General features: G+C 38.9%; 1 protein-coding gene across 1 annotated transcript; it reads left to right on the top strand.

The window, feature by feature from the left end:
• The first annotated feature begins 749 nt into the window (after positions 1-749).
• On the top strand, positions 750-33,393 carry MRPL42 (mitochondrial ribosomal protein L42). Its single transcript, XM_047742607.1, has 6 exons — positions 750-812; positions 2,406-2,566; positions 8,750-8,813; positions 10,665-10,749; positions 18,792-18,955; positions 32,743-33,393. The coding sequence occupies exons 2-6, from the start codon at positions 2,497-2,499 to the stop codon at positions 32,786-32,788; spliced, it is 429 nt and encodes a 142-aa protein (XP_047598563.1). The 5' UTR covers positions 750-812; positions 2,406-2,496; the 3' UTR covers positions 32,789-33,393.
• Positions 33,394-72,089: the final 38,696 nt, after the last annotated feature.

A 72,089-nucleotide genomic window follows, 5' to 3' on the forward strand; every position in this document is an offset into this window, starting at 1 on the left:
TATTTGACAGAGACACAGTGAGAGAGGGAACACAAGCAGGGGAAGTGGGAGAGGGAGAAGCAGGCTTCCTGCCAAGCAGGGAGCACATTGCAGGACTCCATCCGGAAGCCCCTGGGATCATGATCCAAGCTCAAGGCAGATGCCTAACAGCTGAGGCACCCACTGATATGGTCCTCTCCGAGATGTTATCGGAGCAAAACCTGTATGAAATAAGGCAGTTGTCATGAAAAGAGGTGAGAGAAAAGCATTGCTGGCAAAGAGAACCGGAAGTGCAAAGGCCCAGGGGCTTTCTCTCCTCACAAAACAAAAGGCAGTGTCCAGGATTTTGCACATTTTCTTCCTCTCCTAATGAATAGCCAGTATAATTCTAAGAACACAGTTTTGGGCTTTCAGGTGGAAGGGCCTCCCCACTTCCCTGTGTCAAAAGTCAAATCCAACCCCACCAGCCTTCAGTGCTTCTCTGAAGTTACTTCTTCCCCCGCGCAGGAACCCTTAGCTTACCCACCAAGGATCGGCCTTGAGCTCCTCTAATAATTTGTATAAAGTTTTTAAAAAGATAGTGCTTGTCACTTTCTAAGGATGTGTGCGTGGGGCAGTGACTTTGTGTTGTTTTTGAGGTAAGGTTGAAGCAAACAGCTACAACTAAACACAGAACAAATATAGTGAATCCCGCCCTCACGATTCCACCCGGAGCTCTTCCCGCGGAGACTACATTTCCCAGAGTGCCCCGCGGGCCAGGGAGGCGCGTGAGACGGTGTCTTCTAGGACCCGGATTGAGGTAAAATGGCGGGCTCGTGGTGAGCGGCTGTCAGGTAACTGGTGCCCTCTCTTTCTCCGGTCAAGGAGTCTCTAGAAGCTAGGCAGGTCCAGAATCCTTACGGGGAGATGTCGATGTCTCCTACCTGTCGTCCCTGGCTGGGTAGAGCCCCTAGTTTCAACATTCTGGGTTCGTCCTGCAGAAGGGTTGGCGTATGGCCCTGCCCTTCCTGTGGGGCTCCCCTCGTGCCTGGGCTGATCGCTTGGGGACCTCTCCAATCCAGGTCTTTCGGTTCTGTCCCTGGGTGCTAGTCCCGACGCGCATGGTAGCGTGTTTCTCAAACCGCGGATGCTTTGAGGCTCTCCGCAGCTTTTGCTTCGGGGTTGAATTATGGGCCAAGGAATCTACTGTCTGAATTTCTATCCCTGGAGTAAGTAATCTGACCTTCCAGCTGCCGTGATTGAGGGGACCTAAGGTCCCCCCAGATATTTTGTTCCTTGGTTCGTGGTCAGAAGCTATGAGTTTGCGTTCCACCTATGCAACCTATAAAGCAGTAGTATGGTGGGCAGTAAATCGCTTGACCTCTCTGAGCCTCAGGTTCTCAGTATATAAAATGGAGATGCCTACTTCACAGACTTGTGAAAGAGCATATAATGTATAGGCAGCGAGGTTATAACCTGTAAAACCACGCTGTATGAACTCAGGGAAAGTAGTGCAAATGTACCGACGGTGCAAGGAATCGCGCTGCATAATTTAGTCTAATAAATAAGACTACGAGGCCTATGTCCCAATTCCATTTTATCACTGTTGGCGAGAAGGGAATGAAAAATCATCGAGGCGGATTAAAAACAAAGGATGTAGCAATGGTTATAAGTCATTTACTGACAAAAACCATGGAGGTTATGGTTGTTTTCCCCATTTTACCGTGAAGAAACAAAGGGTCGTTTAATTAATGACTTGCCCGAAGTTTCCCAGCTTATAAGTGACTGACTGTAAAGTTCTTGGAAGCAAATCATTTAAATTTTGTACTTCATTTTTTTCATGAATGAAATAAAGATACCTGTCATGATCAGTAGAGTAAAATGAAATGGTAGTGAAAGCACATTGCAAAGTTAAAAAACCTTATACATATATAAGAGGGTGAAATTTTACTTGGGACTTTAGTGTTTATATGTGTTCCTCTAAATCGGTGTTTAATAGGTAAAGGATAGACCTTGTTTAATATTTAATTTAATTAGAAACAATCCTACTTCAAGTGATGTAATAAGATCTTGTGTATGGTACCTGAGAGGCTATATACAGACACTTTAGCATTATGAAGGAGGGTGCTTAGTGTAGCATGTGTGAGTGACTGTTTCTAAGCAGAATTACACATTTCCTGAGTGCTCATTAAGTGGAAAGAACTACACTAGGTGCTGAGAAGTTTTCATTTCAGAAAAATAGTAATGGACATAGTTCCAGGGCTTTAGGTCTTTTATTTTGGTGTTGTTTTTTGTCATATATCACATGGAAATGGAAAGTTGTTTAGAACTTTTTCTTGTGACTGTAGTTCTAGCTAGCAATTCCTCTTGTTCTGGTAGCATTCAATATATTGTATCATTTTAACTTATCATAGGTAGTACTAATTTTTTTTTTATCTTTTATATAGGAATGAAAATAGAAATACCTTGAAGATTTTAAAATCGGTTTCTCTTCAAATCATCTTCTCTCATACCACCCGATAAGGATTTTGATTCATCATGGCGTTAGCAGCAGTAAAATGGGTGATATCAAACAGAACTCTCTGGAAACATTTATTTCCAATTCAAAGTGAGCTTTTTTTCAATGTTTGAAATTTTTCAAATATAGAAACCCATGTTCACTGTAGAAAATTTATAGTATTTATTTGTTAGGCCAAAAAAAAAAAAAAAAGAAGTGTTTAGTTATTGTATAAGCCTCTTAATGGGAGTGTTTGCAATGATGGGAAAGGGGAGAAAGTCTAAATGGCTCTCAAAAGGGGATGGATAAGTTTTTGGCACATCTTTGTATCAAACAGCTGTCATCAACATGAAAAGATCTCTAAATAGAAGGGGGGAAAGTGTGTCACAGAACAGTATTTATTGTATGATCCCATTTGTGCATTTAAAAGATGATCTACCAAGGCACCTGGGTGGCTCAGTGGGTTAAAGCCTGTGCTTTCGTCTCAGGTCATGATCTCAGGGTCCTGGGATCAAGCCCCTCATTGAGCCCTGCATCGGGCTCTCTGCTCTGCAGGGAGCCTGCTTCATCTTCTCTCTCTGCCTGCCTCTCTGCCTTGTTGTGATTTCTCTCTGTCAAATAAATAAAATATTAAAAAAAAAAAAAGACCTACCATATACGTGTGTGTGTGTGTGTGTGTGTGTGTGTGTGTGTGTATATATACACACACACAGATATATATATATACAGAGTAAAAGGTTTGGACCAAAAAGGTTTTCTGTATATACCACTAGTGGGATTTAGCTGAGGGCAAGTGAGGGATTGACAAAGAGGAACTTTCTGAATCACTTTACATTCATTATGTTTTCACATACCGCTTTTTTAGTAGTCCTTAATATTAGCAAGTAAAGGGCAAATTTACAATTCCATCTTACAAAAATCATTGCTAATATTTAGGATTTAAGTTTGTATTTTCTTTGTCCTTAGCCATTTAAAAATATGTATGTATGCTTATATTTAACAAAAAAATTTATATTTAATAGTATATAAAATATTTATAATTTATAGGGGGATCTGGGTGGCTCAGTTAGTTAGCAGAGTGTGCAACTCTCAGTCCCAGGGTCATGAGTTCAAGCCCTGTGTTGGGCATGGCACCTAGTTTTAAAAAAAAAAGAAAAAATTTTTTTAAAGATTTTATTTATTTATGACAGAGAGAGAGAAATATCACAAGTAGGCAGAGAGGCAGGCAGAGAGGGAGAGGGGGAAGCAAGCTCCCTGCCAAGCAGAGAGCCCGATAACGAGGCTGGATCCCAGGACCCTGAGATCATGACCTGAGCTGAAGGCAGAGGCTTAACCCACTGAGCTACCCAGGTGCCCCCCAAAAATAAATTTATAATTTATGTAATATATAATTTGTACTTTTCTGAAGAAATGTGCATGGTCTAATATTTTCTTCAAAGCCTAGGGATACATGTTTGATAGTCAAAACATTGACCCATATAAATAAATAGACTATTAAAATCTTATTTCCCAACCAGTATTGCTTTCACTCTCCCTTTCCTCTGTGAACTCTCTTCTTCCATATCTAAAGCAGATATGGTTAGAGTGTAATAATCGGTTTGCTTTTTCTTCAGTTGCACTAGCCAACTTTTTTTTACACATCTCTGGCTGACCTTAATCTCTTCCTTCATGTTTCCTATTTATTGCCATTTGTAATTGAATGTTTATTGAATTAGGGGTAAAGAGTTGAAAACTGAGGTAAAAGGTTTAAGTATAATTAATCAAGTGAATTAAGGAGGAAATTGTTATGAGACTAGATATAAACTAAAATCAGGGGGTCCTTGGGTGGCTCAGTTGGTTAAGCGTCTGACTTTATTTCTTTTTTTTTAAGATTTTATTTATTTGAGAGAGAAAGTGAGAGACAGAACACAAATGGAGGGGGAGGGGCAGAGGAAGAGGGAGAAGTAGACTACCCACCGAGTAGGGAACCCAGTAGCTGGCTCTGTGCGGGGCTGGTCTGGGATTGTGACCTGAGCCTAAGGCAGACACTTCACCTACTGAGCCACCCACGCACCCCTTTGGCTCAGGGTGTCAGGGTTGTGAGACGGAGCCCCACATTGGGCTCTGTGGAGTGTGGAGGCTCCTTACGATTCTCTTTCTCCCTCTCCCCTCCTTTCTCTCTCTTTCTCTCTCTCCCCATCGCTTAAAAAACAAAAATGAGAACAAAACAAAACAGTAGTCAGTTCTTGATCATTTAGGAGTATTTTTGTTGTTGAGAATTGGGAGAGAGACTTCCGCTTGTCCTCTGCTTGGCTCTGACTAGAACCCAACCTCACGGCTGATGATAAATCAGACCTAATCATTTTTTCCTAGTTCATGTAGCAATTAGCCATCACTGAGGTCAATCTGAAAACCAGTTAATCTGCCCCAGGATAAGTGAAAATTATCTATGTATACTTTACCGACTAGATTATAAATTTGTAATGTTTAATTTATTTTGGTTTCCTTAGTACCTCTCATACATGGTAGATGATAAATGTTTGTGAACTGATTGGAATGGACTGGTGTTATCAAAATATCTAGTTAACTACGAATTAATTTAGGCTACCCCAGAAAATTACTGCATTATTACTCAGTCATCCTAATATTCAGTGACTGCCTAACTTCTTGTATCCTGAAGCCCCTTATTCTCCACAAGTCCTATCATTACTATTATTGAAGGTAAAGTAGAATTACTGTTACTGATACCTCATATGAAAAGGAAGAACAGTAAGATTAGAGGCAAAGCAAAAGGGAGAAAGTTCAGTGAGCAGAAATAAAAAGGCCTCCCATATGCCAAAAGGAACATTTAAAACCTTCCAAAATATGCAATCAACAATGGGAATGTAGGGAATATTTTACATGTTTTTAAGCATACTAAGTCATTTGATCTTTACAACTTTGAATTTTGCAACATTGAATAATACTACATGGTAGGTGTTTTATGAAGATGAAGGAACTTAAATTCTCTGACCCCTCAGAAACTTACCCAAGGTTGTATATCTGGTAGATGAGAGCTGTGATCGAAACTTGGGTCTTCCCATCTTATTTAGTTGAATACACTTTGTGCTGTATATTCTTTCCTGTAATAACTTAAAATATTGAGTATTTGAAGGTTAAGTGGGACTGTCAGGTTTTTTTTTTTTTTTAAGATTTTATTTATTTATTTGACAGAGAGAGAGAAAGACAGTGAGAGAGGGAACACAAGCAGGGGAAGTGGAAGAGGGGAAGCGGAAGAAGGGAAGCAGAAGGCTTCCCGCTGAGCAGGGAGCCCCATGTGGTGCTCCATCCCAGAACCCTGGGATCATGACCTGAGCTGAAGGCAGATGCTTTACTGAGCCACCCAGGCACCCCAGGACTGTCAGTTTTTATAGATCTTATCAAAAAGCAGTTAAACATGTGTGTACATAAAAAGAATAGCCTGTAAGTTATGGAGAGCTGACTCATTGAAGTTCTTTTTGATAAATTGAGTTGACTAATGTTAACTTTGGCATTCTTTTTTAAAAAAGGTTTACTTATTTATTAGAGAGCAAGAGAGCATGCGCCCATGTGTGGGGAGGGGCAGAGGGAGAGGGAGAGAGAGAATCCCAAGCAGACTCCCCACTGAGCACATAGCCTGATGTTGGGCTCAATCTCAGGACCCTGAGATCATGACCTGAGCTGAAATCAAAAGTCAGACGCTTAACAGTCTGAGTCACCCAGGTGCCCCAATTCTAATTATATATTTAAAAACCCTGATATTTATCATATTTAGAGTTTTTCTCTTGATAAAGTGTCAGATGAATATCTCTAACTATGTACTAATTGTGAATGAGTTAGCGTTTTAGAGGCAGTTCAGCAGTTGCTTCTCTGTTAGTAACCACTGTAAGGGAGAGAGTCATGATCAAGGTGTGGTTCCTGGCCTTAAGGAATTTATCTACACTTGTAGGCGAAACAGATGTTTATGGAAAAAAGAAACAACTGAATATGACATAGAATGTTACGTATGTGATGAGGGTACAAACAGATATCTGTGTAAGTACAGGGTAGAAATTTAACAGTTTCTTACTGAACTGAAATACTGTTGTCTTGAGTTTTCTCTCCTACCTATTTTAAAAACACTTAATTCTATCTGTCCTGCCTCTGCCACCCAACCCAACCCTGTTTCTTTCAGTGAATGTATATCACCTAGCTGGTTTATATTCAGAGACTACAAACTTCTTTTAGTATTAATTCATACGTAATTGAGAAGATTCCCAACAGTGTGAAGAAAATAAGTGTAAATGATGTTTACGTCATCCTCTGACTTGTCATGCTGAATGCTTCTCTCTGTATTAGCACAGATCATTGAAAATCAAATCTTTTGAGAGATGAGGTTAAATTTCTAATTCTTTTTATTTTATTGTATTACATCAATAGAATTTTGGGATTGACATTTTGCTGTGCAATCTTTTATGATAAAAGTGAGTTTTGTTAAGGCACTTTTTATGCTTTGGAGTAAGAATTTATGTTTAGACCTTTATATGCAGTCCTGGGGAAGGGAGGAGTATACAAAGATGGAAAATGTATCTTATTTACACATCTTTGATAACATATAAATAACTGAAGCAGGAAAGAAAAAGACCACAAGGAAGGTATAGCAATGTGGTATGAGGCATAGGTTTTGGGACATAGGTGGTGGGAGTTGTGGGGAAGGAAAGGGAAAAAGGACTTCATAGAAGAGTAGCATTAGACTTTGAAGGATGAGTGGTGTTTGAACAAAATAGAGATTGCATTCCATACCGTGGAGCAAGAGGCTCAGTTGAGAGAAGTTGATCCTTGGCTTTAGCCGGCACATACAGTAGCTCACCCTTATCCACAGAGGTTACATTCCAGGACCCCCAGTGAACCCCTGACACTGTGGATAGTACTGAACCCTATATATACTATGTTTTTTCCTATACATGCATACCTGTGATAAACTTAAATTTACTGATTAGGCACAATAGAGATTAACAACCATAATTAATAACAATAAAGGACAATTCTCACAATGTACTGTAATAAAAATTATGTGAATGTGGTCTTTCTCAAAATACCTTATTGTCCTGTACTCACCCTTCTTGTGATAATGTGAGATAAAATGTCTATGTGATAAGATGAAGCAAGGTGAATGACGTAGCGTTGTGGTATAGTTTGGTTACTGCTGACCTGACACTGTGTCAGGAGGAGGCTCATCTGCTTCTGGACTGCGGTTGACCTTGGGTAACTGAGACTCTAGAAAGCAAAAACATGGATGGGGGAGGCCTCCTCTGTTCAGAACCATTTTTAACTGTCCTGAGCTACATTTACATTTTTTTCTTTGTATTTAAAGGAGCACTGTTTCTCTGAACATAGGAGAAACTTAAAGTAATTATGGCTCTTGAATTTGCAGGTATTCTTAAAAAGGAAAATATGCGGCAGGAGCTCTTCCTGCCCACGGGTCCTGTCCCCGTGCTTTAATAAACCACCATTTTGCACCAAAAAAAAAAAAAAAAGGAAAATATGCTTTGAAATGTGAGCATTTTGATTAAGAAAAGTTAAATTTGAACAGTTTATTTTGTATTTCGTCACTTACCATTCTCCCTTTGTGAACTATGCACCTGGTCTCACAAAAGCTTTTATTTATTTATTTATTTTTACAAGTTTTTAGAATACCTAAATAGTTCCTGTATTCCTCTGATCCTTAGCACTTGTAACTTCCTGGAAGGCACATTGTACTCACCCCTACCAACTCCTGCTTATCCCTCCATCCTTCAGAGCACCTTAGACATCATCTTTTTTTTTTTTTTTTAAGATTTTATTTATTTATTCGACAGAGAGAGAGAGATCACAAGTAGGCAGAGAGGCAGGCAGAGAGAGAGGGGGGGAAGCAGGCTCCCTGCTGATGTGGGGCTCGATCCCAGGACCCTGGGATCATGACCTGAGCCGAAGGTAGAGGCTTTAACCCGCTGAGCCACCCAGGCGCCCCACCTTAAACCTCATCTTCACTGGAAAGGTGTGCTTAAACCTGCACAGTCCTATTTTGTAACCTGTCTGTGTGCCCTCTCCCAGTGCCTACCCTTCCTAACAGGGCTTGTCATTTATTTTGGAATTGTTTGTTTACTTGTCTCTCACCAGATTTTCACCCTTTCTGAGAGCAGGGACTAGATCTTGTTGAATCCCTGGTCTCTATACAGCTCTGTTTCCTAGTAAACGCAGTAAATATTGGTTGAGTGAATATATGAGAACATATGCTCAGATTAACTAAATCCATTTTGCTGCTTGCGGTTTTTGCAGACGGAGCTTTATATTGTGTTTGTCATAAATCTACATATTCTCCTCTACCAGATGACTATAATTGGTATGTATTTAAATTCAATTGGAAAAATGACAGTCTGTTAGTTGTATCTGAAATGATTTAATTTTATTTCTTGTTTTTGGTATGTTCTGCTTTCTTTTCTGATTATTCTTTAATTTTGTATTTAAAAATCATTTCAATGGCCTTATTTACACAGTATCTGGGCTCATAAATGTTTTAAATAAAAATCATTACCATTGTGTTTTAGTGAATCCTTAATTTGTTGTTAAGACAGACATGCTGTTAGAAATGTTGTCTTTTATCCCAAAGCGTTCTTTAGCTTTTTAGAAAAGTTAATTAGTTTTTATAGTTTTTTCTCTTGGGGTTTCTATCTTTTAGCTTAAGCAGTTATTTATCTCATCTTTTGTTTGATGGTGAATAACCCTAAATTACAAATAATTTGATTCAGTCACAATTTATTTGATACTTATTCAATTCTAGTCACTATATTAAGAACTAGGCGTAATATATGAATAAGATGTTGTTTTCTTCTCTGTAATAGAGTCTGATGTACAGAAACTGCAGCATACTTTCTTAAGCTATGATGTTTTTATTTCAAATTTTAGTAAAAGTATATTTTCTTCCCTCTTGACACTAGTTTTAATTTGAATTTTAGGTGTATATTTAGTAAGTACTAAGATAGCAATGAAATTAGACCAGGTAATAGGTACCACTTTTTTAAACCTAAAAAGATTGAGTCTTAGAAGTGTTTTTTGTATCATGTGAAACTCCATTCTTCATCAGAAATCACTTGATACATTAAATGTTCATTATAGCTGTGTTATGCTGTTTGATCTTAAAATCATGGTGAAACAACCTAATACCGTGTCCTTTGTTCGCGAAAATATGCTGTAGTGATTGCAGATCTAGTGCAAATCTGGCTAGTATTGAAAACCTAGAAACTTAAATTTATAGACATCTAGAGAACATTGTTATAAGGTTAATGAAAACTGAAAGTTGTGCTCCTTAGAATGCACATGGATTTAAGTATAATTGTAATTGCTAGGATCTTTGAAATACAGTCTTAGTCAGTTGGTACCTGAATGAGATCCAGCCAGAGTATTCCTTGAAAAAATATTTAGAGGAGTATTGCCCAAAATGTGACTTTCTGAGGGATATTAATGGAGGGAAGGGATAGTGTTCAGTAATTCTCAAATTTATTTGACTGAAGAACTCTTACTACGGGAGGCTGCTTACAGCTGTACTGTTCCGCCAAAGGCACTTGGAGAAGGCACTTGATCTAGAAAAAGGGTTCAGCTGCAGTCTTTATGATTGGAAGATTATGCACTTTGCTGATGTTTAATTCTAATAATTCAACAAAATAATATACTTCTTACAGCTTTTTGAAAGTAGTCTTTATTTTTTAAGATTTTATTTATTAGAGAGAGCATGAGCAGGGTGGGAGGCAGAGGGAGAGGGAGAAGCAGCCTCCCAGCTGAGCAGGGAGCACAAGGTGGGGCTCAGTCCCAGGACCTCAAGATCAGGACATGAGTTGAAGGCAGACGCTTAACCAACTTAAGCCACGGAGGTGCCATGAGGGTAGTTTTTAGATAAGGAAAAAAGGTCTAATAATACTGATGAGTAAACATGAAGATCCCTTCCAAAGATCTGGGTAGTCTAAAAACAAATAGGTAAAATAGTGGCTTAAGCATTAACGGTTTGTTGTGGTAGTTAAGCTGACGTATTTTGTGGGATGGTCTGAGTTGTCCCCTATGATAGGGGTACCAGGTCTGCCAGTCCAGTGCCATAGCATATGTTCTTCAGGGACTTATGATTAATTAATTTTATCTCTAAGAAAATCATTCTGCCTTGAATACAATATAACTCTGTTTCTAAAACATTCTTTTTTTTTAGCAAAGTAGAGCTTGCTTTGACATCTGATGGCAGGACAATAGTGTGCTACCACCCTTCTGTGGACATTCCATATGAACATACACAAGTATGTATAAGAAAATCTCTTGTAATTTATAATTTGCTGTTAGAAATATTCACATTTTCTTAACCGTATCCAAAGAGAATGGAATTGTTTGTTTTCCTTTATTTGGATTAGATCTTTTTTGTTTTGTTTTTATTTTACTATTTCAGTTTTTCTCCTATCTTTTTCGTCTTCTTTCTTTAAATAAAGACTTTTTCGGTACACAGAGTGAACCATTTAAACACAGTTATGGCATCAGTTTTTTGGTCTAAAATCTGATAGATGATTTTTGACTAGTACAGATATACAAAACATACTGTCCCATACTACCTTATATTTTAAACTAATAAATCATGAAAAACTTGTATTTTGGCATGCTGTTTTATACCTTTTATATTGTATTGGTTCTGATAATCCTTTCAGTGTTTGGTGAATTTCTTTTTTTTTTTTTTTTCCCCAGTTTTTTCCAACATGGGCATATATTTTAAGGACTAGTTTAATTTTTTCCATATTTCTTCAGAAGCCAAGCATGAGATAGAGGAAGTTTTGGTTTTGTTTTCAGTACAATTTATTTTAGCTTGACCCAAGTCTTTTTCTTATTTTATATTTGAAATGCTTCCTTCTATGTTTTTAAGGCATAGTTTACTATTTTTGGTAATGTTTGATTTGCTCTTTGAGGAGAAAATAATTAGATAATTCAAATCATCGCATGATGCATCTAGCGGTAGCTATTTTTAAAAATCATCATTAGGGCCAGAATAGTGGTAGATTTGAGAAAAGAGCTTAATTTTATTTTGCTAGTTTTTATTCCCTTTTTAACTTCATCATTTTGTCTGCCTACTTTGTATTCTAGCCACATATCATAGGCAATAATTCAGTACCTCTTTTGTTTCATTTCTTGGGGCAGTGTGTAGAAAATAAGCATAAATCACTGACTTTTGGCTTGTAAATACTCCAGCTCGTGCTATATTGTGTCCTCCTCCATTGTTATTTTGTATTATATTTCTGGTTACATGGTTTATCTCTCTTTTAGTGGTTATACCAAGGCCATAATAACAAAGTCATTTCTTAGCTTCCAGACTTTCATCCATGTATAGTTTTTTACATTCCTGAATCTGACACTCTTCCTATCCTTCCTTCCTGTCTAAACTTTCTACTTTACTTTTAGCACTCCCTATCATCATTAAAATCTCTCATCACATTAACTTCCAGAATTTTGCCTTCATCTCTGTCTCTGACAGAAACCTTATTGGACCCTGGGGCCATTACTTCCCCAGCAGGTTTTTAAGTAGTTGATGTTTCTTCCCTATTCCCTTTTACTACTAGACCTAGAGGGGAAGTAGGGATCCCTCTAGCTCCTTGTTGTCATATGCAAACCATTTTTCCTCCTCCCTAACAATTTTCTGGCTTTGTAGTTTGTATCATTAAACTATACCATCTGCTCCTTTTTTTTTTTTTAAGATTTTATTTATTTATTTGACAGAGATCACAAGTAGGCAGAGAGGTGGGCAGAGGGGTAGGGGGAGCAGGCTCCCTGATGAGCAGAGAGCCCAGTGCGAGGCTCCATCCCAGGACCCTGAGATCATGACCTGAGCCGAAGGCAGAGGCTTAACCCACTGAGCCAACCAGGCGCCTCTGCTCCCTTTTTTTATTGCTGTTACCTACCATCCTTCAGTTCACTTCTCCTCCCCCAATCCTTCCACTCTTCCTTAGATTGTAGAGGTACCATCACTCCCTCCGATACTGTTTCCATCCTAATTCTTTATTATTGCAGTAAATGGATATAATTTAGTGCCCTGACCTCTCACTTCATCTTTTTCCCTGCTTCAGCCCCCACTCCCACTGCTTTACTCTAGAGATGTTCTAGACGCAAATACCTGCTCCTCCTTCCTGCCAGTCTAGATTTCAAGAATTCCACTAGCTTCCTACCAGCTCCCCCAGTCTCCCAGCTCCAAGAATTCTTCATCTCCGTACTGATACCTGCATCCATTGATCAAAGCACTTTTTCTTAGCCCTCATGCATCTCACGCATTCTCACTTCTCTCCTTGCCTGGCATAGATTCCATGGTCCATCATTGTAATCACTCCCTTGCATACATGTCCAGTTCCCTGGTTCCTTTTTTTCCATTGCACTCCCATTGTAGCAGTTGTCTCCTTTCCCATGTCATCAGTATTCCTTCCTTCTTTCCTTTTATTCTCTCTCTCTCTCTCTCGTCTGGAAGATCGCTCCTATCACTTTACATGTCATCATTCCACTGCTAACCACACTGGCCTCCCTGCTGTTCTTCAGGTACATTAGGCAGGCTCCTACCTCCGGGCTTAATGTAGTACCCCTGTGGCTGGACTCCTTCCAAGCTATTGTCTTTTCCCAATAGCTTGTATCATTTCTGGCACAATAGGTACTTTCTTGTATTTCTGTCTATCTCCCATCACTAAAATGTAAGCTCCATGAGGGCGCCTCTCTGTTGTTCTCTGGTATATCCTTAGCATCTGGAATAACACCTATACTTGGTAAATGTACACTGAATATTTGTTGATTAAATGAATAACTTTGTTCCTCTTTTCTTCATGCTTATGGGTTTTCTGTTTTAGGGCTAAGAGACATTCACATGGGGAGGCATGGAATTTTTTTGTTGCTCAAGTAATAAATTGTAGATTAGGCTGCACAATAAGAAACATTCTTGCAAACACAGTATTGTTAGAATTTAGAATACAGTGTGTTCTTTTTGAATCTAGATTTACAAATCTCATGCAGATAGTACATGATAATAAATAAATACCCTTCAACATGACTTGAAGTTTAGTCTTAATTTTTTTCTTTTCTTAAGGAGGTAGGGCTGCTGCAACTCCAGTGTGCCCTTTGATTCTTTAGGCCCTAGAAAGCATACTGCATACAAAGATCCTGGTCATATGTAGAAATAACTACTGAGACTGGCTTTAAGAAAGTTAGGATGATTTGCATCTTTGGTTTTCTGCTAATTTAAAACATGTTGATTGTTTACTACAGATCCAGGTAGAAAGATCGTACTTCTTTTGCTGAGTATATATTTTATTAAAAGTACTAATATTCTAAAAGTGTTTTTCTAGAACTTAGGATTTCTTGTTTAGGAAAATAAAGATAATATACCAGGGGCAAAAATAGTGACTTGGAAAGTTTAAAATGCAAGTACTAGGGGCACCTGGGTGGCTCAGTGGGTTAAAGCCTCTGCCTTTGGCTCAGGTCATGATACCGGGGTCCTGGGATCGAGCCCCGCATCGGGCTCTCTGCTCAGCAGGGAGCCTCCTTTCCTTCCTCTCTCTCTGCCTGCCTCTCTGCCTACTTGTGATCTCTGTCTGTCAAATAAATAAAAATCTTTTTTTTTTTTTTAAGATTTTATTTATTTATTTGACAGAGAGAGATCACAAGCAGGCAGAGAGGCAAGTAGAGAGAGAGGAGGAAGCAGGCTCCCTGCTGAGCAGAGAGCCCGATGCGGGGCTCGATCCCAGGACCCTGAGATCATGACCTGAGCCGAAGGCAGCGGCTTAACCCACTGAGCCACCCAGGCGCCCCAATAAATAAAAATCTTAAAAAAAAAAAATAATACTATTAAAATGCAAGTACTAAGCAATTCTTTTTAGTGGCTGATTTGGTGGAAAATTTCAAAAGTCAAATTTTGAAAATTCTTAAGAGAAACAAGGAAAATTCAGGATGACAGTTCTGAATGTTTCTTAAAGTTGACAGTTTTATTTTAGTTTTTCCTTTTTACTGAAATAGTCATGTATCCTTCCTTTGAAGTTTGATCAAGGAGATCAAATACCACCTAAAAATCAATTCTGAATCAACCAGAGGCTCTTGGTATAGACTTTGAAGAATCCATTAATTCCAGTATCTTTTATCTATGTGCCTGAAAAAGAAGTATTTTTAATCATACAAAGCAGAGAGAATTTGTGATGTATTAGAATTGAGCCTGCTTGGGAATAGGAATAGAGACAATGGAACATTTATGAATACTTGAAAACAATTTAACTTTTGATAATACTGAAAACTTTGATCTTTAGCAACAAGTACAGTCACCTAAAATAGAGAAAACTATTATAGGCTCTAAACTTGTGTTTGTTAGACCTCTGAGGGTCTCATAGTAACTTGCAAAGACACTTAACTTATATTTCACTTTACATACAAATGATAATCTTTTAATTACTGTAAATGCCTAAGGAGAACTTTTTTTTTAAAAGTAAATTTATATCACTTCTCTCCTATTTGAGGCCTTAAAGAAATCTTAGTAGCTACCTACCATTATTGAACTCTTAATTAAGAGTACAAGGGACAGCTAAGCATACCATATATTATTATTTCATGTGATCCTCACCAAGCCCTTTTGGGTAGGTATTATTTCTCTGATTTTACAGAAAGGGAAATTAAGAGCTTAAATAACTTGTCATGGTCACAGAGCTAGTAAGTGGTAGAATTAGAGACCAAAGCTCAAGTTCTTAACCTATTTATTATACTACCTCCTCATTCCCTCCCACACTAAGTGGTTCCTTATTTCTGCTTACTCCCAATTGTTACTTACAAGTCTAACTTTGAAGACCTTTCATAATCTGGTTTCTCAAGATCCATTTTTATTTTTTTAAAGATTTTATTTATTTGAGGGGCACCTGGGTGGCTCAGTGGGTTAAGCCTCTGCATTCGGCTCAGGTCAAGATCTCAGGATCCTGGGATTGAGCCCCACATCAGGCTCTCTGCTTGGCAGGGAGTCTGCTTCCCCTTCTCTCTCTGCCTGCTTCTCTGCCTATTTGTGATCTCTGTCAAATAAATAAATAAAATCTTAAAAAAAAAAAGATTTTATTTATTTGAGAGAGAACCAGAGAGAGAGAGAGAGAGAGAGAGAGAGAGAGCGCACAGAAGCAGGGGGAGGAGCAGAGGGAGAGAGAGAAGCAGACTCTCTGCTGAGCAGGGAGCCTGATGCAGGACTCCGTCCCAGGACCCTGGGATCATGCATGACCTGAGCCAAAGGCAGATGCTTAACTGACTGAGCCACCCAATTACCCTCAAGATCTTTTTTTTTAAGGCTTTATTTATTTATTTGACAGAGAGAGAGATCACAAGCAGGCAGAGAGACAGGCAGAGAGAGGGGAAAGCAGGCTCCCCACTGAGCAGAGAACCTGACCTGGAGCTTGATCCCAGGACCCTGAGATCATGACCTGAGCCAGAGGCAGAGGCTCTGAGCCACCCAGGCGCCCCTCAAGATCTATTTTTAAGGTTTATCTCTTTATTATGTGTTCTTTCCTACTTTCCTTGTAATATTTGTTATCTCTTGTAGAACATATTCTGCACTCTGTAACAAGGCTCTGACTTGGCTCCTCTTCTACCTCTCTCCAATATCTTTTTGTTACTTTGCATTTCTGTAGTACTGAGCCAGTTGTGCCCCCTTCATGTGCTTAGATACTGCTTTTTTTTAAAAAATATTTTATTTATTTATTTGAGAGGTAGAGAGAAACAATGGAAGAGAGAGAGCATGAGAGTAGAGAGGTCAGCGGGAGAAGCAGACTTCCTGCTGAGCAGGGAGCTCGATGGACCCTGGGATCATGACCTGAGCCGAAGGCAGTCACTTAACCAACTGAGCCACCCAGGCGCCCCGCTTAGATACTGCTTTTTAAAGAAGTCTTATTTTTTCATGTCCATATGCCTAACAAATATAAATACATGCTATGACATTTAATAGGGATGGGAGGTTAGAGTAGTTGTCATTAATAGTGTATGAATGTAAAGACATTTATGTTTGAATTATTTTCTTTCTGGTTATAAATTCGTATTTTCATGTATTGTAATACATATATATGGTATTTATAAAGCAAGACAATGTTACCACCTTGTGTTACATACATTCTCATTTAATATTTAAAATATACATGACTTGACTTTCCAAAACAGTGATTCTTAAAGGCTTTAATGAGCTAGGGTTACTGATGGGATTATGTTATAATCACTCAAATGTATTGGGAGGGAAATGAGATTTTTAATAGTTGATGTCTTTAGGTGAAAAAGTACTCACATTACCATAAAGTACCATTTGATGACATTTCAGTCACCTAAAAGAAAACACTGAAACTTTTTTGTTTCCTTTGGATAAAAGAAATACCATTTTCATTGTATCTCACTTTAATGATAAGTAAGGTTAGAAGTTGTAAACTTTTTCCCCCCTAAGATTTTATTTATTTATTCATGAGAGACAGAGAGAGAGAGAGAGAGAGAGAGAATAGGGCAGAGGCAGTGGGAGAAGCAGCTGATGCGAGACTCAATTCTAGGACCCCAGGATTACGACTTGAGCCAAAGGCAGATGGTTAACTGACTGAGCCACCCAGGCACCTGAGACAATAAACTTCCAAGTTAAAAAATAATGGGCAAAATTTACAGTTTTGGGAAATAAAAATTAAAGTAATAAGTGCTTTTTTTGGGGGGGGCGCCTGGGTGGCTCAGTGGGTTAAGCCGCTGCCTTCGGCTCAGGTCATGATCTCAGAGTCCTGGGATCGAGCCCCGCATCGGGCTCTCTGCTCAGCAGGGAGCCTGCTTCCTCCTCTCTCTCTGCCTGCCTCTCTGCCTGCTTGTGATCTCTCTCTGTCAAATAAATAAATAAAATCTTTAAAAAAAAAAATAAGTGCTTTTTTTTTTATTCGGGGGACAATAACAGTAAGTGAGAAATTTATTATTGGAGAAAAACCCCAAAACTTGGTATGAGAAGAAAAATATTTCTGACTCTCTTTTTTTTTTTTTAGAGGGAGAGGAAAGAGAGATGGGGGAGGGGCAGAGGAAGAAGGAGAGAGGATTTTTTTTTTTTAAACGTAAGATTTTTTTTTTTTAAAGATTTTATTTATTTATTTGACAGACAGAGATCACAAGTAGGCAGAGAGGCAGGCAGAGAGAGAGAGGGGAGAAGCAGGCTCCCTGCTGAGCAGAGAGCCTGACGCGGGGCTCGATCCGAGGATCCTGGGATCATGACCTGAGCCAAAGGCAGAGGCTTTAACCCACTGAGCCACCCAGGCGCCCCGAGAGGATCTTTTTTTAAATTTATTTTTATTTAAATTTAATTAACATGTAATGTATTATTGGTTTCAGAGGTAGAGGTCAGTGTTTCATCAATCTTATATAATACCCAGTGCTTGTTATATCATGTGCCCTCCTTAATGCCCACCACCCGCTTAACCTATCACCTAACCCTCTCCCCTCCAGAACCCCTCAGTTTATTTCCTATGATTAGGAATCTCTTATGGTTTGTAAATAAGACAAATCTTGTTTTTTTCCTGTCTTCCCCTATGATCCTCTGTTTTGTTTTTTAAATTCACATATGAATGAGATCATATGATAATTGTCTTTCTCTAATTGACTTATTTCACTTAATACCCTCTAGTTCATCCATGTTGTTGCAAATGGCAAGAAGATTTCATTTTTTGATAGCTGAGTAATGTTCCATTACACACACACACACACACACACACACACACACGTCATCTTCTTTATCCATTCATCTGTTGATGGACATCTAGGTTCTTTCCATAGTTTGGCTGTTGTGGACATTGCTGCTATAAACATTGGGGTGCAGGTGCCCCTTCAGATCACTGCATTTGTTTCTTTAAGGTAAATACCCAGTAGTGAAATTGCTGGGTTGTAGGGTCGCTCTATTTTCAACTTTTTGAGGTGCCACCATACTGTTTTCCAGAGTGGCTGCACCAGCTTGCCTTCCCATCAATAGTGTAAGATGGTAGGGGTGGGGAGAGAGAATATTAAGCAGGCTCCACACCCAGTGTGGAGCCTGACATGCAAGGCAAGGCTCGATCTCACAGTCCTGAGATCATGACCTGAGCCAAGATCAAGAATTGGATGCTTAACCAACTGAGCCACCCAGGTGCCCCTGTTTTTGATTCTTTAATGAATAATGCAACTAAGTAAAATTCTGTTCTGAAAACATACTAACCTACCTTGAGGTACTATACTGAATTCTGGAGTATGGTAATTGTATTGTAAACTCAATCAAATGCTGGTTAACATACCTACATTTTGATCCTGTTGATTACTGATTATTTTGTAGCCTATCCCTCGGCCAGATCCTCTGCATAATAATGAAGAAACACATGACCAAGTGCTGAAAACCAGATTAGAAGGAAAAAATGAGCCCTTGGAGCAAGGACCCATGATAGAACAACTTAGCAAAATGTTCTTTACTACTAAGCACCGTTGGTATCCTCGTGGACAGTAAGTTCTTTTCTTTAACCCCCACTTGATAACTAAAAGAATACATGACTTTTCCTGCATTAACAAACTTCTGAGGTTGTATTCTGCATTGGGAAATTAACACCCAGTATGATCACCTACTAAATTATATTTTTAGATGTACATAAAGGATAGCTAAAATGAAATAGTACTTATTTTTTCTTTTATTTTAGTGGGGGAATTTAACCATACCTTTCAGTGAATTTTGCAAGAATTCTTGAAAATTTTTCTGTTCTGTGATAAAGTCATTTACTGTTTTTATTCATCTTCCTGCGAAATAATTGATCTTGTTCTCAACCCACCTATCCATTTATTTAACAGATTTCAAGTTATTGTTTAAAAAAAATGTGGTACAGCAAATGATTGGGCAGTGTATATGGCTCTCAGTTCCTTTAGAAACTAGTTGCCCCGTTTGCTAATACTCAAATTTTATTGCATGGATTCTTATCACCTGACTCTGGCTTTAATTACTTTTCTTCTTTTGATTCTTCTTTCTTTTATATATGTCTTATTCCCTACCAAAACTGAGAGCTGACTATTTTTAATCATTTATGTTTGAGCAAACTTTGTTCTTATTCACTTAGTCAACCAGTAACTAAGCACTAGGCTGGCACATTTCATGGCCGGACATGCTTATGGAATTAATGAATATACATTCACCCACCTGCTCTGCTGAGTGCTGGAAGATCAAAAATACAGTCCTTGTTTATAAGTTGTTTATAGTCAAGGAGAGAAGATAATACAGTAAATAAACAAAGTCAAGCAGTTGAGCCTTGAAGAATGGTTAGGAGCTAGCCATGGGGAAAAGGCTCCACAGGCTGATGGAACAGAATGTCGTAGGGTATACTGGGGAAATTGCAAGTAGCTCAGCTTGGATGGGACCCAGAATATGAGGAGGGAGTGTAAGTCTTATGAAGGAGTTTGTGTTGTGCTGAAGTTAGATTTTATTTTCATTACCAGATTTTAAAAAGAAAAGTTAATGCATTAGAAAATCATGAAGTGGGTTCCGTACTTGGGATACATGGAAGGTGTATATGGAAAGTTTGGAGTCGGGGGGACTTGTTTGGAAACTATTACAATAGTCTAGGTGAAATTTATTGAAGATCTCAATGAAAAGGCCAGAAATGGGAATAGAAATGGGGAAAATAAAAGAAAGGACTGTGATAACAGGAGGGAATAAAAGGAGAAAGGAGGGGGAAAAAGAGAATTTTAATCAACAGTGGTAGGTTACCGGCTAAGTGTGGGAAGAGACAGGCAGCCTCCCAAGTTTCTGAAGACGTGTTTGGGTGGATGGTGGTGCTGTTGATATATGTGGGGAAACAGGTTTGACAGGAAGATGAACTCATTGTTGGTCGTGTTGAGTCTGAAGGGTCAATGGATCCTTCTGCTGGGGAGCAATTCTGAAAGCAAATGGATGTATGGATCTGGAGCTTGTTTTACTTACTTAGTTTCTCGTCAGAAGGTACTTCCTCTTTTATCCTTAGGTAAAATAGAGATTCCTTAGGGCTCTAGTCTCATCTGTGTCTTGCTGAAATTCATTCTAAGAGCTTTAATTACATTTACTATATAGATGCTATGCTCCCTTATACTTTTTTTTTTTTAATTTCCTTGGTCTACTTGTCTACTTTTTTTTAAGATTTTTAAAAATTTATTTGAGAGAGAGTGCACGAGCATGGGGGAGCAGCAGAGGGAGAGAGAGAAGCAGGCTCCCCGCTGAGTAGGGAGCCTGATGCAGGGCTTAGTCCCAGGACCCCGGGACCATGACCCACGCAGAAGGCAGGCACCCAACCGACTGAGCCACCCAGGTGACCATTTATTTTCTTGGTCTTATTCCCAGTATCATTGTTCATAGAAATTTCAAAATAGGTATCTGTCCAAAGTTTTAAATACATTATAACAAAAACATAGCTCTTCTTTTTCTGTCTTAAAAAAAGTTCCTCCCTTAATAATCTTTCTGTAATAAAAGTGATATTTCTGTATTAATTTCCCAGGGAAAAAAATCTGCAATTCCTTGGCCACCATGGTGGTACTTCTGTTTTATATCCCCTTTGGTTTTTCTTTCATATTTAGTATCCACTTTGTTTATACATGCTCTCCGGGTTTAGAGTATGTAGAAACAAATTAGTAAACCATTTCTTAGCCCCATATCTATGTCATTACTGTATTCTGTGATTTCTTTCCATGATTCATAACATTACTTGTGTTTATATTTTATTTTGTCTCATTATCTAGATATTTTAGTTCAAGCCTGATCTTGAAATTCTTCTGTGACTTTCAGTACCTGTTTTTTTCCTGTGTGTTCCGTATTGCTACACTTGTCTTCCATCTTTTGTGTATAACCAAATCACTATAGTTAATAAAATCCTGTAAAGGGGACTCTAAGGGAACAAAATTAAAGGCAGGAAGACTATTAGGGAGTCTTAAAATCATGCGTGTTAGCCTCAGACTTTTATGTGTAGTATCCCACCTATGTTTCAATATTTATTTATTTATTTATTTATTTATTTATTTATTTATATTTTTATTTATTTATTTGACAGAGATCACAAGTAGGCAGAGAAGCAAGCAGAGAGAGAGAGAGGAGGAAGCAGGCTCCCTGCTGAGCAGAGAGCCCGATGCGGGGCTTGATCCCAGAACCCTGGGATCATGACCCGAGCTGAAGGCGGAGGCTTTAACCCGCTGAGCCACCCAGGCGCCCTGATGTTTAAATATTTACTTGTTTAATCTTGTTATTGCTTATTAGCTTTTGACTGCTAATTAATTTAATCTCTTGGTATGTCTTGTCCCGTCAGGATTACCAGGCACTTGCAATTTTAAGCAGACTTTAATTAGATGCAGTTGATTATCCCAGTATCTCTCCTAATAAGGTTTAGCAGAAATACTCCAGATACTAGCTTATGTATATAAAGAAAATTTTTACTAATAGACATTGTCCTTGTGATGCATCATCTTTCAGAATTTTGAATAAGCTAAGGTATGATCACTAATCATTCAACAAGTTTTTGTTTGGTATCTAAATATTTATTTTGGACTAATGTAAGCCGTTTTCAAGTATTGATTTCTAGATGTCATTGAGGTCTTCTTAAACATCAGGTAGTGCATAGAGGGATGTTTTATTAAATATTTCACAGTTTTTAGATCCTGGCAATCAAAAGATTGGGACTCATTATGAATTTAATAATTGCAGGTATATAGTATCTTTTTAAATAAGTTTTTATTAACAGATACAAAATGCTTGTATAAAGTATTTTTAAACAATGCAGTGAATGGTAAAGTAGAAATTTTCTTTATACTTACTCATTCCTTATGCCCCATAAACACTGTTAAACTCTTCCTATATGAATAGACCTATCTCATATTATAGTCAGTCTTGTGCCTTTTAAACTCCAGTAAAGCCAAGCTCTTTTCTGAGCGTACAACTTTGTTTTAAAGGGGACTGAGGTGGGGCACCTGGGTGGCTCAGTGGGTTAAAGCCTCTGCCTTCGGCTCAGGTCATGATCCCAGGGTCCTGGGATTGAGCCCCGCATCGGGCTCTCTGCTCAGCGGAGAGCCTGCTTCCTCCTCTCTCTCTCTGTCTGCCTCTCCGCTTACTTGTGATCTCTCTCTCTCTGTTAAATAAATAAAATAAAATCTTAAAAAAAAAAAAAAATAAAGGGGACTGGGCTTATTCAAATCATCTCCTCTGCTAGTTACTAGCTATTTATTTAATCTTGTTATTATTAAAGAAAATAGAAATAATAATGCCTAATTTGCCTGGCATAAAAAAGTAATTAATTAATTCCAGTGTTACATTAGTTTCAGGTGTACAATATAGTGAATCACCAATTCTATATATTACTCAGTGCTCAGGATAATAAATGTACTCTTAATCCTCTTTACCTATTTCATCGTCCCCCCCCCCACCCACCTCCCCTCTGGTAACCCTCAATTTGTTCTCTACAGTTAAGTATCTGTTTTTTGGTTTGTCTCTTTTTATCTTTGTTCATTTGTTTTGTATCTTGATTTCCACGTGAGTGGAATCATATGGTATTTGTCTTTCTCTGACTGATTTATTTCACTTAGCAATGTATATTGTCTAGATCCATCCATGTTGTTGCAAATGGCAACATTTCATCTTTTTTTGTGGTTGAGTAATATTCCATCGGAAAAATATGTGTGTGTGTGTGTATAGAGAGAGATTTATATCTCTTTCTATATATATGCCACATCTTTATTCATCTATAAATGGACACTTGGATTGCTTCCATGTCTTGGCTATTGTAAATAATGTTGCAGTAAACATAGAGGTGTGCATATCTTTTAAAATTAGTGTTTTCATATTCTTTGGGTAAATACTACATGATGATTTTGATATAAAATATAATAATGTAAAGGGCGCCTGCGTGGCTCAGTTGGTTAAGCATCTGCCTTAACCTCAGGTCATGATCCCATGGTCCTGGAATCGAGTCCCATGTAGGGACTCTCTGCTTTGTCTGGAGCCTGCTTCTCCCTCTGCCTGCTGCTACCCTTGCTTGTGCTCTCTCTCTGTCAACAAGTAAATGAAATCTTTTAAAAATATATATATAATCATGGGAGTTAAGCGCCTAGCATATAGTATATGCTCAGTGATGATACGGTAATGATAATTATTAATATTGTCTCCTACTCATAGTTTTCCTCTTACTCCTTTTGAAGTATCTTTTCTTAGATAGATGGTTTTGAGGTATAATTTACATACAGAAAAATTCACCAGTTTTAAGTACACATTGTGATGAGTTTTGACAAATGTGTATGCAATTGTATGATTACTACTATAGTCAGAATAAAGACTGTTTCATCACTCTAAAAAGTTCTCTCTTTGGCAGTGAGTTTTTCCCCTTTAACCCTCACCCTTGGCAGTCACTGCTCTCCTTCCTGTCTCTTTAGAATTTCATGAATGTCTAGATTTTTGTGTTTTTCCCTTTCTAGGATTTCATGTAAATGGAATTATATGGTCTGGAGTAAAAAAAGTAAAAAAACTTTTGACTATTTTTAAAAAGCAGATTTGTTGTCTTATTATGGTGTAAAACTTGTGGATCAAAGTCCTTTGTGAGATAAATATCTTGCAAATATTTTCTTTCTGTGGCTTGCTTTTTCATTTAATAGTATATTTTAAGATAAAAATTTTTATTATTTTCATAAAGTCCAAGTTACAAATTTTTCCTTTTAGTTCAGGCTTTTTTACATTCTACTTTAAAAATCTTTGCCTAATGGGGTGCCTGAGTGGCTCAGTGGGTTAAAGCTTCTGCCTTCAGCTCAGGTCATGATCCCAGGATCCTGGGATTGAGCCCCAATCGGGCTCTCTGCTCAGCGAGGAGCCTGCTTCCCCTGCCCCCGCCCCTGTCTGCCTCTCTGCCTACTTGTGATCTCTGTCTGTCAAATAAATAAATAAAATCTTTAAAAAAAAAAATCTTTGCCTAAGCAAAGGTCACTAAGACTTTCTGCTATGTTTTTTTTCTAGAAGTTTTTATAATTTAAGCTCTAACATTTAGGTCTCTGATCCATTCATGGTTAATTTTTATATCTGGTGTGGGGCACAAGTTGAGGTTCATTTTTTTTGGAGATATATATATCTCCAAAAAAGAATATATTCTCTTTTGCCGCTGAATTGTCCTACTAACTTTGTTGAAACTCAGTTAACCATATATGTGGGTCCTAGACTTTTCATTTTGTTCCACTGTCTATCTTTGCCATACCATTCTGTTTGGCTAAATAATGTTAACTAAGTCTTGAAATCAGGCAGAGTCCTCTAAATTTGTTCTTTTCTTCAGAGTTGTCTCAGCAATCTTAGGTCTTTCGCATTTCCATATAAATTTTAGAATCATCTTATGAGTTTCTACAAAAAACCTGCTGGAATTTGAAGGAGATTGGATTCAGTCTCTAGAACAATTTCAGAATTGCTGTCTTAATGGTATTGAATCTTTCTGACCATTAAAATGGTATATTTCTCCATTTATTTAAATCTTTAAAAAATTTTCACTTAACAATGTTTTATATAAATTGTGTGTATGAGTATGCTATATTTTTTGTTAAATTTACTTCAAATATTTCATAATTTTTATGCTATTATAAATAGTATTGGGTTTTTAATTTCAGTTTCCAAAAATTTGTTGTTTATAATAATTTTATTTGTTGTAGAAATATGATTGTTTATTGATGTTGTTGCATGTGATCTTGAGAATAGTTCTAGTAGTTTTTAAAATACATTCCTTAGAGGGGCGCCTGGGTGGCTCAGTGGGTTAAAGCCTCTGCCTTCAGCTCGGGTCATGATCTCAGGGTCCTGGGATCAAGCCCTGCATCGGGCTCTCTGCTCAGCGGGGAGCCTGCTTCCCCCTCTCTCTCTGCCTGCCTCTCTGCCTACTTGTGCTCTCTGTCATATAAATAAATAAAATTTAAAACAAATAAAAATAAAATACATTCCTTAGGAAAAAATAGATAAATAAATAAATAAATAAAATAAAATACATGCCTTAGGATTTTCTGTGTTGATGATCATGGTATCATTGAATAAAGGCAGTTTTACTTCTTCTTTTATAATCTGTATGCTTTTTATTTCTTTTTCTTGCCTTATTTCACAGCTTCGAGTCTCAAGTACAGTGTTGCATAGAAGTGATAAGAATGGACACCATTGCTTTTTTTCCAGTTTTAGTGAGGGAAAGCATTGAGTCTTTAAACATTAAGTGTGATGTTTCAATATGGTTCTTTTTATAGATGCCCTTTATCAGGTTGAGAAAATCCCTTCTATTCCTGATGTGGAGAGTTTTTATCATGAATGGATGTTGAATTTTGTTAGATGCTTTTTTCTGTATTTGTTGAAATGATCATAACATTTTTCTCTTTTAGTCATGTGATGAATTATATTGAATGACTTCAAATTGTTGTACTAACCTTTCGTTTGTGGACTAAACTTCACTTGGTGATGATATATATATATATGTTTCATATATACATGTTTCTTTTTTATGTATTGTTTGGATTCTATTTGCTAAAATTTTGTTGTAGAATTTTTACAGTTTTATTAGGGATATTGATCTATAGATTTATAATATCTTTGGTTTTGGTTTCAGAGTAATGCTTGCAACATAGAGTAGGTTTGGTGCTATTTCTCAGTGTTTGGGAAGAGTATGTATAGAATGGGTACTATTTCTTAATGTTGGAATTTATCTGGAATTTTCTTTGTGGAAAGAGTTTTAACTGCAAATTCAACTTCCGTACTCAATAGATAGGACTATTTAGTTTATAGGACTATTTAGTTTATCTCTTCTTGAGGGAGCTTTGGTGGTTTGTATCAGATCGTTTCAGGATTTGCCCATTTTATCTAGATTGTTGAATTTATTTGTACATAGTTTATAATATTCCTTTATGTCCTTTTAGTATTTTCATAATCTGCAGTGATGTCATCTCTCTCATTCCTGGTGTTGTTACTTTGTTATTTTGTTATTGTTACTTTGTTGATTTTTTTGAGAACCAGCTTTCGCTTTAATTGATTCTCTCATCAGTCTCTTCCTCCTCTCTTCCTTCCTTCCTTCCTTTTTTTTTTTTTTTAAGTAGGCTCTACACTGGGGCTTGAACTCAGGACCCTGACATCAAGACCTTAGCTGAGATCAAGAGCTGGATCAGGGGCACCTGGGTGTCTCTGTCTATTAAACATCTTCCTTTGGCTCAGGTCACGATCCCAGAGTCCTGGGATTGAGCCTACTTCTCCCTCTTCCTGCCACTTTGCCTACTTGTGATCCTTCTCTCCCTCTCTCTCAAATAAATAAATAAAATCTTAAAAAAAAAATAAAAGAGTTGGATGCATAACTGACTGAGCCACCCAGGCGCACCAGTTTTCTATTTTTGCTCCTCGTTATTTCCTTCCTTCTGCTTACTCTGGGTTTAATTTGTTCCTTTTCTAGTTTCTTAAGGCTGATTGTTTAGGAACCTGTCTACTTTTTTAATTTAAGTTTTTAATGCTGTAAATTTCCCATTAAGCACTGCTTTAGTGCATTCCACAAATTTTGATGTTTTCATTTTAATTTTATGTTTATGTTTAATTTTAGTTTTATGGCCCAGATTATGGTCTGTCTTGGTGAATGTTTCACATACATTTAAAACGTAGGTGTATATTATGCCATTATTGCTGGTAGTGTTCTAAAAATATCAGGTCTACTTGGCTGATAGTGTTGTTCAAGTTTCAAGTTCACTAATTTTCTGTTTATCTAATTATTATTAGAGGAACATTGAAATCTGCATCTGTACTTAATGGATTTTTCTGTTTCTCCTCCTAATTCTGTGTTCATATATTTTGAACTTCTGTTATTAGTTGTATATATGTTTACTATTATATTTTCTTGATGAATTGACACGTTTATTTTTATGAAGTCTTCTTTTTAATTGCTGCTAATATTTCTTATTCTGAAATATAATTTGTCTAGTATTAATAGCCTATCCAGCCTTCTTTTGACTAGTGTTTACATGATCTGTTTCTGTTCTTTTACTTTTAACCTATCTGTGTCTTTATATTTTAGATGGGTTTCTTAGAAATGGAATATAATTGGATTTTGCCTTTGTCCAATTTGACTTTTCATTTCAGTATCAAGCCATCTTAAATGCTGTTTCCTTTGATTTTCAGTACTTTCATTTTTCTGCCATTTGCTCTTAGCTCACTTTCTTCATAAAATTTAATTTGGTTATAGTTATTTTGAATAGCTGTTATCCCCGTTAGCCCAAGTATATATAACTATAGGTGACTAGATAATGTTAATGTTATATTTATATTTGTGGGTAATTTTTTATTTATATTTCTTGCTCTAAATTATTCTCTCTTCATCAGGAATGCATCTTTTGTTTTGTGCTTTTCCACATGATCTCTAATACAGTAGTCTTAATACAGTATGTGGGATCTCAGTTATTATCTGGTAAAATATTACCTTACCTAATTATCTTCACAGCTTCTTGAAGATATTCTGTTTTTCTTCGAAATGGCACTTTATTTATGGTAGTTTTGGGGATGGTCCACTGATAAATTTCTCAGTAATTCTTAGAAGTTTTATTCCCAGAATTTAGCTATCAAATTATGTGGGTTTATGCAGTTACCATTTTATTTAGAGTTTCAGGTAGAGTAAGATGTTCCTTATTATCAAATTCTTAATCAAGGTCAGCAAAGTGAGTTATGATCCCAAGGTGTTGCCTCACTTCATTCAGTCCTGAACCTACCTGCATTTAATTATTGACCAGACCCAGAGTGGGTGGGCTGGAAGGGTAGGTAAGTATGACTGTACAAAACTGATTCTGAAATAGCCCAGTGGCTAATAAACATTGGTGATTAGATCATCTCAAGCCTGGAAGTCTAAAGTGAATATTGTTACTACGAAATTGGTGAATTGCCTTTTGCCTTTTCCTAATCCTGATGATCTTACTTACTTTAGAATGGCAATTCAAAGAGTCTTAGATTTTCGGCTTTATGGTGAGAGTGGGTGCTAGGGCTGTTTTGAATTTTTAGTGTTGGGAAGTGGGTGCTGAGGAAACCCAGGACATTGAGTTTGGGGTTAAATTGAACTTTTATTTATTTTTATTTATTTATTTTTTTAAATATTTTATTTATTTATTTGACAGAGAGAGATCACAAGTAGATGGAGAGGCAGGCAGAGAGAGAGAGAGGGAAGCAGGATCTCTGCTGAGCAGAGAACCCGATGCGGGACTCGATCCCAGGACCCTGAGATCATGACCTGAGCCGAAGGCAGTGGCTTAACCCACTGAGCCACCCAGGCGCCCTAAATTGAACTTTTAGTTCCTTACCCTCTGCCTTTGCCTGAATGACTATTTTTACATTCATTTGTGCAGAGTTTGATTTCAAAAGATAACATATGTAACCATGTGGTTCCTGCTACTTCCTGTTTAATGATATAACGGGTATGAAAACAAATTAAGCTAGCTTAGCCATTACATTACAGTTACCTGAAGTCATGGAACTTGGAACATATTCTTTGAAAGGTGCGTCAAGTGTGATGGTACATTCCTTCCATTGTAATTCTTTCCAGAACACATCATTTTAACAGTGTTACAGTCCCTAATGGTTGTATGTGGGTTTTCTGTTATTTTTTCTCCTTAATTCAACCTTAATAGCTCATTGAAACTCTTTTTACATATCCAAATACTATCTTGGTTTCTCCTACTGATTTCTTTTCATCTTTTTTACCTCTTAAGTTCTGGAGTCCTCAAGGATCAGTCTTCGATTCTCCTCCCTTTCCTGTCCCATTTTCAAAGACGGTGATCTCATCTGGTCTCGTAGCTTTAAATACCTTCTGCATTCTAATGGCTCCCAATTCTGTCTCTGGTCAAGACCTGTCCCCTGACCTCCAGAACTGTATCCATCCAGCTGCCTACTTGACATGTCTAATAGGCATCCCTAACTTAATATTGTCTCCTAATGGAGCTTCTGATGGTCTCCCACAAACCAACTTCTCCTTCAGCCTTCTTTATCTCAGTTAATGCTTGCTCCATTCTTCTGGTGGCTTAGGCCAGAAACCTTGGTGCCATTCTTTACTCTTCTCTTTGTCTCACACCCAGCATCTGGTCTGTCAGCAAATCCTATTAGCTCTGTCTCCCCAAATGTATCCACATTTGACAATTTATCACCTTTCCTTTTGCCACCATCCTGGTCCATGTCACCATCTTTTGCCTGGTTTATTGAATTACTCAATTGCCTGGTCTCCCTCCTTCTACTTTTACTTCTCTACAGTCTGTTCTTAGCACATTGCCAGAGTAACATTGTTTATACTTCCCTTAGTTCTTATAATTTTTCTATTGAAAACCTTCTAATAGTTTCGCATGTTACTCAGAAAAAAGCTAAAGGCCTTAACTGTTAACCTATAAGAACCTGTATGATCTGATCCTCCATTACCTCTCCACACTATCATTTCCTATTTGTTTACTCTGTTCCAGCAACGTGGCCTCTTGACCGTTCCTTGAACATGCCTTTCCTTCAAAGCCCCTACACATGCTGTTCTCGCTACGTAGATTCTCTTCCTGCTAGTATCAGCAAACCTAGCTTTCTCACTTCCTTTGGGTTTTTACTCCCTGAAACCTTCGTTGTCCAACTTAACTTGTTTTCCTGTCTCCTGCAGTGGAATGTAAGCTTCATGAGGGTAGAGATTTTGTCTTGTTTTGTGTACTACAGAATTCTTAACCTCTAGAAATAGTCGCTAGCATGTAGTAGATGCTCACACATCTAAAAATTAATAAGTGAATGGGTAAATGCCCCTGATTCTCATAATACCTCTTAAAAGAGAAGATAGTAAGCTAACATAGCTCTACTAGGTGTAAAGTTAGGTTGAGGGAAAGAAGGATGGAAGGATTGAAAGAAGGCTGGATGGAAAGTAAGAAGGATTTGGAAAATAATTTTAAATTTCTTGAAATGTAGAGCAATCCTATAAATGTATGAATAGCAATACTCTTTTATTTAAATAACTTTTATTAGTTTTCCATGGAGGCCACAAAAATTAGTTACTCCCATCGGTAGGAAACAGATTTGAATATCAGACTGCAGTGTGAACCAGGAGACAAAGTTCTCTGGATTAAGAACTGTGGACAGTTATTTCAGATGTCACTGAGTCATTGTGTAATTTAAGAAGGGTAACAGTGTGTCTTGGTATTCCATGAGTAGTCTTGGTTTAACTCTCTTGTTAATTATTAGTAGGAAGGGTTTTTAATTCTCTCAAGGGTTTGAGTCTGATGATAAGTTATAAGGGTACCCTAAAATTAAAGTGCTTGCCCCTGGCTAGTGATTGTAGCAGATATTGAAAGTCATGTGTCATAAGAAAATGTGACTTCCTGGGGCACCTGGATGGCTCAGTTGGTTAAGCGTCTGCCTTAGCTCGGATCATGATCTCATCGAGATCGAGCCCCATGTCTGGCTCCCTGCTCCACGGGAAATGTGCTTCTCTCTCTCCCTCTGCCCTCCCCTCCGCTCATGTGCATATGCTCTCTCTCTCCCGCCCCCCATCAATAAATAAAATCTTTTAAAAAAAGAAAGTGTGACTTCCCAACCCGCTATTCTGGTGACTAGCTGCTTTGAGAGAACACCTTTCAGGGCTGCACTAGTAAAACCTTGATTATCTGGCACATAACTGGAGCCCTTAAGAAAATGATACTTTTCTATAATTTTTCTATGCCAGTATAAGTACCTGTAGGAAAGTTTATGTAAATTATATTATGGTATATGTTTTATTATACAACTTAATGTTCTGTGTTATTTTATATAGATGTACTTCATTTTTTCAACTTAATTTCTTTTTTGCAATTTAAAAAAATAAGTATCAAAAAATAATGTATAGGAGAGTTGCCAGTATGAAACCATAAAATAAGCAAAAAAGAATGCTTTACTATCTTAATCACAAGTAAAGAGCACAAGCTATGTGGTCTTACCATTTATGGTGTAGAAATCCTTACATTGGATTTCCACATTACCAGAAAATTAAATAAAACTTAGACCAACTTGCCAAAATGCAGTCTTAAGGGAATTTTTGAAGAGGACTCATTACCATAAACACATGTACTCTGCGTAGAAATTGTAAACACGTGTACTTTGCGTAGAAATTCTCTTAAATCAATAAATAAAAATAAGGAAAGCAAAGGAACAAAAAGAAAAATTATTCCGGTGAAATCACTCCAAGTCAATCACTGCTAACAATGCATTTTATTTCTCTTTTTATATCTTTCCTAAGTTTTGTTAGTTTGTATATTTTTATATGGCTTTAATCATACTGTATATATAAATTTACATCTTGCATCTCCCCCTCCCTGATTAATCTTTAATATTTTAGTATTAAGATATTAATATTTTAACTATTTTTCTATATGCTTTAGACTAGATTTCCAGAAGAGGAGTTACTAGATCAAAAGCTATGACTATTTAAAAATATTTTTTGGTGTATGTTGCCACACTGCTTTTCATAAGGGTTGTACCAGTTAATACTTTAACCATTTGGGTCTGATGTTGCTTATTTCATCACACCTGTGCTTGGGTTGGGCATTAGGATTTTTAAAATATTTGTGATTGCAAAAACAAAAGTTCCTCACTGTTCAACTTGTACTTCTTACGTTTTTTGTGACGTACATTTTCTAGAAACAGTATTAATTGTATCCTATTATATATTAAAACATGATTTTAAGAGACTTCCATTTAGGGGAGAACATCCCCTTATAAATAAAATTTTAATAGAGCATATTCAAAAGACAATTGTTGATTTTTGTGTGTGTGTCTTTTTAAAGTTTTATTTTTTATTTATTTGAGAGAGAGCACAAGCAAGCACAAGCCAGGAGGAGGGGAAGATGAAAAGGGAGAAGCAGGCTGCCTGCTGAGCAGGGAGCCCAATGCAGGGCTCTATCCCAGGACCCTGGGATCATGACCTGAGCTGGATGCAGCTGCTTAACTGGCTGAGCCACCAAGTCACCCCAAGACAATTGTTAATTTTTAATTAAGAATTAATTATCCAGGTTACCATATTGAAATTAACTTCAAGAGTGGCAAAAAAAACCTTTCCAGAATGCTTATTTAGTAGAAAAAATTTTCACAGTGGGGTAAGTGGCTTCTTGTTAAGAAAAATTTAAATATTTATCTTGGATATATCTAACATCTATCTATATTAGGTTTCATTGAGATCATTGAATACTAATGAACAACAAACTAATCATAGAAATTTGGTGTTTCTTTCAGGAACAGTTAACATTTACTAAAATAATACCTTAAATATTTTCTTCTTTTCAAGGTATCATAGACGTCGTAGGAAACTGGATCCTCCAAAAGACAGATGATACTGAGGTTTTCAGGAATCAAAAAGATGTTATCTCGTGTCTCATTCGCCTTTTGAGAAAATGCATTGAGTATATTCACTAACATGTTATATAGCAAAATAACAATAAAATGTGTTCATATATTAGAATGTATGTTTCTTTATATATATTAGGGAATTACGGATTTGACATTCTTACAGAAACCTACTTCATCTTACTTTAGACATTAAGGTCTGCCATTTATTTTTATGTGTCTACTGTGATTAAGTATTTTTACATCATCAGCCAAATATTGTTAGTAGTGTAAATATGATTAATAGAAATGTGCATGGTTCTCCTTCTCAAGGAGATTTTTAAATTGCCTTTGGAAAGAAACTCATGAGGTCTACCCAGAAAATAAATGTTACAATTCTTTCTTGTGGCTTCTAGGAAATAATTAAATTGCAGTTGATCCTGACCAACACGAGTTTGAACTATGCAGGTCCATTTATACACAGATTTTTTTTTGGGGGGGGGATAAATATAGTCCAGTACTGCAACTGTATTTTCTCTTGATATTCTTAGTAACATTTTCTTCTCCCTAGCTTTATTGTAAGAATATAAAATACACATTGCATGTAAAATTATATGTTTATTGACTATTTATGTTATCAGTAAGGCGACAAGTCAACAGTAGGCCATTAGTAATTAAGTTTTGGGGGAGTCGCATTTATAGATGGGTTTTTGACTGCATGGCGGATTGGTATCTCTAATCCCCTTATTGTTCAAGGGCCAACTGTAGTTACATTTTAATTAGTTCTACTGTCTGCTGGGTCCTTTATATACATTATTATTAAATTCCCACAAAAATTCTTTAAAGAAAGAGCATTATCCCTATTTTGTGGGTAAGACCAAGTGACTTGAACCCTACCTACTTAGCAAGTGGAAGAGCCAGAATCCAAATGGTCATGCGCCAGAGCTTTTTTATAGTGCATTACAGTGACAAAGGGGTATTTTCTTTCACCCAAGAATGTACTTTCCTAGAAAGAAAGTACATTTTGCTTACAAATTATATAATTTGTTTTGAGGGTTTTTTTTTTTTTTCTGGCTCTTCAAAAAATTATGCTTGCTTCAGAATACATGCATTTCTGGTTAAAATGTTAGTATCACTGAACTAGTGTTATGAGAATGTTAATAGACTATTCTGCTGTTGATTGTCAGTACCACCTTATATGTGATCCTTGATGGCCTTACTGCCCCTGTGATTTCTATTTAGGAGGTGAGGAATCTCTTAAGAAAGATGAGAAGTATTCTATTCAAACTCATATTTGTGGTACTTTAAAATTTGATGTGAAAAATTATTTCATTGAGTGAAATTGAAATGAAATTCATTGAAATGAAAACTTCATTTAAAGTCTGTTGTTTAGTTCTTTTAATAAAGGAACTCTGTCTGAAGGTTTAAGTATTTGGTAGGATGTATGGAACAATAAACAGAGAAGAGTAAAGGAAATAATTAATAATGGCCACCCTCTGTTACCAAAAGGAAATGTTTTTTAGCGGCTTAAATTTTCATTAATACATTAATTGGGGGGAAAGATCAAAGAAAAACAAGTTGATAGAACGTAACAATCAGAAACATTTACCAGACATGTTTAATGACACTGAAAAATGGTTAAATTTTTTCAGATTAATTTATATCCAGATTTTTATAAAAATTGAGGCATGCTGCATTTTAAAAATAGGAAGGATAAAGAATTTAATTAAATTTTTTTTACCTGGGGTGCCTGGGTGGCTCAGTGGGTTAGGGCCTCTGCCTTCAGCCCTGGTCATGATCCCAGGGTCCTGGGATCGAGCCCCACGTCGGGCTCTCTGCTCTGCAGGGAGCCTGCTCTCTCCTCTCTCTCTCTCTGCCTGGCTCTCTGTCTACTTGTGATCTCTGTCTGTCAAATAAATAAAATCTTTAAAAAAAAATTCTTTTTTTTCCTAAGTACAAACATGTACTAAATGGAGATTGTTCAACTGTAAGATGCTTAAACCACACATCCACATGTCAAAGCTTTAGAGAATTAACTTCAATCTTACTGTATTGGAAATACAGATTAATACTGTAGTTGTTGGAATTTTGGTTTCTGTGGATTGCTGTTGTTTAGTTTTGCTAAATAAATACGTATTCTATCACCACTATCACCTCCTTTCTGCTCCTTCCATTCCCCACTACTCCAGGGGCAACTTACCTGCCATCACAAGCATCTTATTAAATGTCTACTTATTTATTTGTCTACTTTTTTCCTTGAAACGTAAAAACTACATAGGGTGGGACAGTCCTTTAAATGGAATTAATTTAGCTTCAGGAAAAATTCACTACCCAGTTCTTTTTTTTTTTTTTTAAACTACCCAGTTCTGTGTCTGTTGGTGAGGCAGATCAACACAGCTCAAGCTGATAAAAAGCGCTGTCAGTTGAACCACGAGAGGGCACTCTCACATAGTGTTCAATTCCGATGTTGCTCACCCAAAGGTAGTAGTAACTCAAGTGCTTAATTACCAGAGAGTATTCGGATATTCTTTAGGTAAGAATGACTAGTGGAATAAATGGCAGTAGTGAACTTATGTGTGTTGAAATATTCTGAGGCCATTATTCATTCTGTTCATCTAGTTGTGAAGCATTTGCCAAACACCTAATACATATGAAGAGGCATTATATTTTTTGCTTAGGCCAATACCCAAAAAATGGTCTCTTCTAAGGATGTTTGTATCTACTTCATTAGTATCTACTGAGCCCTTAATTTTTATAATGGTGTTTTTAAACTATGAACATAATACATTATTTTTTTAAATTAAAAAACAGATAAAGAGAAAATAAAAATTACCCCTAATTGTCCCTTATAAAGATAACACTGAAATTTTTGCTTTCCTTCCATTTCACTTCACTGCATAAATATATTTCAGAAAGTAAAAGTAGTATTAATTATACATGCTATTTTATAACTTGCTTCTTTCATTTAATATAATTGATTTTTTTTGCCATATCATTAAATACTCTCATGTAACAAATGTGTATTATTGTATAATCTGATTATCAAAATTAACTCCCTACTTTTAGATATAATCTTGGTTTGTTTGCCCCTATTATAAATAATGCTGTTATTAACATCTCAGTGGATATACTTCTTCTTTTTCCTAAGAGACTTCATTTTTAGGGGCACCTGAGTGGTACAGTTGGTTAAGTATCTGACTTGTTTTCAGCTCAGGTCATCAGCTCAGGGTCTCTGCTCAGCACATAGTCTGCTTAAGACTGTTCCTCTCCCTCTGCCCCTCCCCAACTCAAACAAACCTTTAAAAAAAAAAAAGTAAAAGACTTTATTGTTTAAAACAGTTTTAGGTTCACAGCAAAATTAAATGGAAGGTACAGATATTTCCCATATCCCCACACATACATAGTTTCCCCCTTATCAATATCCCGCCACAAGTATAATACATTTGTTAACAGTTGATGTATCTACATTGACACATCATCACCTAGAGTTCATAGGTTTCATTAGGGTTCTCTCTAGGTGTTGTGCATTCTGTGGGTTTTGACAATATAGACTGGCATATATCTACCATTATAGTATCTGTAGTGTAGTTTCATTGCCTTAAAAATCCCTAAAAATGGTGTCTGCCTTCATCCTCTTTTCCTTCCTAATCCCTGGTAACCACTATCTTTCTTGTCTTCATAGTTTTGCCTTTTCCATAATGTTTTATGTTAGAATCATACAGAATGTAGCATTTTCAGATTGGCTTCTTTCACTTACTATGTCTTTTCATATCTTGATAGCTAATTTCTTTTTAATGCTGAGAATTGTTCCATAGTCTGGATATACCACATTTTATCCATTCACTACTGAAGGTTATATATTCATATACTGAAGGGTATATTGGTTGCTCCCAAGTTTGGGAATTACAAATAAAGCTGCTATAAACTTCTGTGCATAGATGTGTGGACCTAAGTTTTCAGCTCCTTTGAGTAAATGCAAAGGAGCATGATTACTGGATTGTAAGGTAAGAGCATGTTTAGTTTTGTAAGAAATTGCCAAGCTTGCTTCCAAAATGGCCAGAGCATTCTGCATTCCCAACAGTGAATAAGAGTTTCCATTGCTCCACATCTTTACCAACATTTGGTGATGTCAGTGTTTTTAGATTTTGTCCATTGTAATAGGTGTGTAGTGGTATCTTAATTGTTTTAATTTACATTTCCTTGATATATTGCCGGTGGAGCGTCTTTTCATATGCTTATTTCTATCTGTATATCTTTGGTGAAGTGTCTGTCATTAAGGTCTTTGGCCCATTTTTTAATTGGGTTATTTGTTATTGTTGAGTTTTAAGAGTCTTTTTGTATATTTTGTATACCAGTCTTTTATTAGATAGGTGTCTTATATGTATTTTCTCCCACTCTGTGTCTTGTCTTTTCATTCTCTTCCATTGTCTTTTCACAGAGAAGAAATTTTTAATTTTCATTAAGTCTAGTTTATCAAGTTTTTCTTTCATGGATCATACCTTTGATATTGTATCTAAAAAGTTATCACCAGACCCAAGATCATCTAAATTTTCTATGTTCTGAAAGTTTTATATTTTATAGTTTTGCATTCTACATTTAGGTCTATGATGTGTGTGTGTGTGTGTGTGTGTGTGTGTGTGTGGTCTATTGAATTAATTTTTAGGAAGGATGTAAGGTCTGTGTCTAGAATCAATTTTTTGCATGTGGATGCTTCATTGTATTGGATTTACTCCTATGTCAAGAATCAGTTGACTAGATTTATGTGACTCTATTTTTAGGCTCTCCTGTTCTGTTGAAATATTTTGTCTATTCGTTCACTAGTACCACAATCTCTTGATAATTGTAGCTTTATAGTAAGTCTTGAAATAAGATAGTGTCAGTCCTCTTTGTTCTTCTTCAATACTAGGGGGTTATATTAATTGGTTTTTGAAAGTTGAACCAGCCTTGTATACCTGGCATAAATCTCATTTGATCATGGTGCATAAATCTCTTTTATACTTTTTTTTCAAAAATTTGAGTTGCTAATACTTTGTTGAGGATTTTTGCTTCTGTGTTCATTTTAGGCATTGTCTTGTAGTCTTTGTCTGGTTTTGGTATTAGGATAATGTTGGCCTCATGGAATGAATTAGGAAGTATTCCCTCTGCTCTATCTTCTGAAAAAAAATTGTAGAGAATTGGTATTATTTCTCCCTTAGATGTTTGGTAGAATTCACCTCTGGGCTGGGTGCTTTATGTTCTGGAAGGCTATTATTGATGCAATTTCCATTTACTTATTTTTTGTTTATTTATTTTAAAACCTTATTTATTTGTAAGAAAGGGAAAGTGCATGCACAGTACAAGCAGGGGGAGCAGCAGGTAGAGGGGGAAAATAGCTACCTGCTGAGCAAAGAGCCTGATGTGGGACTCCATCTCAGGATCCTGGGATCATGACCTGAGCCAAAGGCAGATACTTAACTCACAGTGTCCCAGTGGAATTTCTTTAATTGATACAGGCTTATTCAAGTAGTCTATATCTTGTGTGAATTTTGCCAGATTGTGTATTTCAGAGAATTGCTCAACTTCATTGAAGTTGTCTGTGGTTATAGAGTTGTCCTTGGGAATTTTAGTTATGTCCCCTCTTCCATTTCTGGTATCAGCAATTTGTGTCTTCTCTTTTTTTCTTAGTTAGCCTGGCTAGTGGCTTATTATTTTTCTATTGCTCTTTACAAAGAATCAGCTTTTGGTTTTATCAGTTTTTTCTATTGATTTCCTGTTTTTAATTTCATTGATTTCTACTCCAATTCTTACTGTTTCTTTTTTTTCTGCTTACTTTGGATTTAATTTGCTCTTCTTTTTCTAGTTCCCTAAGGTGGAAACTCAGGTGATTAATTTCAGATCTTTCTCTTTATCTAACACATATATTCAATGCTAAAATTTCCCCTTAAGCATGGCTTACAGTGCATCCCACAGATTTTGATAAGTTTTGTTCATTTTCATTTAATGAAAAATACTGTTTAATTTCTCTTGATGTTTCTTCTTTGACTCCTGTTATTTAGCAGTGTGTTATTTAATCTTCCAAGTATTTTGAGATTTTCCAGCTGTCTTTCTGTAAATAATTTCTAGTTTAATCCCATTGTGGTCTGAGAGCAGACCTTGTATGATTTCTCTTTTAAGTTTGATAAATCGTGTTATATGGCCAAGAATGTGGTCTGTATTAGTGAATGTTCCATGTGAACTAGGGAAGAATATATACTCTACTGTTGGTTGAAGTAATCTGTAGGTGTCTTTTATATCTGGTTGATGGGTGGTGTTTTTTTTTAAGGTGTTTTTTTTTTTTTTTTTAAGATTTTATTTATTTATTTGACAGAGAGAGACCACAAGTAGGCAGAGAGGCAGGCAGAGAGAGAGAGAGAAGGAAGAAGCAGGCTCCCTGCAGAGCAGAGAGCCCGATGCGGGGCTCGATCCCAGGACCCTGGGATCATGACCTGAGCCGAAGGCAGAGGCTTTAACCCACTGAGCCACCCAGGCGCCCCGATGGGTGGTGTTTTTGAGTTCAACTATGTTCTTACTGATTTCCTGCCTGCTGGATCTGTCCATTTCTGATAGAGGGGATTAAATTTTGCAATTATAATACTGTAGTCATCTATTTCTCCTTGCAGTTTTAGCCTCACATATTTTGGCATTCTCTTGTTAGGTGCATACACATTAACAGCTGTTATGTCTTCTAGAAAAATTACCCTTTTATCATTATGTAATGCCCTTCTTTTCCTGGTAGGGTTCCTTGCTCTTAAGTTTGCTCTGTCTGAATTTAATATAGCTACTCCTGCTTTCTTTTGAATAGAATTAGTATGGTATATCTTTTCTCTCTCTCCCTTTATTTTTAACCTGTGTGTGTTTTTCCATTTTAAGTGGGTTTCTTACAGACAACATGGAATTTTGTTTTTTATCTACTCTGACAATCTCTGTCTTTTAATTGATGCATTTGGACCATTGGCATTCAAAGTGATTATTGATATTGTTACAGTTGGGTTATTATCCACTATATATACTTCTGTTTTCTGTTTGTTGCCCTTGTTCTTTGTTTCTGTTCTTGTGTTTTACTCTTTTTCTGCCTTTGTGGTTTTAATTTATATGATTCTGTTTACTCTCCTTTCTTAGCACACTGTTATCCCCCCCCCCCCCCCCCCCCCCCCGCTTAAGGCCTTCCCACATGCCAGGCCAGTGGGCCAGTATATTGTAATATACTTCTTTTTTTTTAATCTTTTTTAGTGGTTGCCCTAGAGTGGTTGCATATATACATTTGCACCTAAGCCAAGTCCACTTTCAAGTAACACTATATTGCATCCTGGGCAGTATGAGTACCTTATAATAACAAAATAATCCTAATTCCTCCCTCCTGTCTCATGTATCATTGCTGTCATTCATTTCTCGTACATAAGCATAATAAATAAAATCAGATACACTGTTGCTATTTTTGAAAATATATATTTTTCATTTTTAAGTAACCTCTATACCCAACATGGAGCTCAAACTCAAGATCAAGAATTGCATGTTCCACCAACTGAGCCAGCCAGGTGCCCCTGTTGCTATTTTTTAAACAAAATTATTAGATCAGTGAAAAATAAGAAAAGTTAAAGTTTATATTTTACCTTCACTTACTCTTTCTTCATTGCTCTTTCTCTGTGTAGATCGGAGTTTCTGACCTGTATCATTTTCCTTTTCTCTAAAGAAATTCTTTTAGTATTTTTTTGTAAGATAGGTCTATTGGCAATAAATTCTTTAAATTTTTGTTTGAGAAAGTTTTTATTTCTCCTTCACTTTTGAAAGATAATATTGCAGGGTACAGAATTCTAGGTTGGCAGGGTTTTTTTGCTCTCAATCTTTGCTCTAAATATTTCCTTCTAGTCTCTTCTTGCCCCCGTGGTATGTAAAGAAAATTAGATATAATTCTTACTCCAGAGCACTTAATCAGAGTTTTCAGTTAAGTATTTATCTGTGTATGATTAGATAAATATCCTTCTTGTCTACAAGACTGTAAACTCTATAGCTTGCAAGGTCCCTGACTGGCTACACACACCACTGTGTCCCTAGTGCTTAATACGGCCTGGTACATTCATTGTACCACAGACATGATTTGATGAAAGAATTGCTGTATGCAGAGGATTATAAACCTCCCATTTTATGAATGGGATTTGGGGTTGAGGGCTATCTATGAAACTCCTGAAGTTGTGTAGAATTTTGAGAATACGTATCTTGTGTGTTTTCCTGGGAATAGAATCTATAGTTCTTCAGTTCATTAAAGGCTATGCCACATCGTGCCTTCATTCTTACTTGCATGCAGGTAAGTACATGATAACATTAGCATCGGAATAGTATTGATATGCAAGATTGAAAGTGTGGTTTCCACATGTTCTACGAGAGCAACCTTAGATTCCAAGCATTTTTTTAAGAATGGAAGAAAGCAAGATCATATGCCTTCATTTTAGAAGGCTCTAGCAATGTGAACAAATCCTCACTTAAGGAATATTTTTCCAGTTTCAGATGCATATTTTTCAATTTCCAGAAATGAGTCAACTTGAATATCAGCACATAAATACAAGAGGTTAGCAAATTACTTTATTTGCTAAAGGCATAAATAAATGTCTCCGTGGCTTAAAGTCAAAGGGAATGATGTCTTAGATCTTTTTTTCTCTGAAGTTCAAAATGACTTGCTAATATTCTTAGCAAAATAATTTGTAAATATTGTCCCAATTGCAGTTCGGCCACTACCCCCTACTATTTTCTAATGTGCTGTTTAACCTTCTGAAAGAAGTCATATTTTAACACATCAGGAAGAAATGCTCAGGAAGAATATGTAATATGCTTTCTAGTTTTGCACAAAGACACCTGCTTTGACTTAGTAACATCACATCATATTTATATAACATCTTCCTATAGGAACCTAAACTGCTTCACAGTTGTGATTGCCTAAATTCTTACAGTGTTGCTTATAAATTAGTACATTTTTAGATGAAGAAGCTGAGGCAGAGTTCCACAATTATATCTGGAAATTGCAAGTAGCATCCTGAGTCAGTCTTTAATTCAGCAAGATTGTATTTTCTAATGTTCTCTCCAGGCATCTAATTATTTCAGCAAATTTTATTAAGCACCTGTAGAGTTCAAGCCACAGTGTTTTCAAAGATGAGACCTCATTCCTGATTGACAAAATATCTTGCCCAGACCTGCCCTCCTGTCCCTTCTAGTCAGAATTCACTTCTTCCTTCTCTATAATCCAAAGCACATTGAATTACTAATGTATCACTTTTTTAAGTCTCGAATTAGAGTGAAGTTGTAATTAGTGTGACAATTTTAAAGATTTTATTTTATTTTTTTTTTTTTTATTTATTTGACAGAGAGAGGGAGATCACAAGTAGGCAGAGAGAGAGGGGGAAGCAGGCTCCCTGCCGAGCAGAGAGCTAGTGTGACAATTTTAATTAATCCCATTGGCCTTTTTTCATCATTGACACCCAGCTATAACTACCAGCAGTAGGATCATAGAAGATAGAATAGTAGACCCAAAAGACATCTTCAGGATGATTTTTGGGTACATACTTCAATTTTACAGATAGGAGAACCAAAATTCAGTAAGACAACTGATTTGCCCAATCTCAATGGGCAAAAGTCATGGCAGAACCAATCAATGTCTCCTTTAAACATTAAGGGTATGTTTATATGTATATTTATGCATACACATACTGATGAAATTTGCCTGCAACAACAGATGTGCTAATTGGCATACTAGTAGAGGTTCAACAGCTGGCTCTGCCTGGTCATGTTTGCCAATTTCCAAGGTGTAAATGATCCCATTATGGCTGATTTAATCTACCAACAGTCTAACAACTGGCTCACAAAATTTCCGAAAATTTAATAATTGGATCTCAGATTGCTATGAACCAGCTCTAGCATGCCACTGGATGTGCCCCTGATTAAAACATTAGATCAGTTTCTCACTCATCCAAGTTATCCTTTCAAAGACACTCTACCTTATTTTCTGATTAATATTTCCAGGGGGAAATAAATGATCTTTACATGATAGCTTTAACCTTCACTTTCAGGGGTTTTTTTTAGGGGTGTGTGTGTGTGTGTGTTTTAAGATTTTTTTTTTTTTTAATTTGTCAGAGAGAGAGAGGGAGAGAGAGCGAGCACAGGCAGACAGAATGGCAGGCAGAGGCAGAGGGAGAAGCAGGCTCCCCGCCGAGCAAGGAGCCCGATGCGGGACTCCATCCCAGGATGCCGGGATCATGACCTGAGCCGAAGGCAGCTGCTCAACAACTGAGCCACCCAGGCGTCCCTGTGTGTGTGTTTTTAAAGGGGTTAACAACTTGCAGGGTCTGTCTCTTAGGAGAATTTTGGATGAAGCTTTGAGTGTCAGTTTCCTATTTGCTAAGTTACAAGTCACCCCAAATACTTACTAGTTGAAAAAAACCAACCCTGTATTTATTTACAGTTCTCGGTAAATCTTTTTGTCTAGGTTAGGCTCATCTGATCCTGACTGGATTTGCCAATGCATCTGAGGTCTTAATTGGGTTGATGAGGTGGCTATTCTTAGCTGGTGTCACCCATACGTCCAGTGATTGGTGACTGTCAGCTCGAGCCATAAGGGGAACTTTGTGTTTCTCAGTATCCAGCAAGTCAGGCCTGGCTTGTTCAGATGGCTTCAGGATTTCAAGGGTATGAGACTGGAAACTGCAAGGTCTCTTAAGGCCTAGGCTGCAAACTGGCACAACATCACTTCCACAAATCCATCCCAAGTTCAGGGATTGGGGAAATAGACTCTACTTTTTGAAGGGAGAAATAGCAAATACTGTGGCCATTCCATTACTGATTTGTTTTGGGGTTTAGATTGTCTTATCTATGGGACGGATGGATATATTGTTCTAACTGGCAACTAGTGAATTGAAAATGAATTTTGAAAATACAGCATCACTTGCTTCATTTTGGACAAAGTTAAAAATGTGGAAATTATTTTAAAACCTCTTTTTTCCATTTTCCTCATCATCCTTTTGTAAATACAGTTCTTTCATGATATTAAGGCAACACAGAAGAAGCAGTTTCGATATACATCATTCATTGTCAATGAATGTGGTTTTGTCAATGTAGTATTGTCAATCCAACCTGGAGGAGATATTTTAGTAAGAAAGAAACTAGCTAATCTGGCATATTAAAAACTTTAAAATATTCATACATATAGTATTTATTCAAAGTATGTATGTAATGGCCTAATCTAGAGAATTACTATTTCACTCATAATTTTCTTCTGTTACAATTAAAGAACAACAAAATGTTAAGAGTTCTAGAAATCCTCTAATCTTAAGTGTGCATTTACAGTGAGCAAGGTTTTTTGTTCTAATTCTAATTGCTGAAATATAATGTTCATTGAATCAGATAGTAAAAAATTTAAGCCCCTACTTTTAATTTTTTTCTTTCCATGTTTAGTAATTTAGGGGTTTTTTTCGTAATCTATAAAAGTATCAGACCACAACAGATTAAAGAACCATCTCCTTCAACAGAAGATTTAACAACTCCTGTTTCACAGTATACTTTCCAGACCATTATTCAGCTTTGAATTGAACTCTTCTAGTAACTAGGAGATTATTACCTTTTCAGGATGCCAACTCATCATTGGACTGTTCTGATTATTAGTAAATGTTTTCTTAGATTGAATGGAAATCAATCTTCCTATGATTTATAGTCTTCAAACTTGATCCTACTCCTAGAACTGTACAAAATAAATTTACTCCCTTCTGCATGTGACAGCTCTTCGGATATTTGCAAACACTTGTCATTATCCCTCCTTATTTTTCTGTAAGCCTCACTTGTTCTGATTATTCATATAATATGGTTTCCAGAACCTCCTTGTCCTGATTGCCCTCTTCTGGACATACTCTTTTAATAATATGTTTCTTAAAATGTATTACCCAGAACTTCACTGCACATAAATTTCTTGTTCTGGACAATAAATACACTTATGCTAATGGTGCCAGTACAGTAAGTTTTTTAGCAATCCTGTCATTTTATTGTTTCACCTTGAGTCATAATTTCTTAAGACAGAATCAGAATATCAAAACAGTCTCCATATTCAGTTGATTCCTCATCCACCTTTTTTGATTCCTTTTAGGGAGAAAAGAAAAAATTAATTTTTCTTGCTAAGCTTACTGATTTTTAATTTTACCATTTAAATATTAGCAACAGGGCTGGCAATGTAAACAAAGGAGATTTTAAGTAAGGGTGCTGTATTTACCCACATCATTGTGGGCAAAGGGTGGAGGGGAGCTGATGGACTGGAACAGGAGGGAGATGAAATGTTGGATGAACTGTTCAGTGACTGATGTAGTCATTCAGATGACAAATGACAATGACCTGGGTTAGAGAGGAAGCAAAGAAGATGGAGAGAAGAGGGCAAAGCCCAGAGATATGTGAGAAAGTTACTAAGACCCAGTAACTAATTTACATGGGAATCATTTCCATAATAATATAGGGGAATGAGGAAGGGGGAGATGGCAACTCCTGAAACTCAGAAGCCAGCCTGGCCTTTACAGGTAGGCCATATTATTTCCTGCTGGGCATAAGAACCTTGCAGAGCACAATCAGACAAGATTATTCTGAGGCCATAATAACATGAGACAAAACAGGTTCATTCCCTAATTTTGTCTAAGCACAGATGAAAGCAGTCACTGTGCCATCCACCAAATTGCAAACACCCCCTCCTTTCAGCTGAAATGAGTGACAGCTACTTCTTACCAATTATTAGCATTACCTTTGCTCTGGACTGTCCATTCTGTATGTAAAATGTGTTGTGATCTCAGTCATAGAATTCCCCCTCTTTTTATGACAGCATCCAATCTAGAATAGGTCTCTGCTTCCTTAGACCCTCTCAAAGCACTCACACAAATAGCAAACCCTATAATGGTTTCTTTATAATGTTCTCGTACTGAGTTCCATGGTTCCCTATGCTGTGTGTTCTTCCTTAAGTGAGTCATAAACTCACCTCCTTCAACTAGAGATGTGTTCCTGGTTGTATCTGGCTAAAAGATATTAAGAATAATCCAAGTTTGGGGCGCCTGGGTGACTCTGTGGGTTAAAGCCTCTACTTTCGGCTCATGATCCCAGGGTTCTGGGATTGAGCTCTGCGTCGGGCTCCCTGCCTGCCTCTCTGCCTACTTGTGATCTCTGCCTGTCAAATAAATAAATAAAATCTTTAAAGAAAAAAAAAAAAAGAAGAATCCGAGTTTCTTGCTTGGACAATCAGGTGTTGGTAGTACCAGTAACAGAAATAAAGAATACTAGATGAGAGAAAGATAATGTCTTCACTTTTTAACAGGTTATCTTTGACATAATCACGGTTTAAACTTTGTGTAGATATCCAGGAGGGTTTTGGTTGTCTATATGGCTCTATGGCTTAAGAGAGATGTCTGTGCTGTGTATTTACCTCTCATCTCTACCCATACATAAGGAGACTCAGAAATACATATTTGAGAGCCATTATTTATGTAATAATTAAAGCTGTGGGGTTAGCTAAGATCACCAGGGAGGGAATAAAATGAGAAAAGGGCTGAGGACAGAATCCCAAGGAACACCTATATTTATGAGGTGAGTGGAAAGTGAGATACCTAGAAAAGACTCTTTGAAGAAGCTGCCATTGAGAAAAGAAGAGAATCAGAAGTAGAAAAAGACCAGAAGTTAGAGGAGGAAAAGGTTTCAAAAAGGAGGATGAGATTAGGAGTTTTGTATGCCTCTAAGAAGTCAAGTGACATAAGGAGCCGTTCAAGCTTTTGACATGCCCCATCATTTTTGAGTACCTCTTTACTTTCTCACAGAATAGGATATTCAGCCTCCTCTTATTCTTCCTTGCCCTAGCCCTAGCATCAGCCATTTGTCTAAGGACTCCTGTTTCCTTTGAGTGGAAAAGGTATTCAGAAACCATGCTCTGGGGTATTATTCCTTCCAAGAAGCTGTGAAGGCCTATGGCCACATGGTGATCACATGAGGGAATGGAAGATCAGAGAGCAGGGGGAAACTTGGCTTAAGTAAAGATAAGTAAAGGAGAGGTCTGATTATCAGACCTGAAGCTTGAGGTCAGAAGCAAGATAAGGATGATTAGACCTTGAGTCCCAGAGTGGCATATAGAACTCCAAAGGTTAGGATTCATTTTAGGAATCTGGGTGAAGCTCTCCCTTTCAAGAAGCATTAAGTGAGGCCATCTGCAAAGGCTGGGCACCAAAGCAAAGACTGAAGCCACTTGTGAAATATTTGGGTTATCCCCTGTGTCAAGCATTTTATCCTGGCATGTGGGCTCTCGTGTTGGAATTGTTAGGTCTCTACTTATTAAAGTGATAATTATGTTATTGACTTTAATAGTCTTTATCATTAAGAAAAGAATGGGGTGTCTGGTGTAAACATCTTTGATTTTGTCGACCAAGTATTCCAACCCTTTTTCTTCTAGAAAATGTCCATTTTCCTCCCACAACCATCTATAGGGAATTCCAACTCCTGGCTAAAGTTTATTGGACTAAAGATGAGTAACCACATCAAGTAAGGCTGATCAAAATACTGTGTTTTGGTCTTCAGTGAGCAGATGACCTAAACCAGGCCAGGGAGGGTCCTTCCTTGGGATTTGAAAAACTGATCCTGGGGAAGAAGCTTACTCCCTTTCTAAGACAGGTGGGGAACCGATATGTTTGTGGCATAATTCCCAGGAAGAAGCCAGTACAGGAGAAACAGATGAGAGATGAAAGACGACTCTAGGTGGCATTTGAATCTCTGATCCCTTGTCTGCGAGGCCCAAGTGTGCTCTTGCCATCTCAGAACCAATGAGCCTTCCAACACAGATTCCTTTTTGCCTAAAATAGTTTTGACTTGGGTTTCAGTCACTTTTCACCAAAGGAGAGAGACCTCACACGTACAATGACTTCAAATAAATCTTGTTTGAATTTGTATTGTCGAAAGCTTATTACTTCATTTATATTGTCAAAGGTTAACTTCATTTCCCCCTTTTTAAAGTATATTAACATTCAGTGTTATATTAACTTGACATGTCCAATATAGCGATTCAACAATAATATCCACTTCTTAGTGCTCATCAAGCTAAGTGTTCTTTTGATCTCCTTTATCAATTTCACTCCTCTTCCTACCCATCTCCCCTGTGGCATCCACCATTTTGTTCTTTGTATTTAAGAGTCTGTTTTTTGGTTTATCTCTTTTTAAATTTGTTTGTTTTGTTCCTTAAATTCCACATATGAGTGAAATCATATGGTATTTGGTATTTGTCTTTCTCTGTCTGACTAATTTCACATAGTATTATACCCTTTACATCCATCCATGTTACAAATGGCAAGAACTCTTTTTTTTTTTAAAGATTTTATTAATTTATTCGAGAGAGAGAGATCACAAGTAGGCAGAGAATCAGGCGGCGGGGGCGGAGAGCAGGCTCCCCGCTGAGCAGAGACCCCCCCCCCCGATGTGGGGCTCAATCCCAGGACCCCGAGATCATGACCTGAGCGGAGCCACCCAGGCGCCCTAGAGCTCATTCTTTTTTATGGCTTTTAATTTTTTATGGCTAAGTAATATTCATATATATATATATGTATATATATATATATATACATACTCATGTAAGTAAATATATCATATAAACATATATAAGTATAAATATATATAAAAATCACAGCTTTATCCTTTCATCTATCAATGGATACTTAGGTTGCCTCCATATCTTGGCTATTATAAATAATGCTGCAATAGACATAGGGATGCATGTATCTTTCCAAATTAGAGTTTTTGTTTCTTTGAGTAAATACCCAGTAGTAGAATTGCTGGATCATAGGGTAGTTCTATTTTTAACTTTTTGAGGATCCTCTGTACTGTTTTCTACAGTGGCTGCACCAGTTTGCATTCCCATCAGAGTGCATAAGGGTTCCTTTTTCTCTATATCCTTGTCAACATTTTTATTTCTTGTGTTTTTTATTTTAATCATTCTGACAGGTATGAGGTGATATCTCATTGTGGTTTTGATTTGCATTTCCCTGGTGATGAGTGATGTTAAGCGTCTTTTCATGCATCTGTTGGCCATCTATATGTCTTTGGGAAAATGTCTGTTCAGGTCCTCAGCCCATTTTTTTAAATTGGGTCATTTGGGTTTTTTTTGGTGTTGAGTTGTGTAAGTTCTTTATATATTTTCAATATTAACTCGTTATCGGATATACCATTTGCAAATATTTTCTCTCGTTCAGTAGGTTGTCTTTTTGTTTTGTTGATGGTTTCCTTTGCTGTGTAAAAGCCTTTTGTTCTGTAGTATAGTCCCAGTGATTTATTTTTGCTTTTGTTTCCCTTGTCTGAGGAGACAAATCTAGAAAAATGTTTCTATGGCTAATGTCAAAGAAATTGTTGCCTACATTTTCTTCTGGGAGTTTTATGGTTTCAGGTCTCATATTTAGGTCTTTAATCCTTTATCCTTTAAATCCTTTAAAATGGGGCGCCTGGGTGGCTCAGTGGGTTAGGCCGCTGCCTTCGGCTCGGGTCATGATCTCAGGGTCCTGGGATCGAGTCCCACGTCGGGCTCTCTGCTCAGCAGGAAGCCTGCTTCCCTCTCTCTCTCTCTCTGCCTGCCTCTCCGTCTGCTTGTGATCTCTCTCTGTCAAATAAATAAATAAAATCTTAAAAAAAAAATAATAAATCCTTTAAAATGAAGTTAACTTCATTTTGATAAACATCTCAAACATTGAACCCAAATGGTAGGAAACAAAGTGACCACAAATGGCTCTTTTGTTTTTACTAATAAAAACAGCAGTGTCCAAAATGATTTTTTTCCTACCTATGCCTAATATTAGAAAATCTATCCCAAGTAACCTCCCAAGGATCTTTGTCATATTAACAAGTTTAAATTGTATTTCCCTTCCTTACTTTCCCCATCACTTATTGCTCTGATTGTATATTATCTTGTTTATTTATTAAACCATCCATTCCTAAAGAAACAAATAAATGGTTTGTAGGATAAAGTATGTATACTTTCTTAACTTTCTCCCCTTTAGTTACAAATAACCTACCAAGTGCTTGCTCAAGCCTACACTTTCTCTAACAAAGAGTCATTTGACAGGTTTCAGTGTCTATTCTTTCAGCTTTTTTAGTCCTTGGGTAGTAGAACCCTTAATATTTGTGTTACCCAGACATTTGCTGAGTTCAAGGACAGCTATACAAGTTGGTTAATGGCTTTGTTCTTTAAAAGGAATCTGATTGGGGCGCCTGGGTGGCTCAGTGGGTTAAAGCCTCTGCCTTCGGCTCAGGTCATGGTCCCAGAGTTCTGGGATCGAGCCCCGAGTTGAGCTCTCTGCTCAATGGAGAGCATGCTTCCTCCTCTCTCTCTGCCTGCTGTTCTGCCTACTTGTCATCTCTGTCAAATAAATAAATAAATAAAATCTTTAAAAAAAAAGGAATCTGATTTTGGTTCGATGCTTATAATCATTAATGTATTCATTGCAGTGTTAAGTCATTGTGTTCCATGGTTTTTCCTTGCCTGCCTCAGTGGAATTAGCCTGTAGTTTTCTTCTGGGGATTTACCTTTTCCCCATTCTGAGTCTGTGAGGTCTCAATGCACTCCCCATTTCAAGAGTGGAGCCATGACCCAGGCCTAAGGCAGCCTGCACGTGTGTTCCTGAGGTAGCTGCATGACCTAAACCAGTGCAGCCTGAGGACATTTCAGGATTTCTATGAATGCCACAGTAGATATGTTTTTCCTCTCCTTAGGATATGAACTTAAGGGTCTATGAGGTTGGTATTTCTGCAGCCATCTCATGAACATAAAGGGATTATCTGAGAATGGAGTCAACCTAAAAGACATGGAGCCAAAAGATGAAGAAAGAGAAACCCAGGCCTAATTACTTGAATCAAAAATTAACTTTTTGATCAAAACCATCTGAATGAGTCTTTCTGTTCCTTATAAACAAGAGGATCTTAACCAATGTAATAATGATGATGTGAAATTCACTTGAATAAGGGGAAAAATTAGATAAGTACATATATATCTGAATTTTTTTAGAGCAATATCTGAGAGACAAATGAAAACTCTTACTATTGGCCATGTCAGCTTGTCCTACATACTTGCCAAAATTAATCATCTAGAAAAGCATAAGAAACTAGGCTCTGAGTATTCTAAAAAAAAAATCCAATCAATTGCTTGGGATATCCTGAGTCTGAGAGATATAGCCCAGCCCTATAACAATGCATTATAGTGAGAAAAGTTCTAAGTAGTGATCACGAGGTACCGGGAAGCCACAGTTATCACAAAGAGTCATAGGCTCCGCGGATGGAACTGAGGTTATTATGCTCATCGAAATGAGTCAGGCAGAAGCAGGACAAATACCATATGATTTCACTCATATGTGGAATTTAAGAAACAAAACATTAACATAGGGGAAGGGAAGGAAAAATAAAATTAGTTGAAAATAGAGGAGGAGGCAAACCGTAAGAGACTCTTAACTTTAGGAAACAAACTGAGGATTGCTGGAGGGGAGGTGGCGGGGGGATGAGGTAATTGGGTGATGGGCATTAAGGAGGGCACTTGAAAGAATGAGCATGGGGTGTTGTATGCAACTAATGAATCACTAAATGCTACCTCTGAAACTAGTAATAAATTATATGTTAATTGAATTTAAATAAAAATTTTTAAAAAATGAAGAGTCATAGGCTCATAGAATTTTAGATCTGGAGGAGTTAAAATCGCCTATGTTTAGTAATACAGGAGAATGGACTCATGCCATTTTCAACAATGTAAGTTGAAATACATGGTTTAAGTTAATCCTTAAATAACTGAAAATTTAAATATATGAACACAATGGTTTTCCAGTCTCTCCTACTGACTAAAGCTCTACAGTACAGGAGAATTTTTTTAAAAGATTTTATTTATTTATTTATTTATTTATTTATTTATTTATTTGGGAGCGAGAGAGAGCACGAGCAGGGGGAGGGGGAGGAGAAGGGGGGGAAAGAAGGGCCGGACTCCATGCTGAGCCCAGAGCCTGCCCATGATGATGACAACGATGACAACGATGGAGGTCATCATCATGGGCTCCATCCCAGGACGCAGGATGCTGACATTATGACCTGAGCTGAAGTCAGATGCTTAACTGACTGAGCCATCCAGTATAGGGGAATTTTTTCTTGACCGAGACTCATCAGGTCTCGAAGGACATAGAAGTTTAACAAAGAAACTCTATCTCTTTTTCTTCTATTTCATACTATAATTCATATAGTGGGATGCATCTTCTATTTCTCAAAGCAATCTTTGAAGAATGTAATATATTTTGATTCGTATTATTTGGGAGGAAAGATGTGGAGTAGAAAATAGAAGAAATTTAGAGTTAGCAGGTTTCATTTGCATCCTAGCCCTGTCTGTAACTGTGTGAGCTACTAGCTTAAGCCCCATGAGGGCATAGCCCAGATTTGTCTTAATTCATTGATGTACACACAGGGCCTTATTGTGTCACAATATCTGGCACATATAACAAATGCTCAGTAGACTTTTGTTAAATTAATATCTAGATTTTGCATGAGTCCCTTAACATTTCTTTGTTAGTTAGTCTAACCCATACAATAACCACCAAAACTTCAGTGTCTGGACACAACAAAGGTTTATTTCTCACTCCCGTTACAGTGGAACTTGGGTCAGCGAATGGGAGAAAAAAAAAAAAATCTCTGCTCCACAGAGTCATTCAGGGAACCCAGGCTCCTGCCACATGGTGGTTCCTCATCCCCTGTGGCTTCAGGTCCTCTACTGAATCCCATGCATCTAATGTTCTGATGGTGGGCACAAGAGAAGAGTTAATGTGGGGAAGAGAGGATTGTATGCCAAGTTTTAGTCAGCCCAGAAAGCGGGGGGGGGGGGGGGCTTTTTGCCACATTCCATTGGCCAGAACTCAGTTCTCTGTCAATGCCCCCCCCCACCAGCTGCCAGAGAACTGAGAACTGTGACCTCGTGGCGTGTCCTGCAAAGGGAGAGGCTTGAGCATTGAGGAGAACGAGCTTTCTCTGCACCACGCTTTGAGCCCCAACTTTTCTTCTGACAAGAAAAATTAATAATTGCTGTTTGCCAGCACTTGATGAGGATTTAATGAGGCAATAAATGTGGAAATGCTTGGTGACATGCTAATCAAATGTTCGTAATGAATATTTCCAGGTAATTTTGTTCCTTTTACCTCTGCATTTCCTCTGTGAAATGTGTAGGCTGATATGCTTTCTGAGAATCCTTTCCAACTCTGAAATGATTAGATTTTGTCGTTCTTTTAAACCTTCAGCAAGCAGGTGCCTCAGGATTCCAGCACACGTGATGTGACAACCCAGTCCTGCCCCCAAACCCTCTTCCATTGCTTAATATTGCCCATGTTCTTGTGGAGACATAACCTAATTCTCATCTCATTTTAATTCTGTTCATTCTAACTATAGATAAAAGATCATTTTTCCTGCCTATTGCATCAACCAGTTCCAGCCTGCTCCATTTCCTAATCTCAGAAGAATAATTGTAGATGTGGGGAGGAGAACCTAAGAAAGCATTTTAACAGATTTGAAATAATTAAAACAAGCAAGATTACTTTAATCCTGTCTTGAAAGAACCTATGTAATAGAAATCTGGTTGGACCTATTTCCTTTGTCTGTGGTTTCCTTAGTGCTCTTAGCCCAGTTTCCCAGCTTTTTTTTTTTTTTTTTTCCTCCAGCTGAATTTCATTTGTGGTCCATTGACAACTGCTTTGCACAGTTCCTGGGGGATGTCAACAAGGGGAGGTCTGAATTGTACTTGACGGCTGATGAGGGGCTGATACGCACTGATGTTCAGGAGTATACTGGCCCCTTCTTATCCTTCTCCAGACTTTAGAGTTAGCAGGTTTCATTTGCATCCTAGCCCTGTCTGTAACTGTGTGAGCTACTAGCTTAAGCCCCATGGGCATAGCCCAGATTTGTCTTAATTCATTGATGTACACACAGGGCCATATTGTGTCACAATATCTGGCACATATAACAAATGCCAGGGGACTCTTGTCACATGACAAATCCCATGTCATTGCTGTGCTTTAAACACTTTATAGTATGTACTATACTTAAAAAAAAAAAAACCAAACACCCAACTTTGATATATGTTATACAAATAACACAATGCACAGATGTTTAGTACAGTTTGAGGAGTTTCAGTAATTGAATGTGCCTGGGAAGTCACCACCCCAAACAAGATACAAAACATTTCTTTTTCATATCTTTTTACTTCAGAAAGTTCCCTTGCTCCCTTTTCCTAGTCATTGGCCCCTCCCCGTCTTTCACTCCCAGAAGCAACCACTTTTTGATTTTTATCACCATGGATTAGTTTTGCTTGGCCTTTGGATTTGATACAAATATAATCACAGAGTGTGGACTTTTTTGTGCCTATTTTTACTTTATGTAAGTTTTTTTTTTAAGATTGTATTTATTTATTTATTTATTTGAGAGAGAGAGAGCATGAGCAGGGGAGAGAGGGAGAAGCAGGGTCCCCGCTGAGTAGGGAGCCCAACTCAGGGACTCAATCCTGGGACCCTGGGATCATGATCTGAGGTGAAAGCCGATGCTTAACTGGCTGAGCCGCTTAGGCACCCCCTCAATGGAAATTTCTTGAGAGTGTTCCATGGTGTTGTGTTCATTCCTTTACATTAAGTATGAATATTGCCACAATCTCTTTATCCAGTCTTTTGTTGATGGATGTTGGGATTGTTTCCAGTTTTAGACTGTTTTAAGGCTGCTATAAACATCCGGGTCTTTCGAGGTCATAAGTTTTCATTTCTCTTGGGTAGATACTTAAGAGTGGAATTGTCAAGAAATATGGGCTTCGACAATCTAAAGACCCATTTAGGATGAAGACCAAACCCCCTGCATGGCCCTGATCACATTTCTGGAGTCTGCACACGCCCCCTTCTCCTCACTCTCTGAACTTAAGTCCCTCTGTGCATGTTTTTCCCTCTGACAGAAACACAGTCCGTCCCACAACTGCCCGCCATCCCCATTAAGCTCATTCCATATTGTACGCATTCATGGTCTGTGTTCTTGATGCCCTGGCACTTACCAAGAGTACGGTTTTATATTTATGGGCGTGATCATTTGTTTAGTGTTTCTCCTCACTCAAGAGCAAGCTCCACGAGGGCAGGTTATCTGCCCATTTTACTCGCACAGTGTCCCCCTAGCCTAGTTTCTAGCATGTACTAAACATTCAGTACCTCGTTGATGGGTGAACGAATGGTGGTCATTCTTCACCCACCACAGATTCTGTTCTCCTCTTTGGTAAAACGCCTTTTGGTCAGCCGGAGAAGAAAGTCTGCCCTTGTCAGGGGTTTTGCTACAACCTGGACTGAGTCGGGAGGAAAATCCCAGGCAGTCAGTTCCCTTTAGGTGGCCTGGCTTCCAGGAAAGAGAAAAGCTTGAATTTCAATCTTCATACCTCTTGTCCTAAGCAGACCATTTTAAAAACAAAATTCCTGCTCAGAGGGGCTTCTGATACAAATAAGACAACAAGGCAATGCAGTTAGCAGATATTCTCCCTCAAACTAGACCAAAGGGGACTTGCTCCTGGTTCTGTTTTTTTCCCCCTAGTGTATCTTTTTGAGCACCATGTTCTGGGGACATTCTCAGGGTGGCACTGGTTCTCTTGGAAAGCAGAAATTTTTCTTGAGAGGGAATGAACTTATTCCAGAAAATACTAAAGGACCAAGTGCTATGCAATGAAATTTACTTCTACGTTGAAAAGAACCTCTGTGAGGTATTTTTGTCATTTGATTTGCCAGAGCAGAGATGCTGATGAGCTAGGAAGGCTCATTTACCCCACTGTTCTGTTATTGTGAGCGAAGCTATCCAGGGATGTGTTTAGCTACACATTGTCCCTCCCCCCCAAACCCCAATATGAACAATAATGAAGATGATTACTATATTCTTACATACCTTTGCATGATTCTGTATTTCTCATGGATGATTTCCTCCCCAGATTGACCTCTTGTCTGAACAGAGGAGTATATGGCTACTCTCTATTCTTTAAGTGTTTTTTCCTTTGCAAAAAGAATGTGGAAATGTGATCCTTAAAAAATGAGTGTGGGGGGGCACCTGGGTGGCTCAGTTGGTTAAGCAGCTGCCTTCGGCTCAGGTCATGATCCCAGCGTCCTGGGATCGAGTCCCACATTGGGCTCCTTGCTCGGCGGGGAGCCTGCTTCTCCCTCTGCCTCTGCCTGACATTCTGTCTGCCTGTGCTCGCTCTCTCTCTCTCTGACAAATAAAAAAAAAATGAGTGTGGGGGCGCCTGGGGCTCAGTGGGTTAAGCCTCTGCCTTCGGCTCAGGTCATGATCTCAGGGTCCTGGGATCGAGTCCCGCATTAGGCTCTCTGCTCAGTGGGGAGCCTTCTTCCCCCTCTCTCTCTGCCTGCCTCTTTGCCCACTTGTGATCCCTCTCTCTGTGTTAGATAAATTTAAAAAAAAAAATCTTAAAATAAAATGAGTGTGGTACAGAAAGGACTAGAGGTGCTCAAGAAAACAGCCTGATTACTTTTATTGCCATCTGGAAGTAAAATTATTTTAAGAATCAGCAAGCCTCTATAGAAGGAATGGATTATGCTCTCCTGTCTTTAAATAGTGGTGGGTGATTCCTCAGTTGAAGAGGAACTGGGAAAGTCAGAGGTGATAATATGCTTTGGAAAGCCTGCCAAAAGTAGTTATCAAGAAACTTAAGTGTTCATACCCTTTGATCTAGTAATTCCCCTTATAGATATCTGTCCTGTAGAATTAATCATAGATATGGACAGACATCTACTACAGAGAAGATCAATACTGCATTACTTATAATAGGGAGACATTAGGGATGATCTAAATGTTTAACAAAAAGAGAATGGCTAAATTAACTCTGGGCCCTGCTTATTATAAAATGTTATAATATTAAATCACGTTTGCAAAGAGATTTAATAACATAGGAAAATTCCCCTAGTGAAAGAAGTACCTAGGGGCACCTGGGTGGCTCGGTCGTTAAGCGGCTGCCTTTGGCTCAGTTCATGATCCCAGGCTCCTGGGATTGAGCCCCGCACTGGGCTCCCTGCTTCGCAGAAAGTCTGCTTCTCCCTCTCCCACTCCCTCTGCTTGTATTCCCTCTCTCTCTGTCAATTCAATAAAATCTTTAAAAAAAAAATAAATAAAAGTACCTAGAATAAGGCCTGAAATATTGTAGGTACTCAATAAATATTTGTTCAATCAACAGATGAATGGATTACTGCCAGAGAAATGAAGGTTAACATTTTTTAAAACTATAGGTAGGGTTAACATTTCTGGAAAGACATTGTAGAGGGAGAAGAGATAAAAACAGTTCTCTCCCCTAAAAAAAAAAAAAAAAAAAAAAGGGAAGAAAGAAAACACACCAAAAAACTTGATCTTGAATGTAGGCCAATGGAAAAGCCTTTCTTCCAAGACATTTTAAGTGGAAATGGAGTCCATTTGCCGTCCTGGAGGTGCTTTCCTCTAAAAATGAGATTCCGTTAACTTAATAGTTCTTGAGCACTTCTTCTGTGTGCCAAAAATTTTGCTGAGATGTTAGTTTGAGGAACTTTTCTAATTTAAGAGTTTCATCCTTTTACCATTTTGTTAGGTGAAGAGGTGGAAATATTTTTACCTCATTAAACAGCCTCGATTCCAAAGACCTAGACAGAGTGCCTGCCGCACAAGCCTATTTCCTACACTTGCCCGCTAAGGTCAAGACTGGCAGCTGTAGGCATTCTTGAAAGTGTTTGCCTTGTACATTTTAGCTCAGTTTTTAAAACTGGCTCACTGCCATTCTGCTCTCCAGCTTGTGATGCTTAAATAGGAGATTCAAATGCGGCAGATATAAAAGTGCGTGCGTGTGTGTGTGTGTGTGTGTGTGTAGGGTGATGATGGGGAGAGGCCCAGAAGGAAAACCAAAAAAAGATATGTGTGTTGGAAGCCATGCTATGAGCCAAGGGCTGCACTTTTTAAGTGTAAATCAGGGGTCTACCTACCACAGGAATGTTTCAAAACTAAGATCAGGACAAAACCATTGTCAACAACCAAGGTCACCCTCAGGGGTACATGAGCTCTGAAGTGTATTACACTGGGCTTCACTGTGTGGGAAGACTCAGCTCTGGGAAGTGGAAGAAAGCATTATAATTTTAGAACCCCTCTTTAAGAAAAGAATATGATTTTGGGACACCTGGGTGGCTTAGTTGGTTAAGTGTCTGCCTTCAGCTCAGGTCATGATCCCAGGGTCCCAGGAGGAGCCTCAGTTTGGGCTCCATGGTCAGCAGGGAGTTTGCTCCTCCCTCTGCCTCTCCCTCTGCTCGTGCTTGCACTCATTCTTTCTCTCTCTCTCTCTCTGAAATAAATAAATAAAATCTAAAAAAAAAAAAGAATGCAATTTTAGGATATAAATACTGTAAGAAGGAGACACAACTGTGCTTAAGAAACGTTTGAATACATCCACCAAACCTTACTATGTGTATCCCCAACCCAATGTTTCCTTTAGCTAGATCCCATAATGTCCAAGGCCCCTCTCTGAAGCTCTCTGACAGGAGAGAGATTGTGAAGAAAGGAAAACTAGAGAGCAAAGACAGAGGTCTTAACTGATTATGGTTAAAATACCTTAATTCTGCAATTTTTTTAAAATTCTGCAAATTTATCAAAACACATGCCCCATGTGAACACATTATTAGAACTGCTTCTAGGGCCTTTACAAGTTAGGGGCCTTGAAACTCAAGCTTCATTAACTTTGGGATAAATCCTCCTCTGACCGTGCCCCATCCCTAGCATTTTTCTGCAGATTAAATCAGACTAAAGTTAAAGACAGCTAAAGGGATAAGTAGAAGGCAGAAATTATAGAAAGGCCACAGTGGGGACTCATCACATACTTTTTTTTTTAAAGATTTTATTTATTTGACAAAGAGAGAGTAGGCAGAGAGGCAGGCAGAGAGAGGAGGAAGCAGGCTCCCCGCTGAGCAGAGAGCCCGATGTGGGACTTGATCCCAGAACCCTGGGATCATGACCCGAGCCGAAGGCAGAGGCTTTAACCCACTGAGCCACACAGGCACCCCTACATTCTTATTTTTGCAAATATTGAACTCTCAGGCAGGGACATGACGCAGGACATGTTAGGGCTTCTGGAAGAGACCTAAAGGAGTCTTCGGGCTGACGATCAGGCCTCCAGATGTAAGCATTAGCACAAGTTGGAAAGCAAGGCTGTTTCAACCCAGTGGAGAAGAGAAAGTGACTTAGGAGGGTAGGGGGGTAACTTGGAGGTAGGAGAGCTGGGAGATAGTGCCTTGTCCAGATGTCTTGAATGCTCTGGACTGAACGCTCATTGCTAGATTTGCAGTTCCCTCCAGGCTGGCGAATGAGTGAAGTTGTACCAAGTTTCTCAGTGGAGAGGCCATGCACATGAAAAGACAAAACAGAACAAAACAAACCAGGGTTGACTGTTAGGTGAAGCCTAGGTGCTGGGGCCAGCCACAGGATTGGGGGTGAGTGGTTGATGGAGGGTTGATGAAGGACACTTGCAGCTCCGGAAATCCCTGAGGCAGCAACAGCAGAAACAGTGAGAGCATTGAGTACTGGTGCTGGATGGGAAGAAGGCTGTGGGGGGTGCCGGACCCAGGAATGAGAAATAAAACCAGACCAATTGGGCATTTGGGTAAATTAAAAATACAAGCATATTAAACAATGCATATTTTACTTTATCAATTTTTTAAAGATTTTATTTATTTATTTATTTGAGAGAGAATGAGAGAACACCAGAAGGGGAAGGGTCAGAGGGAGAAGCAGACTCCCCACGCTGAGCAGGCAGCCTGACGTGGGATTCGGGATTTTTTCTGGAACTCCAGGATCATGACTTGCGCTGAAGACTGTCGCTTAACCAACTGAGCCACCCAAGCAACCCTAAACAATGCATATTTTATAAGGACACGCAGAAAGAAAAGGATGCAAATTAAGTACATCAGAAGGGCTGACTATGGGAGAGGGTTAGAAGTAAGAAGGAGGGCTAAAAGGGAACATGTTACTCACTCAATCCATAATAAACAAGAGAGGGGCCATGAAAACAAACCAGCAAAACACTCCAATAGCAATGAGAGAAAGTCAATTTTTTGCAAAATGGAGAGATTCCCAATAATAACTCTTGGTGGGATCTGCATACAGCAGTTTCAGACTCTCAGTTGTTCCAAGAATTGTGGGGCTTTAGGAAACAAGGGCTCCCTCTCATGTAGGAGAACAGAAGGACTATTTTTAAAAACCGCTTTGTAGTTTGGCGGGGAAAATGATACATGCTTTTGCTTTAAAAAAAATGCAAAAAATACAGGCTATTAACTGAATTGAATCCATGTAAAATTCTTAAAAAGAACGCCTGACCCATAATAAGCGCTCAATAACGGTAACAAAAAGAACCTGAAATTCCACCACCCAGAGATAACCACAATTAAAATTTTGGTAAATGTCTTTTCTAGGAAATATACCAATTAACTTAATTGCACATAAATGAAATCAAACTCTATGTGATGTTCTGAAACCTGGTTTTTTATACAACATCATACTATGAAGATCATTTCATGTCAGGAATATAGAATCTCCTCACTCTTTCTTAAGTCTAGTGTGTACATTATACAGATGTTCTATAATTTACTTAACCTGCTCATGATCGGTGGACATTGAAGCCGCTTCCAGTTTTTTATCATTGTATGTAACATTGCTGGCCCATCTACACATACCTACCACTTTGTACTTGTTTGAATATTAACTCCTAGAAGTGGGATTTTGGGGTCAAAGGGGATGCACATTTGACACTTTAATACAACCAAACTGCCCTATATAAAAGTTTTGGTGTCGTGCCTCCAACAATGGTGTGCGGGTATTTTGTTCTCTCTCAATAAAGGGTGTAGTTCTTTCCAATCTCTGGATACCTGCTGTGTGACAAATAGCTTATTGTCAATTATATTGCTTTTTTGTTATTAAGGTAATGGTTAGTTTTATGTGTCAACTTGGCTAGCCTATGCTGCCCCGTTTTTTGGTCAAACAGCAGTCTAGATGTTGCTGTGAATGCATATTGTAGAGAAGATCAACATTTAAATCAATAGATTTTGAGTAAAGCTGACTATCTTTCATGATGTGGGTGGGCCTCATCCAATCAGTTGACAGCCTTCAGAGAAAATACTCTGGTCACCTTTTCCCTGGGGCTCGAGCCTGCTGTCCTGCCCTGCATGTTTTAGACTGCCTGTACCCACATGAGCCAATGCTTTAAAATAAAATTCCAATTCCTAAATATGTACATATCCTACTGATTTTGTTTTTCTGGCAAACTCTGACTGATATAACTAGTGAAGTCACCCCACTCAACTGTTCATTAGCCCCCTGTATTTCTTTTCTCTTCTCTTCTCTTTTCTTCCTTCTTTCCTTCTTTTCATCCTCTCTCCCTCCCTCTCTCTTTCTCTGTCTTTTCTTTCTTTCTCTCTCTCTCTTTTCCTTCCTTCTTTCCTTCCTTCCTTCTTTCCTTCCCTCCTTCCTTCCTTCCAATTATCTCCTTGTCTCCTGGGTGGCTCAGTTGGTTGAATGTCTGCCTGTGGCTCAGGTCATCAGCTCAGGATTGAGTCCCGCATGGGGCTCCTTGGTTGGTGGGGAGCTTGCTTCTCCCTCTGCTTCTGTGGCTCCCCCTGCTTTTGCTCTCTCTCTCTCTCTGAAAAATAAATAAATTAATTATCTTAAAAAAAAATTATCTCCTTGCCCTGTGCCTGGGTCTTTCTTAGCCCCTCTGCTCATGCCTGACATGAGGTATGACCTAGGGCCCCAAAGTGATGGGTTCTGCAGTCTATGCCCTGATTTTCTGACTAGGGACTTATACTTCAAGTGGATTTAATGGAAACAAATAGGTTGAATAAATAAAGCCAAGTAATTGAGAGTGCTGCTTAGTTAAGGGAACTTACTTAAAAACCAGTTCCTCCTTCATCTATCAGTTAACAGCCAAATTTCCTGTTGTTTCTCTTCTCTCCCTCGTAGAAGCTGATGTCATCACAGCCACGTAGCACAACCATTTCCCACAGCAATGGAAGTTCTATGAGAGCATTGGGGTTACAAAAGCTGGTAAGGAAATTTGTTATCAGTACTTACTATCAGAAATTACAAAGAAAATTAATCTTAAACTTTCTGGGAAAGGAGATGTTCAGTGAAACTAGAAATTTTTCTTAATTTATTCCACAAAGAAAGCCCGTTTCCTATCTACCAGAGAGAGAATGTCCTGCAGCTTCAAGGTACCAGAAAAATAGGACTGGTCTAAGAGACAGATAGTTCTACTTAAGAATCTGTGCCAAAAATGGCGACTGTCTTCATATTGGATAGGCTGGCAGATGGGCTATTTTTCAAGACCAGACCTGCCCCAAGAAAGTTTTAAAATTTCCTACTTTCTTTGTCTTAGGTGAAATCTCCTAAGCAGGGGTCCCCCATCACCCCCCATCACCCTGTTAGAATGGAAGCAGGATGTATTAGTTTCCTATGGCTGCTATAACAAATTAGCACAAGCTGACGTGCTTCAAACAACAGAAATGTGTTGTGTCACAGTTGTGGAGACCAGAAGTCCCAAATCAAGGTGTCAGGAGGGTTGACTTGGAAGTCAAAGCCAAACTGTGCTAACTGGGAGGGGCAGCTGCTGTGACGAAGAGGAATGCTCATCAGAAGGAAGGGAACCGAGGCGTTGGAGCAGGGTCAAACACCAGACGAACACTGTGGGAGGAAGGTGCTGGGTTCAATTTGGACGCGCTGACTTGTGACGCAACCAGTGAGACACCCAAGCGTGATGTCCCCTGTCCGTGAAATTTGGCATCAGGTGTATCATTTTTCCACTTTGGCAAGAACACTTTCGGTGGAGTGTGGGGGTACGGGGACTAGCAGAGGGAGTTGAGGAGTGAATGGGAATTGAGGGAAGTTGAAGTCGGGCAGGTCAGAAGTGGGAGAACTAGGGTCTGTTTGGGAACCTTCTCAGCTCTGAGGACAGCCCTGCTCAGATGGCCTTTCGGGACCAGAGGCAATGCCCTAAAGCAGTACTTCTCAAAGGCTGGTACCCAGACTGGCAGCATCCAGAGTCTGGGAACTTACTAGAGAAGTGAAATTTGAGGACCCACCCCAGCCCTAATGAGTCCCAAACTCTAGTGTGGAGCCCTCATGTCTTGGTTAAGAAGCACTCCAGGTGGTCCTGATGCCCGCTAAGGTCTGAGAACTACGTGTCTGGAGCCTGGGGGAACAAGTGTGACAGAGCCAGTCGTGCCTTGTGTCTCAGGGAGGCATCTGCACATGGTGTTAACATGCTTACTCCAGCTGGGCTTGCTTGGAAACAGAGTCTGGTTTTGGGGGGGCGGAGAGTGAGTCAGGGTCTTGGGCCCAAGGGCACACATCTTTGTAAAGCAAGCCCATGAGAAAAAGGGCTGGTTCCCTCCCAGGGCAGGATCCCTGCTGCTTAAGGATGAACTACACCTGTTCCGGTCTTTCAAGCAGATCAACCATCTGACATCTTTCCAGTCCTCTGAGCAGCAGCAGAGGAAGCAGCTCTCTCGAAGGATGGGGCTGGGGTTCCGCTGGAGCTGTCCCAGAGTGGCATTTCTTGCAATACTTGCAGAGCCCCTGGGAGATGTTAACCAGAAACTCGATTTGCTCTTTGACTTCAGTCTTTACGGTTGAAAACCTTTCTGAAGTGGATCTCTGTCTTTTTGTCGCTGTAGAGAGGAGAGCAATATCTAAAGTAGCCAAGTTGTGAAAGATTTATTATCTTTACAATGCAGAATGGGTTTAAGATGAGCTCTCCAACAGTATCGCTCTTATTCTCTTGCATTCTGATTTGTTTCCTTGAAAGGAGAGATTGGGTTGCGTGGAGTTGCTGCTGACTGCTGGGATTTGAGTGTGGATCCCCACCCCACGATATTGATGACGCCCTGTTACCTGTGTCTGCATCTGATTTCCCCTTAACAGCTGTACATGCAAGTCATCTGCCCTGTGGACAAATAACAGGAAGTATAGCACCGGGTAAACACAATGAAGGCAGTGCTGGTTAGTTCACAGGTTTACCTCTAAAACCTAGAACTGTAACAGGACCTGATAAACATTGTTGAATGAATGAAAGAACATGGTTATTATAATTGGATTTGGGATCATCTTGGAATCTATAGGTCTAAGGGTCGCCATTCTGAGCACTAATCCTTGCTCTTTGGGACCATAAATTTAGAAAGAAATCTTACTAATCCTGGTAACTGCTGGAAAAAGCTTTCAGAAAAATTTTGCAGAAATCCTTGAAATGACCTTTTTATGTACTTTTCTCTATCAAAGTGGAGGGTGTCAGTGATAGGATTGGATTAGTCCAATTCTTCCCCCCCCCCCCCCCTTGGAATGCATCCAGTCTTTCCATGTTGCTCTACAGAGCCCCCTACTGGAGGGATCAGAGTATATGTCCCCCATCCACCAGTAGCGGACTTGGCATTTGACTTGCTTTGGCCAATGGAATACATGAGTGGACATGAGCTGAGGAGAGACTTTAAACGTGCTCCTGTAGTTTGGCTTGGCCTCTTGTCTGGCCCTCCACCATGAGGAGAACTGTCCCGGGCACCTTCTGGTCCAAGGAAAATGAGAGAAATGTGGAGTGGACCCAATCCCAATCTGTGGGCCAACACAGAGCTGTCCCAGCAGCCCTACAGACCTGGGAGGAAGAAAAAGAAATGCTTCCGATATGCCACAGAGATTTTGGAGTCATTCTTAGATAGCATTCACACAGCAGAAGCCCAACTAATAGCAAGCCCTGCAGGTAGATCCTAGCAAACGGATGTTTTCCTGCATTTTTTTTTTTTTTTAACTTTCGGGATGCTGCGGATGACAAAGAAGAGGCTAGAGAGGCCAAAATGCTGAACATTGGTGTTCAATCCTGACGCTCAAATCAAGCCAGCAAAGACTAAACAAAGTACTGAGCAGGGCTAAGCTGGGTAGCATAAAAGAGATCTTATTCTAGCGGTCTCTGTGTTTTGGAGCTTGTAAGTTCCAGAGAGTAGCTCCCTGAAGAAGCAGCAGGAAGAGGAGACCTCGTTTTTTAGGACCCCACGTCCTGGAGAAGGTGAGCCCAGCAGCTACCTCCTGGCAGCAGGGAGCATCGTCGGAATCTCGAACAGCCCCTACAGAAAGGGCTCTGAGAGCTCGGGGAGTGGCCCTGCCATCTACAGGGCAGACGAGCTGCAGTCAGCAATTTGGGGGGTGAGGGGGGCCCCCTTTTTCCAGGAATTCCTGTAAAGTCCCAAACCCGTCCTTTGAGCCAGGGTTGTTGAGTGGGACTCCCCCAGAATATGTGATCCAAGAGTGAGAAGGGGAGGTTTCTGGTGGCAGGTGGAGAAACGCTCCAGAAGGGTCTATATCCTAATCCTGAGAAACCAAGAACAGGACTCATGGCAGGGGGGAATTAAGGCCAGGCAGGCAAACGAATAGACCAGAGCAGACGAAACCTGGTTCCTTCACTTCCTGGTTGGGTAGCCCTAGGAGAGTTACTTAACCTCTCTATGCCTCAGTAAAAAGAGGATGGTACCTATCTATCTGATCAAGTTTTTGTGAGGATTGATGTTAATACATAGGACTAAGCGTTGTGGCTGGCCTACGATTAAGACTCAAATGTGATCGGTTGCTATTAGGACTAACACTACTAGGCAGTATGTGTAGTGATTTGTAACCCTTGGGTCTAGAGCCACAATATGTGGGGTCCAAGTTGGCTCTGTCACCTAGAACTTCTTTGCTTGGGCAAGTTATTTAACATCTACCAGGCCTAGTTTTTTCATGTGTAAGATGATGATGTTAAAGTTACCTCCCTCACAGAGTTGTGATGAGGCATTAATCAGTTAATACACTGAAAGTCCTAGAACGATGCCCAGCAGAGCCAATAAATGTTTTCTGTCAACATCAGTGTTTGCAGCCGTCCAGGGTCCCCATCGCTCTGGATGGTAAATAACGAAACCACCACCACCATCGAGTCCGTGGCTCCTCATGGGACCATGAAGACCTTTTAGGCTGAACCATGGCCAACCATACTGTGGTAATCACCGGAACAACACCGCGTCTCCTCCTACGGGAAGCCAAGTCATGGTAGCCTCTGGGGGAGATGCACATATGATACATAAAAAGAAAGGAAAGTGGAAAACTAAGTTGTCAGAAACACACAATCAGAAAAGACTCATACACGGGACACAGAGAGCCTGCGTGCCTCTCTGTTTTCCCTACTCTGCGATCACATAGCCTTGGATTTGCCTTGGAGTCAGTGTTTTTACACTTTGTAACATGGTCGGAACATTAGGTTAAGGAACCTTGTCATTTTCCTATTCCGAGCTGTCCACTCAATAATACCAAGAATTCCCACTTTGGGAGATAATGACAAGAAGTAAGACAGCCCACTAGTAAACAAGCAAATCATTTCATGGCAACAGCAGCTTTAATCAAAACATTCTGGTTCTCCCTCATCTGAACCCACAAGGAACGAACCAATCCGATTGGAAAAAAATATTTGTTTTATCTTTGCCACATTTATTTACTCTTAGGGACTATTTAACTTGATCGGGCAGAAAAGCCGGAAAGAATGGAACCACTCGAGGCACCGAGCTGCTGTGTCTCTCTGGCCCCCTGACAGAACCGGCTGGAGGGACAGCCACACCTGCCTGTTCTCTAGCCACGTATAGAAGCCCTTTGCCCTCGTCCTCATGCCGGAGAATCGCGCCGTTCGTGCACCCAGTTTTGGGGGTGGACGTGCAGAATGGAAATTAGAGAAAAGAAGTCAGCCACTTCACAGTTCTGCCCAGCTGTGTAAGTGATTTCAAAATACGAAATAGTCTTTCCACAACATTTTTTGATAACAGCCTGTGTGTAAGGCATGGTGAAGGTGTTACAGGAAGGCCAGGATAAATTAGATGTGGATTCGATCCCAAGGAGCACCAAAGTTCACACCAAGGATGCACGAATATCTGTGAGGAGTGGAAAGCTCCAGGCGTGTCCTAGGTTAGAGCCAGGATCTCACAAGGACGCTTGCTTCCTGTGATACAGTCAAAGTGTACACCTGGTACAGCTCTCCTGGGACCTTTAGAAATGATTATCTTTTGTCTGCCAATGAGATGAGCCCTGTGGGGGCCTAGCTAGCTTCAGATTGGGAGCTGGTCAGCAGAAAAGGCTGCCACACGACAAGAGGCTTAGAACTTTAGGCCCTGTTCCCCCACTGCCCAGGAAGGCACAGGGGTGGAAGATGGAGGTCGGTCCCCAGTGACCAGTGATTGAATCAACCATGCGGACAGAATAAAACCTCCGCAGAACCCCTGGACCGTGGTGTTGGACGAGCTCTGGGGTGGGGAGCACATCTCTATGCCGGAAGGGGGGCATGCCCCTTCACCCGAGCAGGCTCCTGCTCTTGGGATCATTTAACTTCTCACCCTCTGTGCCTCTTCATCTCGCTGTTGATTCGTATTTTCTATAATAATCTAGAATAGTAAGTGGAGCCCTTTCTCAAGTTCTGTGAATTGTTCTAGTACATTTTTGAACCCAGGTGGGGGGCATCGTGGAGACCCCCCCAATCTGTAGCCCATTAGGCAGAAGTGCTGGTCACCTGGGGGCCCTACTTGCTGCTGGCATCTGAAGTGGGGGCAGTCCTGTGGGACTGAGCCCTTTAACTTGTAAGATCTCATGCTAACTAAGTCCAGGTGTAGATAGTATTAGAATTGAATTGAGCTGCGGACACCCACTTGGTGTTGGAGAATGGGTTGGTGTTGGGAAAAACCTTATATTCGGTGTCAGAAGTGGAGTCAGAAAATGCCAGGCAGTCTCACAAAGTTGTTCTAGCTTGAGGTAAGAGGAATGAACCTTAATGTCCCATATCAGCTAGCCATCGGCTATGGGCTGCCCGGGGGGAGATTAACCTCCCAAATATTTCTGGGCAAGGTGGCTCCCATGGGTCAAGGGCTACTATGCAGGGAAGGGTACAGCAGTAAGCCTGTAGCAGCGAATTTTTGCCGAAGTCATGGGCTGGTTAGACCTGCCGGGGAAAGGGGATCTGGACAGGATACACAGCACTGATTGCAAAGTTGCATTCCAAGAAAGATAGGAAACTGTTGGCGGAAGTTCCCAGGAGATGGGAATTGATCCACTGACATCAGGAGGCTGTCATTCAGACAGTGGTTCTACCCCCCTCTCCCAAAATAAAAGAGATTCCTTGAAACAATCATCCTAGGAGCTCCTGCCTGAAGATTCCAGTAAGACATAGGTGATTGTGTTAGCCAGGATTCTCCAGAGAAACAATACCAACAGAAGATATATATATATATGTATATATATATATATATATATATATATATATATATACATGTTGATAGGATTATGGAAGCTGGGAAATCTCATCCTCTGCTGTCTATAAGCTGGAGAACCAGGAAAGCCAATGGTTTAATTCAGTCCAAGTCCAAAGGCCTAAGGAAAGGTATTGGAATATGTGATGGTTCTAAGTCCCAGGATGAGTTGAGAATGAGGAGTGTGATGCCCAAAGGCAAAAGATAGACATCCTAGCTGAGGTAGAGAACAATTTCTTCCTTCCTCTGCTTTTTTGTTCTATTTGGGCCCTCAACAGATTAGACAATGCCCACCCACATGGGAGAGGAAGACGGAGATCTCCTTTACTTGGTCTACCCATACTCATCTCTTTGGGAAATACCCTCACAGACACACCAAGGAAGAATGTTTTCTCCGGTATCTGGGTCGTCGATATATAAGATCAGCCATCACAGTGATGCAATGGAAAAGTACTTAGGGCAGAATCGACATGGTGGCTACCTGGGAGTGTCTGAGGGAGAACATCTGGAGGGCTTATAGGATGAAAAATACAGCCCAAAATGAAGTTTTGGTTTAGGGAGTGAGACTACCATCTTTATAGGAAACTAAGACAAAAACAAAAACATAACCATTTATTGAGCACCTACTCTTTGTCAGGTGCTATGACTTTTGGGCTCAAGCTTTACAATATATGAATAAATAAATGGTATTGTATTATTTATAAATTGTATTATCACCATCACACGTACCATCCTATTTACCTCCCCATGACATTCGTACGTGGGAGAATTATCCCTACATCAGAAACAAAGACACTGAGACTCAGAGAGTTAAGTAACGTGCTTATGGCCCCTCAGCAAAGGAGTGGGGTTTGGACTCCCGGAGTTATTTATTCAGAGAAGGACAAATAGGACATCCAATTCTCACCACCCCTCTGTCCTGTTCCAACAGGAGTGAGTGGAAACATGCCACTTTCTTTCATCAAGATCAGATTATGGCTTCCAAAAGCACAAGACACAAGAGACACTCCCGTGCAGAGTGAACAGCCCCCATCTGGGGCACCACTGTTAGTCACAGTGGTGTGTCCTCTCCTCAGCAGCTGTCCAGGAAAGTCACATAACATGCGAGACTCAAGAGAGAGCCCCTGAAGGAAGGGGTGAGATGGGGGGTATGGAGTCATTTTAGGGGGAAGTAGGAGGACTACCAGGTCACCTGTAAGCACAGGGTGAGATCAGTCAGGAAGGGGGATTCTAGGGCTGTGTCTAGAGCATGGCTCCTGGAAATAAAATGAATCATACCTAGAAATCTTTCTGGAGCTGCTCTGAGAGTCTGGAGCCCATTCAGGCGTTGGGACAGCTTTGCTGGAGAGTGTTTTCACCATTGTGTCCCTGCGCATAAGCCTGGTGTAGGTACACGGTGTTTGCAAGATTGCCTGCCTGCTCTCTCCTCTCTGCCAGATAGGAGCTGCCAGCTCGACTACAACCTCCTCACCTCAAATCAATTCTGCAAACATTTAGGGAACATCTTTTCTCTGCTGGGCCCCGTGCTAGGAACTAGGGAGCAGTAAACAACAGTAAACGGCAGTGGTTGTTTATCGACACCCTTCTTAGAATGTCCACCTCAAGCGAGTCTCTTGGTTCTATTTTAGCTTCCTCATCAGTGAAATGTGATAATAATAGGACCTACCTTGAATAATAGGCTCTACCTGTAACTGTAAAGTCTAGATGGAGTTCCTGTATTAGGGGCACCTGGCTGGCTTCGTCGGTGGAGCGTGTAACTCTTGATCTCAGGGTTACGGGTTTGAGCCCCATGTTAGGTGTAGACATGAGCTTAAAAAAAATCTTTAAAAAATTTTTTAAAAAATCAGTTATTACAGCAAAACCCGTAGGTACTTTAAATATTAACAGGCATTCTGATAAACATTAGCCCATATTCTCATTACTACTATTCTGCTATTACTGATACTACTAGTACAGTTACTACAGTGAATAAGACAGATAAGATACGGCCTTTGGTTTATGGAATATAAGACTAGTGGGGAAAACAAGCAATTACAATGAAGTGGTGGGTGTTCACTTATCCAGAAGCTGAGATGCCCCAGGAACATTCAGAGGGGGCCCCAGGCTTGGGTGGTTACCGAAGGCTTCCCAAAGGAAATAATGACTTAGCTGAGACCTGAAGAATGAAGAGGCCAGTGAAATGACAGATAAGAAAAGGTCCTTGCAATGGGAAGAATGTAGGAGTGGTATTTTTGTTTTTTATCTGTTTATTTTTATTTCTTAAAATTGAGATATAATTGACATATAACATTGTGTAAGTTTAGGGTAAACCACAGGTTGATTTCATACATTTATATATTGCAACATGATTACCACTCCTGTCCTGTAATATTATTTCTTTTTTGTGGTTATAGCATTTAAGACCTATTAAGAGTGCTATTTTTTTTAAAGATTTTATTTATTTATTTAACAGACAGAGATCACAAGTAGGCAGAGAGGCAGGCAGAGATGGGAGGGAGAGGAAGGCTCCCCGATGAGCAGAGAGACCATGCGGGGGCTCCATCCCAGGACCCTGGGATCATGACCTGAGCCAAAGGCAGAGGCTTTAACCCCTGAGCCACCCAGGCACCCAAGAGTGCTATTTTTAATCTGTTTTTGTACTAAAGGTAAATCAGTATCTTTTCTTATCTGTAATTTCACTGATCCTGAACTATTCTCTTTCTTGAATCACTTGAATTAAGGTGGGGGTTGAGGGTATGTGTCAAGACCTTTAAGTAGTAGGGATTTAAAAAAAATCACTCTTAACCTTTCTTATTTGTCTTTCTAGGGTGAGCACTGTACCGGTGCCAAAATGTGGGTTCGAGGAAAGGAAGGTTATTCAATGATGGAATCTTCCAGGTACATTGACTTCTTAGACTGAATAATGTCCAAATTTCAGCATTTCCTCCTTTTTTGTTCCTCTCCAAGTTAGTTATTCCAGTTTTACCTTTTTAAGAGTCAGGGTTATTGGGGAATAATTTACATAAAATAAAATTTACGCCTTTAGAGTGTATTGTTCAATAAATTTTGTCAGTTGTTCATGCTGCCTTGTTCAAGATGTAAAATCTTTCTACCAAGTTCAAAAGTCTCCCCATGCTCTCTTGTGGTCAGTCTCCTCATCCATTCCTATTTCCTGGCAACATCTAATCTGTTTTCCAAAAAATCATGTAAATGGAATCTTATAATATCTAGCCTTTTGTGCCTGGCTTCTCATACTTAACATACCGCTCTTGAGACTAATTCAAATTGTTGCATATGTTGGTAGTTTGCTCTTTTTTCAAATTTTTTTTTTAATTGCTGAATATTATTCTACGGTCTGGATGTAGTACAATTTTTTAACTTATTTACCTGTTGCTGAGCATTTGGGTTGTTTCCAGTCTATAGCTATTATGACTAAGATTGTTATGAACATTCATGTACGGGCCTTTGTGTAGACATATGAAATCATTTCTCTTGCATAAATACCTGGGGGTAATATTGTTGTTAAACAGAAGCAGTGCATGTTTGATTTTATAAGAAACCACTAAGCTATTCTCAAGTGGTTTTGCCATTTCCCCTTCTCACCAGCAATCTGAGAGTTTTGAGTTGCTTCGTATGCCGGCCAGTGTTTGGTAATGTCAGTCTTTTAAATTTTAGACATTTTAGTGGGTGCACAATGGCATTTTATCATGTTTTAATTTAGATTTCTCTAAATTCAAATTAGCATCTTTTAATAACTAATTTGTTGTTTATATATATATATATATATTCTGTGATGAAAGTGTCTATTTAAATATTTTGACCACATTTTAGTTGGATTTTTATATTTTCTATTTGTAAAGGTTCTTTATGAGTATTCTTGTATCTAGAATGTCTACTATCAGATACAGAATTTTCTAATAGTTTCCCTAGTCTGTAGTTTAAAAAATTTTTC

The sequence above is a fragment of the Lutra lutra genome, chromosome 8 (genome assembly GCF_902655055.1).
Source record: "Lutra lutra chromosome 8, mLutLut1.2, whole genome shotgun sequence".
NCBI lineage: Eukaryota > Metazoa > Chordata > Mammalia > Carnivora > Mustelidae > Lutra > Lutra lutra.

Bases quoted from the DNA above. Each gene is read 5' to 3' on its own strand.
- MRPL42 (XM_047742607.1), top strand. From the start codon at position 2,497: ATGGCGTTAGCAGCAGTAAAATGGGTGATATCAAACAGAACTCTCTGG. The intron at 8,814-10,664 runs GTATGTATTTAA...CTTTTTTTTTAG, and splicing joins CTACCAGATGACTATAATTG to CAAAGTAGAGCTTGCTTTGA. The intron at 18,956-32,742 runs GTAAGTTCTTTT...CTTCTTTTCAAG, and splicing joins CGTTGGTATCCTCGTGGACA to GTATCATAGACGTCGTAGGA.